Here is a 72,089-nt window from a genome sequence, read left to right on the forward strand (position 1 = left end):
AAATAACATTCATAAAAATTGTAAAACAATTTGATAGCTTCATGTTTATTAGATATACACTATAAAAATACCAGATGTGATCAAATCTCAAACATGGTAAAGTTATTAATTTAACTTAGTAATAGGTTATAATGGTCATAACACTTCTATTAACTTTAAAATTTGAAAAAATAGATTTTTGACCATGCAAAAATTTAGAAGAATAGTGATTGTAGTGTTCTTAGCATGTTTACTATGACTTAATCATGTTCTTGTTTAATTGTACATAAATTTATTTTTTAATATTTAATGGTTCTTAAAAAATTAAAATACTTAATATTTTAACCATGCAAAAATCTGTTATTAATTAGTCGGGTGAGATTTTTTTCAAATAGTATTGTTCAATCAACTTATTCGAATTGGAGGTACTACTGAATTGAAAGGACTGAGAATAAGGAAACATGACACCCATCTTCAAGCGTTATAGAAAATCTAATGTACAATACCAAGCACATACCGATGAAACACATGATTAAGAATTAAAAAACTGCGATAGGAAACAAACGGCTATGAGGAAGCACGTTGGAAAGTATCATTATCATCTTGGTGCACTATAAGGAGCTATGAGGAAGATATGACATTTCCTTTTCTGATTCATTCTCAGAGTCTTCTATATCTTCATATTCATCTTCGTGCACTATAAAAATGTCATTATCACTATCATCCTCTTCCTCAACTTCAACCAAGAGGTGGAATATAACAAAGAGTTTGGTTGAGTACACATGTGAGTGCGATTTGACGTGGTACTTTAACAAGATGGACATTTAAAACAAAATTCATGAATAGCTGCTTATTTTAGCTTTCTATGAAATTTATATTTTCATATTTTTTGTTTTCTACATAATTTTCTACTTAATTGAAACAATGTTCACAAGAAGATTATTCTTTCATTAATGATATGTTTCACTGAAAATGTGTTCATGGTGAGGAAGCTATATATGTCACAGGTTCATACAAAATATCTAACTTTGTGCAAAATATCTAAGTTTGTGATGCTCCAAACAAATACCAAAGTTTGTGCAAAAATGGAAAAATATAAAAAATTGATGTGACGTGTGCATTTACCAGTAGCTAGACAAGAAATTTAAACAAGACATGAGAATTATATTTGGAAAAACAAGATTAACCATTCATAATTACATTAATTCCATTGTAGATAACCAAAAACACAACATAATTGTTCAAATGCATTACGCATCATCATCTAATGGAACGTTAATAACCCTCCTCTTGAAGAACGTCCCTTGGTTGTGATCATGGTGTAAGTATGGAGCATCCTCTTTGGCTAACAGGACGCTTGGGTCAACCTCAACTGAAAATGGAGGAAGATCATCGAACTGATCATAATCTTCTAAAATTTCAGTCTTGTCCTCAACTCCAACGATTTTTCTTTTCCCTGGAAAAACAATGTGGCACTTTGGCTGATCATCTGACCTATTAGCACCCTTCCTTATTGGTTTGCTTGCCATGTCCCTCACATAGAAAACTTGAGTCACGTCATTGGCTAGGATGAATCGTTCGTCTATATATCCAATCTTGTTGAGGTCCTCTACTGTCGTATGCCTCCTCCAGTAAGTTTCACCCATTGGCACCGAAACAGAGGGATTTTCAAAGGTCCATAGTCGAGTTCCCATATCTCCTCAATGACACCATAGTATTCGTCTTTTTTTCCACTGCTGTCTATTGCATCGATACGGACACCACTATTTTGGTTTGTGCTCTTTTGGTCTTGGGCTCTGGTGTAAAATGTGTACCCATTTATCTTGTATCCTAGGAATGTTGATACCGACACAGATGGACCCCTAGCCAACCATGCTAGTTGTTCTTCAATGGTGTCATCCCCCATCAGTTTACGCCGCAACCAAGGGCTGAAAGTTTCAATGTGACAATGTGTAATGCAGGCCTCAGCCTTCCCTTGGGTTGAGGACCGTACATTATCCATGTGCTCCTCCATGTATGGAGTGACCAGGGATGGTTGCTGCAGGACCATGAAGTGTCCTTTACGTAATGTCTCCTTATCTATGTCCATCTGAGCGTTATTCTCTAGTGTGCCCTTTCCCTTCAGTTTCCCCTCATAGCGTGATACAGGGACTCCAATCGAACTCATGTCTTCCATAAAGTCCACACAAAACTCAATTACCTCCTCTATTTGATATCCCTTTGCGATGCTTCCTTTCGGACGGGCACGGTTACAAACATACTTCTTAAGAATTTCCATAAACCTCTTGAAAGGGAACATATTGTGTAGAAATATGGGATAGAGGGCAAAAATTTCTTCAACAAGGTGGACTACAAGGTGGGTTATGATATTAAAGAAGGAAGGTGGGAGGACCATCTTAAAACTGACAAGGCATTGCACCATATCATTCTGCAGCTTCCATAGATTGTCTGGATGGATTGCCTTTATTGAAATCATGTTGAGGAATGCACATAACTTCACGATTGCCATTCTCGCATTCTCCGGAAGAATACCCCTTAGTGCAACAGGAAGCAATTGTGTCTTGAGGACATGGCAGTCATGGGTCTTTAGATTTATCAATTTCTTATGTTTCAAATTTATTAATGCCTTTATATTCAAGGAGTAGCCCGATGGGACCTTGATACTATTGAAGCACTCAAACATGCTTTCCTTCTCTTCCTTGCTAAGAGTGTAACTGGCAGGATGCAAGTAATGCCTATTATCTCTCTTTTCCAGATGTAGGGCATCTCGTTGATTCATAAGTTTTAGGTTCCAACATGCTTCAAGTGTATCCTTTGCCTTTCCATATGCACCCAGGAAGCCAAGCACGTTCACACAGAGATTTTTTATCAGGTGCATCACATCAATTGCATTACGGACCTCAAGGACTTCCCAATAAGGTAGCTCCCAAAATATAGATTTCTTCTTCCACATGGGTGCATGTCCATCCTTGTTGTTCAGAACTAGTTGGCTACCAGAGCCCTTGCCAAGGACTACCCTCACATCCTTTATCATAGAAAATACACGTTTACCATTACGGTGAAGGGGCTTAGTACCTTCTTCTTCCTTCCCTTCAAAATGCTTCCCTTTCTTTCTTAGAATGTGCTTATCAAGAAAAAATCAATGATGGCCCATATACACGACCTTCTTGCAACGCTTCAAATACATGCTGCAAGTATCATCTAAACAGTGCGTGCAGGCTCGGAATCCCTTGTTCGACTATTCGGACAGATTACCAAGTGCCAGCCAATTATTGATGGTTATGAATAACAATGCTCGTAGATTAAATGTCTCCTTTTTATCCTCGTCTCACACACGTACACCTTCTTCCTTCCATAATAGTAGAAGTTCATCAAACAACAATCTTAGGTAAACATCAATGTCATTGCCAGGTTCTTTTGGGCCTTGGATAATTATCAACATCATAATGAACTTCTACTTCATGCACAACCATGGCGGAAGGTTGAACATACATAAGGTCACAGGCCAAGTGCTATGACCACTACTGAACTCTCCGAATGGATTGAATCGATCCATACTTAATCCAAACCGTATGTTCCTTGCATCCTTTTCAAACTCGGGAAATATCAACTGTTCTCCACTGGGACCCACTAGCGGGGTGTTTGATCATTTCATCTTGTTTACGTTCTTCTTTGTGCCAACGCATCAACTTTGCATGTGACTTGTTCCTGAACAAGCGCTTCAACTGTGGTACTACAGGGAAATACCACATTACCTTCACAGGAACATTCTTCTTGATGACCTCCCCCTCAACATCACTAGGGGCATCTTGCCTAATCTTATAACGCAACGCTTTGCACATAGGACAAACCTCCAATTTCTTATATTCCTTGCCCCGATAGAGGATATAGTCATTTGGATATGCATGTATATTTTGTACCTCCAAACCCAGAGGGCAGACAACCTTTTTTGCTTCGTACATTGAGGACGGTAATTCATTCCCCTCGGGAAGCATGTTCTTTATGATTTTCGTTAACTCATCAAAACCCTTGTCAGAAACTCCATTTCTTGCCTTCTATTGCAGCATTTCCAGTGTCGCACCCAACTTTTTGTGCCCCTGTTTGCAATCTGGTTACAACAATTTCTTATGATCATCTAACATATGCTCGAACAATTTTGACTCCTTCACATTCTCGCAGTCTTCCTTTGCATCTCGCAACACCTGACCTAGCTTATCTAGAGGACCTTCTGCCTCGCCCATCTCTTGTTCAGCCTCACCCATTGGAGCATCTGCAAAGGCACCTCCTTGAATCAAGATAGGAATGTTGTCATCTTCTTCTTCTTCATCATCATCCATCATAACTCCTCTTTCCCCATGTTTGGTCCAAACAATATAGTTTGCTATGAATCCAGAACTATATATGTGGGCGTGAATACTCTTGATGGATGAGTAATCCCTCTCATTTGTACAATTTCTGCATGGACAACAAATGAAACCGAACAGCGGTTTGTTGGATTCTGCCTGATCCAGAAAACCACACAAGCCATTAATGTACTCCATGGAATGTTTGTCAGCATTGTACATCCATTGCCGATCCATCTACAAAATATTACACATGGATAGGTTTTTGAACAATAAGAAAATGAATTGAAGTACTTAATCTATTTTTTCTTAGTATATATACATGGATTGGTTTTTGAAGTTTACTATCCATGTATCAATGGAGGATGAAGTTTCTAACCTTTAGAACACTTGAAAGATTGCAATACCCAAGAAATAGTCACAAATCTGGCAGCACTTCCCCTATGGCGCTATGGATAGGGTGAAGTTTGAGCTGTGGAAATTGTAGTAAAATTTTTGAATAGCTAGAGAATATAGAAAAATTCTTGTATTACCGAGAAATGAATATTATTACCTACAATTTGATAACATAACATATTAATGAAGAATTTCTCCATTGTAGCTTATTCAAAAAATGAGTAATTACGTATCTCTATTTGAACAAAGTACTAAACTATGAAATTATTCCTCTATCCTCATATCAATTTCTTTGACTAGTACGAATCATAACATCCAAAAATTTGTAGCTTATTCTACAAATCACAAATATGAGCTCTAAATAACACATACATATAAATGAAAAATTTCCCCATTGTACCTTATTCTAAAAATCACAAAATACTCTAGCTCTTAAGCATAAAACTTAGTATACTAACCATGTATCAAGGGAGGATGAAGTTTAGAATACTTGAATGAGTGAAATCCCCTAAATAAGACATTCGTATAAATTAAAAAAATTCCCCATTGTACCTTATTCTAAACATTACAAATTACTCTAACTCTAAACAATAAAACTTAGTATACTAGCTAGGTATCAAGGTAGGATGAAGTTTCTAACCTTTAGAACACTTGAATGAGTGAAATCCCCAAGAAATGGTCACAAATCCGGCAAAACTTCCCCCTATGGCACCATGGATAGAGTGAAGCTCGAGCTGGAGGATCTGGCTCGAGCTAGAGGAAGGAGGAGGGTATTTATAGAAAGAAAATTACTACCGGTTAGGGTCACCAACCCTTACTAAAGGGGTTCCCTCTAGTACTGGTTGGTTCCTTGAACCGGTACTTGAGGGGGCGTGCCACACTAGTACCGGTTGATGGAAGCAACCGGTAATGGAGGGTGCCAACAACCGGTACTAGAGGGTGCATGGAGCATTAGTACCAGTTGCAACCACCAACCGGTACTACTGCTCACCCTTTAGTACTGGATGTTGCCCCCAACCGGTACTAAAGGGGTCCTCATGGCACACAACAGGCAATATCCTTTGGAACCGATACAAATGCTAAATTAGTACCGGTTTCAAATGCAATCGGTATCAAGTCTAGGGATGAGAGGTCAGTTTTCTAGTAGTGTTGAGGTCCACAGGGGATTCCTAAAACAATTAGATTATTGTTGACGGCAGTTAGCACGCTAATTGGTGAACCCCAAGTGCACATATCAGTTATAGTTTTTTCCCCCAAGGTTTATCAATTTGTGAAATAAGTGGATTGCTGGCTCTCACTTTATAAAAATCTTACTAACCGAATTAGTCAATATCGGTTGTGTAGAGACACAAACTAATCTAGACTAAACAAGAAGCAAAGGTTGATACAAGAAAGATAACAGAGATAGATATGCATTCACTCCCTAGGATCTAGGTTCACATGAATATGCATCTACTACACAAATGGGTGCTGCCTTCATTAGCTGTCACAGAGATTATGTACTCGCCCGACTCTTTTCCTCCTGCATACCGTCACTACATAGGTATAATCATCAACCTCGCTCACACATATATATCAAAGCATCCGCAGAGCTAAGCTAATCACCACAATTACCACAAACTCTACTAAGGACATATGAAGTGCTCGCATATGTAAATAAAGCACTGCATTGAAATAGACCATGAAGCATTGATAGGCATAATGTACATGTAGCAGTTACATATCAAGGGTTCAAACAATCATAGGGATGAATAGATGCTTTACCCCATCATCTTACAGAGATTGATGCACAAAGGGGTGTTAGAGACTCTAGAGAACGTTGTCACTAAAGATGGCAGCGGGAGGGAGCAGGAACCCCCCTTGGCTGATTGTCATAGGGCTCCTCAGGCTGATCGGCCTGAGGTCTTCTTCGCACCTCCTAACCTCTACCAGCGTTGGTCGTCACGGTGATCTCATCTAATCCCTATTTCTCATCTTGTGGCGGTGGTGGCTAGGTCTAAACTCCTTGGGATTCCCCTCCTTATTGAATGTGCTTGGTATTTATAGTTGGTGGCGGCAGTTGGGGTGCCTTCGAGGTGAAGTATCTAGATAAAAACCCTAGGAACATCATGGGCTTCCTCGTTGTGAAAGGGGACATCAAACGGAGTGGAAAATGGGCTAGGCCGATCGGCCTAGACCTCCATAGGCCGATCGGCCTTCCCCCTACAGGCCTCCAATGCCCGAGTGCTTCATACGATTCCCCCAATGTTCTTTGTAAATTCACCACAATTGGAGTTCGGATGAAGAAGATATGGCCCGTGAAATTTCAACTCCTCCTACGAGCCTGTTGACAGCATTTAGCACACCAAGTTGTGAATCGCAAGCGCATAGATCAATTGTATCTTTTCCCTTAGAGATTCCACCAAGGTTTACCAATCCACGGAATAAGGGATTTGCACGCTTAACCTAGCACTAATCTACGTAACCGAAAGCTCTTTGTATTGGATAAGATTATGCTAACAAAAGAACTAAGCAGTCTAGATCAAAGCAGATAGAGAGTAAAAGGTTGTGAACAACATAGATGGAACGCTTGTCCTAGGGATCTAGGATCACTTGCAGATGCAATCACCATGAATGAAAGACCTAGATCTAAGTGCTATCATGAGTAGATGTGAACCATGCCCAACATTTTCCCTCTTGCATACTGTCACAACACAAGGATACTCGACTATCGGATGAATGGAACAGGACATGATGATCAGTCTAGGTAAGCAATAAAGCAACCCAAAGTAGCACTAGCTAGCCATTATATGAAAGAGTGTCATCAACATATGAATGATAACAAATAGATCATAAATACGAGGTTCAACGATGACAAATCAAGATCTCCATACAACCCCGAGGACAAATAGAGACTTTACCCCATGATCTTACACATCTTGATGCAAAAGGGGCTAAAGGACGCCCTGTAGATCAACTGGACCGAAGGAGATAATGATGGTGGTAGGAAAGTCCCAGGCTGATCGGCCTGAGCACCTCCAAGCCGATGGGCCTGTGAGGTTTTTCCCTCCTCTGGTGCTCTGCTTCGTGTGGCCTCCTTTAGATCCAATCTTCTCTCTATTTCTCGATCTTGTGGCACTGGTGGATGGTGTTTTCGTGGTGTTTCCTCCCTCTTATATCTCCCTTGTGCTTGTAGCCCATGATGGGGTATTTATAGACCTTCATAGGCGGTGGCTCTAGACGATTGGTCATGGAAAAATGCTACATGCATCATAGACTTCACGCCAATCGGCCTATAGGGTCGCAGGAACATCAGCCTTGGCCCTTTCTAGCCCATCTGGTCCTCCCCTTTCTCATGCAGGCTTCCCTCGATGACCCTCTTCCAATTATCCATTAACCTCCTTATGAAAACCCACTGCTTATGTTGTATTTCCCATCAAAACTCAATATTCTCCAAAATACAACACATATGCAATAATGGGATTATTTCAAGTGCCAAGTGACGGGTTAGTATAAGGATAGTCCAATAGTTCCACATAAATGACACTAAAAGGTGTCAATAATGAGCATGAACACGGCCTGCAGTTCAATGTTCGTGTTTGGGCCTTCTAATACCCAAAGTCCGGGCACAAGTCCAACTTGTAGAAAAATCCTTCATTTATGTCGTATTTCCTATGATTTTGCAATATGGTCTAAAACACAACACATATGTCAATATGGGGTTATTTCAGGCGCCAAGTGGCAGGTTAATATAAGAATAAGTCAAAAACACCACTTAAATGGTACCAAAAAGGTGTCAATAATGAGCGTCAACAACCCCCCATGCTTAAACCTTGCTCGTCTTCGTGTAAGTCAATTCTTGCTTAAAGGGAAATCAGCGTTGCCTTCCAATGTCATCCCTGCACTTAGTTATACATGACACAATATATTGCTCTCTCTCAAGTGTTTAGCATTAAAGTTCAAGTTGTGACCGGTTTAGTTTTCATTACAGAAGATAGACTAGTAATAAAGAACAAGCCACAATAAAATAAATGCAATGATCTCAATCTTAAGTGAGCTTTAGACCCTTACCTTGTTTCAACATGAAGAGTTTTTCAAAAAGAAGCATATCCAGCATAAGTGAGATTCTCTTGCAAAAGCTCATGGAAACACTCATCTCATCAACTCACTCAAGCCTATACTAGATTATTCTCAACCTATTCTACTCATATATGAAAGTAGAAGACTTATGTGGATCTTGGTAGGTAGAAACAATCCAAGCAAATCATTATATCTGAAATATTGTCAAATTAAGAGAGAGATCTATTGGAATTACTGAGACTTGTCAAAAAGGCTGTGGAAAATAAATGTTGGATAGGGAGAGAGATGAAACACACACATTTAGATAGGTGGAAATGTGCAAGTGGCAAATGAATTATTCCGAGGCACAAATGAAGTCCTCATTATCGGATTGCACATGGTTGGAAAATGATGAGTATCATATAACAATGGTAACCTTGTCGAGCCAATCAATGATGCTTTAGAAGATGAGGAGCTTTTTCTTTCCTTCTTTCTATTTTTTTTCTTTTCCTTCTTTATTTTTCCCCTTTTTCAATTTTTTTTCTTCCCTATTATTTTTTCTTCTTTATTCTTCTTTCTTTTTCTTTCTTTTCTCCTCAAATTCTATCACAAAAAATCTTGATCCCACCAGATAGTGCACTAACTCTCCCCCATACTTGAACGATGCTCGTCCTCGAGCATGAAAAGTGAGTAAAAATTTGCTGCTGGTGGGTATAGAAATGACCTCAAAAAAATTTAATCATACTCATCTTAATAGATTTTGGACAAGGAAGATAATCACAAAACGATATATGGTTTTTGGTGGATATCTAGCGAGGTTTGCAAATTTTTTAGTAAATAAAATCACAATGCATGGATAGTATAGGCTAGCACAACAAAGATAACATGAAGGAATGGCCACATTCTAAGTCTCATACCACAGAAATCAATCCTAATCCAACTCATCAGAATATAAGTTTGCAAACTAAGGGTTTCATCATGAAAAGGGCATGTAAATATGTAGGCTTTGGTAGGGTAGAACATTGCAAGAGATTCACAATTGTAGATAGCATAAGAATTAAGTTTTTATAAAACTAAGACACGTTATCAGGGCATCAGCAAACTTAAATCAAAGAGCAACTGAATGAATGTGGGTCTACAATATAGTCATTTAACCTCCAAAATTAAAAGAGCCAATATTTAAATCAATTTAAGATCATTTTTTAGAGAGCAATTAGTCAAGGCACATACAATATCATGTAGGTAAAACAAAGAGGCATACAATATCGTGTAGGTAAAACAAAGCAACAACTTTCATCATTTTTCCATAAGAAAAGGCAATATAAAACATCAATATGAGCACATGGTCATGCCTATTTATCGAAAATAAACACAAATCTAGGTTCTCCTCCTAGTAGCCATGTTATTATCACACAAGGTTGCACCAAGTCGAAGGTTGAAGACTTATATATATACATGCATTTAGAAAGAGATGGAAAAGAGAAGGTGCAAGAAAAATTTACCGTCCTACTATTGCTTGTGATGAAGTGTAGCGAAGCCTCCCCCATTGTGGGGGATATACTCCCGAGTACCATTCGGATGGGCCTAGCGGTCCTCTAAAGGGGGTGTCACGGTCCATACGACGGGGACTCAGGGTAGGCGTACGGATCAAGATGAAGAATCAGCATCAAGAGATATGGTTAGAGATAGGGATGCTTAAATATGTAAAGAGATAACTTGTACCGAAAGGTAGTAGATTTTCTTGTAACCGACTAGGATTAGATCGAATCCAATCTGTAACCCTGCCCCTCGGACTATGTAAGGGTGGCAGGGACCCCCTCAAAAACCTAAGCAATATTCAATACGCTATACGCTGAGAATACAACCCCAATCTGGTGGCCCCAATCTTGTAAAGTCCCCTGTGTCCTTGTGTTCATCCATCTATTTCTAGGTGTGGCGATCCCCTCCACACAAACTACCACCTTGGTCTACCCCATGGTGGACTGCCGGACTATTCTCCCAACAGTCAAGTGGCGCACCAGGTAGGGGTTTGCTATGTTAGTTGGCGAGCTTGATGGACGCCATCAAGATCCCCAAGAGCTGCATTGTCTTCATCACGATGGGAGTGGCAATTCCCTTCTGGGGACATCATGCTGCCTCCGCTGCCAATGATTGTGCGACCGACCACTCGGTCCCTCTTGGGGGCTAGCTTCTCATCGGGGATGTGCCCTGCATCATCCTAGTCCTCCAATTGAAAAAATCGAAGCCTTCGATCGAGCCACGTCCTCCGTCGCGGCCAACTTGGGTTTGTCTAATAGACCCAATCTAGTTGACATCCGTACCCAAGCTAACCAAGTAATCCTCGGGAGGTTGCTGCAGACTAGAAACCCATGAGTTCCGGTCGGCGATCTACTGTACCCAACAACAGGAACAGATGGGGCCCCGTGGTCCTCTCTGCTGACAATCTTGTCCAAGCCATGGATCGGATCGCGTCTCAACTAGCCAAGCGTATAACCTCTATGAATCCACTCTCGGAGGGGCACCAACTGGTTCGACTTCTCTGATTCATATCCCTTACGGACTGAGGAATGTCACCATCACCTTTCAGGAGGCAATGAGAAAGCAATGGCGATATCGAACTTCTTCGACTTGGTCAATGACCAATCTGATGAGGACGAGCCGCAGATCGTGGCTATTATTAGAAGCCATCCACCCGCTGACGACTCTATTTTTCTTATCTTGGAGGAAGGCGTGGAGACGGATTGCACCACCGATCCGGATCAGCCATCGGAAGGATGCTCCCGGACGCAGTCCGCCACGGGTCTAGAACCGGCGGCAATAGATGATGAAACTCGGTCCCGATCTTCGCAACGTAAGATCTTGATCAAGATAACTAGCTGTAGAACAGCCAAGATAACTTGTTGCAAGCATCGATAACTAGTGCAACCTGGCAAGTAAAACTCGAAGCCAACCACCGTCTTTAACCGGCAACCTGAATCGAGGATTTGCCCAAGCACACTCTCAAAGAACTAACCAACACAACCTGGAATCAAATGGACCAGGAGCACCATTTGAGAGCTGATGAAGCGGCCGCTTCTATAATCCCTCAGGAAAATCACAAAAGATCAAAGGGGTAGAGATCACTCACTGAATTTGTTAGCACATAGCTGAACAAAAGGGGTTCTATTTCATTATCAAAGTCTTGTGATTTCTCTTGGATACAAGGATTATTTATACTAGAAACAACCCTCCGAGTTGGGTGTGAGTGGACCTGGGAGTCTTTGGAGTTATGCTATCTCGAAGGTCACCACGAACTGAACTCCCGAGGAGCCTCGCGTGGCTGTTGGCCTTATGTGCAGTCTCCACTAAATCAGTCATAACTCTTTATTGGGAAGTCCAAAAGACATATGGTTTATTGCATTGGAAAGGTGACTTCGATCACGTTCCATCAAGTACTCGCGGGTCTCCAGATCTATCGTGAATAAAAAGTTATAGTCGATTCATTATGCAGGTCCAAAGTGATCAAAATGAGGTCGAAAGTGTTCAGTCCGAACTTTGGCTCTGAACTGAACAAAATGGGGCTTGTTAGTCCGTTTCTTGTGGTTTGTGATAGAGTTGGAGTGCCCGATCTTTCGGTGAGTGGAGATAAATTCGACTTGGTGGAAGTAGACCCTCACGATCCGACTACGACGAGCGAACCCGAAGCGCCAATGCAATCGCTGAACCAACTCCCGATGGTTACCAACCTCGCCGGTGCGAGATCAACCTGATCACGAAGATCGATTCCTGTTCGCAATCGAAGAACGAACAAGAACAAGAGGCGAGCAATCTAAATATCACTCGAAGGTGGAGTTCTGAATCACAAGGACAACGCGTATTTGCGCGTGTTCAAGAGTAGCTAAAGCTAGATGTAAAACAAAACTCAAGTCGTAAACAAAAAGGACTCGGACTAAATAAAGGGGGCGCAGCCCCTGGAGTCCGAAGGGGTCACGGCGCCCAACCCTAGGCGCCCCACCTGGGCTGCCCTGTTGGGCCATCTTCTTATTCCGATGGGCTTTCGTTCCTTAACAGCATGATGAAGTTTAATTCTCTCGCACGGGCTCGAGTGATTGGCCCAACTGGATGAGCAACTGTAGGCGCCTGAGGTGGAGGAGCAACTGGAGGCGCCTGAGGTGCTGCTGGTGTAGATGTAGTCGTGGTGTCCTCATCATCCTCCCCTTCTTGAACTGAAGTCGTCCTCGACGGCAACTCCTCATCTTCGCCCACATACGGTTTCAAATCTGCAACATTAAAACTCGTGGAAACACCAAACTCCGCAGGCAGGTCAAGGATATAAGCATTATCATTAATCTTGGTTAGCACTTTAAAAGGACCAGCAGCATGTGGCATCAATTTAGAACGACGTAAGGTAGGAAAACGATCCTTCCTCAAATGCAACCAAACCAGATCACCCGGTGCAAAAGTAACATGTTTTCTCCCTTTACTACCCGCAACCTGATATTTAGCATTAGCAGCAGCAATGTTTTGTTGAGTTTGCTCATGCAAGCTAATCATTTGATCAACATGTGCAGCGGCATCTATGTGTGGGGTGTCCGCGGCATCAAGTGCAAACAAATCAATAGGCGCCCGAGGAATATAACCATAAACAACTTGAAAAGGACACATCTTTGTAGAAGAATGCGTTGCATGATTATAAGCAAACTCAACATGAGGCAAGCAATCTTCCCAACGTTTCAAGTGTTTATCTAAAACAGCCCTAAGCATAGTGGACAAGGTTCGATTAACCACCTCAGTTTGTCCATCAGTCTGAGGGTGACAAGTGGTGCTAAACAGCAATTTAGTTCCCATTTTATTCCATAGTGATCTCCAAAAATGACTGAGAAACTTAGCATCACGATCAGAGACTATTGTATTTGGAATACCATGCAAACGAATAATCTCGCGAAAGAACAATTCAGCAACATTGCTAGCATCATCAGTCTTATGACAAGGTATAAAATGAGCCATTTTGGAGAAACGATCAACAACCACAAAAATACTGTCCCTCCCCTTCTTAGTTCTAGGCAATCCCAAAACAAAGTCCATAGAAATATCAAGCCAAGGGGAAGTAGGAACAGGCAAAGGCATGTACAAACCATGGTTGTTTAATCGTGACTTAGCTTTCTGGCAAGTAGTGCAGCGGGCAACAAGGCGCTCAACATCAGCGCGCATCCGGGGCCAAAAGAAGTGGGCAGCCAGCACTTCATGCGTCTTGTAGACGCCAAAGTGCCCCATGAGACCGCCTCCATGCGCTTCCTGTAACAACAAACGACGAACCGAGCTAGCTGGAACACACAGCTTGTTAGCGCGAAACAGGAACCCGTCCTGTATGTGAAATTTGCCCCATGGTTTGCCATGAATACAGTGGGCGAAAGCATCTTTAAAATCAGCATCATCCACATATTGATCCTTCACAGTTTGCAAGCCAAAGATTTTAAAATCTAACTGTGACAGCATGGTATAGCGACGAGACAAAGCATCAGCAATGACATTTTCCTTCCCGCTCTTGTGTTTAATAATGTAAGGGAAAGACTCAATGAATTCTACCCATTTAGCATGACGACGGTTCAGGTTTGTTTGGGTACGAATATGTTTTAAAGCCTCATGATCAGAATGAATTATAAACTCGCGATGCCAAAGGTAGTGCTGCCAAGTATGCAAAGTGCGCACTAAAGCATAAAGCTCCTTATCATAAGTAGAATAATTCAAGCTAGCACCACTTAATTTCTCACTAAAGTAAGCAACCGGTTTTCCTTCTTGTAACAAAACAGCACCTAGCCCAATACCGCTAGCATCGCATTCAAGCTCAAACACTTTAGTAAAATCAGGCAACTGCAAGAGAGGAGCATTGGTTAACTTATCTTTCAAGGTGCTGAACGCAACCTCTTGCGAATCACTCCAAGCAAAGGGAACATCCTTCTTTGTAAGCTCATGTAGAGGCGCTGCAATGGAGCTAAAATCACGAACAAACCGGCGGTAGAAACCTGCAAGGCCAAGAAAGCTTCGAATTTGTGTGACCGTTGTCGGTGTAGGCCACTCCCGAATGGCATCAATCTTGCTGCTATCCACCTCAATGCCCTGTGGAGTAACAACATAGCCAAGAAACGAGACACGTTGTGTGCAAAACATGCATTTTTCGAGGTTAGCAAATAAATGGGCTGCACGCAATGCATCAAAAACAGCACGCAAATGTTCTAAATGCTCTTCCATAGACTTGCTGTAAATGAGGATATCATCAAAATAGACAACTACAAACAATCCTATGAAGGGCCTCAGAACTTCATTCATCAAACGCATAAATGTGCTGGGAGCATTTGTCAAACCAAACGGCATAACCAACCATTCATATAACCCAAATTTCGTTTTAAAAGCCGTTTTCCATTCATCACCTAATTTCATGCGAATCTGATGGTAGCCACTACGCAAATCAATCTTAGTGAAAATAATGGCACCACTAAGCTCATCTAGCATATCATCAAGGCGTGGTATAGGGTATCGGTAGCGAATGGTAATGTTATTAATAGCACGACAGTCTACACACATACGCCATGAGCCATCTTTCTTTGGAACAAGTAACACAGGAACGGAGCAAGGGCTAAGAGACTCACGAATATAACCCTTGTCAAGCAACGCCTGTACCTGGCACTGGATTTCCTTCGTCTCATTCGGATTTGTACGGTACGGTGCACGGTTCGGAAGCTGTGCGCCGGGAATGAGGTCGATCTGGTGCTCAATGCCACGAAGTGGTGGAAGTCCCGGTGGCAAATCTTTTGGAAAGACATCAGCGTACTCCTGCAAAATGTTAGCAACCGCAGGGGGAATATCCAAAGATGGTGCATCATCAAGTGAAACGAGCACACTAGAGCATATAAGGGCATAGCATGGCAAAGGAGCATCGCGTAACTCATCAAAATCAGCACGTGTGGCTAGCAAAACAGGAGCATTCAACTTGATTTCAGAATTAATAGATGTCGATGGTTCAAGTTGTTTAGCAGTTTTAGCAGCTCTAGCAAGATCATCTTTAAGAATTTGTTCAGGTGTCATTGGATGTATAATTATTTTCTGACCCTTAAACATGAAAGAATAGTGATTTGAACGACCATGATGCAAGCTATCAGTATCATATTGCCAAGGTCGCCCAAGTAACAGAGAGCAGGCTTCCATGGGAATAACATCACAATCGACAAAATCAGAATAAGCACCCATGGAGAAAGGAACACGGACTGATCGAGTAATTCTAATTTTCCCACCATCATTAAGCCATTGAATGTGATATGGATGTGGATGCTTACGAGTGGGTAAAGACAACTTTTCAACCAGCGTGGTACTCGCCAAATTGTTGCAGCTGCCGCTGTCGATGATGATGCGAATCGACCGCTCCTGCACAACGCCCTTGGTATGGAAAAGAGTGTGTCGCTGATTCTTCTCGGACGGGGCGACCTGTGTACTAAGAACACGCTGCACAACAAGGCTTTCATACCTATCGGCGTCGCCCGGGTTGACATGTACCTCCATAGCTGCATGGTCAGTGGCAAGCATCGCATGTCGAGTATCTTCAGAATCACTAGCGGAAGAGTACTCACCATCGTCACGAAGAAGCAAAGTGCGCTTGTTCGGACAGTCCCGAATCACATGGCCAAATCCTTTGCAACGATGACACTGAATATCCCGTGTACGGCCTGTGGGAGGGGCGGCGCCTGTGGAAGGGGGAGCGCTTGCAGGTTTGGCCGTTCGCTCGCGCGGTGTAGTGGTGGGCGTGGGTGGCGCAGGGAGAGCGGGTACGGAGTTGGATATCGAGCTTCTTCCTGCAAAAGAGTTAGAATATGTCTTCGAGCGGCGTCCCTGCACTTCACGTTCAGCTTTGCAAGCATATTCAAATAATGTTGTCATATCTGTGTAGTCCTTATAATCAAGTATATCCTGAATTTCGCGGTTCAAACCACCACGAAAACGTGCCATAGCAGCGTCGTTTTCCTCCAATAACCCACAACGAATCATGCCTATTTGTAATTCCTGGAAATATTCCTCAACAGATTTGGAACCTTGCTGAAAACGTTGCATTTTATTAAGCAAATCGCGAGCATAATAAGAAGGCACAAATCTGTGGCGCATAGCAGTTTTTAATTGCTCCCAAGTGGTTGGAATGGTATTGGGATGTTTGTGTTTATATTCACGCCACCAGATTAAAGCAAAATCAGTAAATTCACTAATAGCAGCTTTAACTTGAGAATTAGCAAGAATATCATGGCATGAAAATTTCTGTTCAACTTCTAATTCCCAATCAAGATATGCAGCAGGATCATATTTGCCATTAAAAGGTGGAATTTTAAATTTAATCTTGGAAAAGGAATCATTACCACCGGGACGGCGTGGCACGCGGCGGGCACGGCCACGGCGGTCGCCATCGTCCTGGTCCGAGTCACCACCATAACCCTGCTGCAACTCTGCGACTGTAGTGTGCAATGCATCGAGTCTTGCCACAACTGAGTCGAGTGTGGCCTTAGCGGCCGTCTGTGCAAGGTCGAGCTGATCACACCGCTCGGTCGTCGAGGAGATCGTCGAGTCCAGCCGTTCATGAATCGTCTGAATGTCGGTGACAAGCCCTTCAACTTGCGCCCGTATGCCCTGCAGCTGGTCAGCCCCCGCGTCGACATCATCTGCCATGGTTAGCGCAAAGACAAGAACACAAGCGACGACAAAATAGGGGTGTAACAGCTCACAAGGCGCTCACACTAGTGCTGTTATCAAATTCTTATCCGTTCTTACCACGCACACAGGGGCGAACTGCAACCAACCGGTGGAACTCACGAAAGATTGGAGGAGCGATTGCCTGGAGAAACAAAATATGCTCGTCGTAGAACTATGTGGAGTTCTGGGAAGGCTACACTCAAATGAAGGATTAGCACAATCAAACAATAATGCAAAGTTGAAAGATAGTGCCAAACACGTAACAAGAGTTGCTGGTAACAAGGAAAAATCGAAAGAACAGAGGCAAGGTGGAGAGGGCGCACCTCTTTTTTTTTTTTTGAGGCAAGGTTGAACAGAGGCAAGGTTGCTGGGACAAAGGATCTAACCTGAAAAAAATTTGTTTTGGTTTTTGTGGACTGTAGGAAGGGAAAAACACTCGGTAAAACTCACCGATCAACCTAGAAAGCTGATACCACTTGATAGAGTTGGAGTGCCCGATCTTTCGGTGAGTGGAGATAAATTCGACTTGGTGGAAGTAGACCCTCACGATCCGACTACGACGAGCGAACCCGAAGCGCCAATGCAATCGCTGAACCAACTCCCGATGGTTACCAACCTCGCCGGTGCGAGATCAACCTGATCACGAAGATCGATTCCTGTTCGCAATCGAAGAACGAACAAGAACAAGAGGCGAGCAATCTAAATATCACTCGAAGGTGGAGTTCTGAATCACAAGGACAACGCGTATTTGCGCGTGTTCAAGAGTAGCTAAAGCTAGATGTAAAACAAAACTCAAGTCGTAAACAAAAAGGACTCGGACTAAATAAAGGGGGCGCAGCCCCTGGAGTCCGAAGGGGTCACGGCGCCCAACCCTAGGCGCCCCACCTGGGCTGCCCTGTTGGGCCATCTTCTTATTCCGATGGGCCTTCGTTCCTTAACAGCATGATGAAGTTTAATTCTCTCGCACGGGCTCGAGTGATTGGCCCAACTGGATGAGCAACTGTAGGCGCCTGAGGTGGAGGAGCAACTGGAGGCGCCTGAGGTGCTGCTGGTGTAGATGTAGTCGTGGTGTCCTCATCAGTTTGATCACTAAGTTTCATCTCCATATAGCTCAGCACTGTCCTCTTCGTTTGCATACCTAAGTACAACCAATGTAGAACATTTAGGTAGTATAACATTCTCATATATGTTGAAGTTAATTTCAGCTAGGAGTAAAGTCACCTGTTGTTGTAGCTTTTTAGCTCGGCTATGTGTAATTGGTCCAATGTTCACTTGTTCTCTTGCTTGGGTGACATCTTGTACATCATGTCCTTTGTTTACATGTGATGGTGCATGGCTGGTTGAGATGACCTCATCATCCTCCCCCTCTTGAGAAGGAGTCGTCCTCGACTCTGACTCTTCTGGTCCAAAGTATGGTGCTAAATCAGCAACATTAAATGTTGTGCTCACACCATAGTCGAGTTCAAACTTGTAGGCATTATCATTTATCTTTGCTAGTACTCTGAATGGTCCATCTGCTCTTTGCATCAATTTTGATTTACCCTTCTCTGGAAAGCGTTCTTTGCGAAGGTGTACCCAAACAAAATCTCCTGGTTCAAATGTCACCTTCTTGCGATGCTTGTTGGCCCACTCAGCATAGTACTTGGCCTTCTTCTCGATTGCTTCTTTTTTCTTCTCATGTATCTTGTTTACATATGCAGCATGCTTAGAGGCATCCATGTTACTCCTTTCCTGCAATGGTAATGATAACAAATCTATCGGAGCAAGTGGATTGAATCCATATACAACTTCAAATGGACATAAATGAGTGGTAGAATGTACTGCCCTGTTATATGCAAACTCCATGTGCGGCAATCACTCCTCCCATTCCTTCAAATTCTTCTTCATCATGGTATGCAGCAGCATAAAAAGTGTTCTATTCACTACCTCTGTTTGTCCATCTTGCGGGTGACAAGTTGTAGAAAACAGCAGCTTTGTGCCAAGTTTTGCCCATAATGTCTTCAGAAAGTAGCTCAAGAACTTTGTATCTTGATCTAAAACAATGGTCCTAGCCATCCCGTGCAACCTCACAATTTCCCTGAAAAACAAAGAGGCTATATGGGAAGCATCATCGCTTTTATGACAGGGTATAAAATGTGCCATTTTTGAGAATCGATCAACAACAACAAAAATAGAATCACTCCCCCTCTTAGTTCTTGGTAAACCCAAAACAATGTCCATGCTAATGTCTTCCCAAGGAACATTAGGAATAGGCAATGGAGTATATAAACCATGGGGTTTCAGTTTTGACTTAGCTTTGTGACATGTGACGCATCGCTGCACAAGTCTCTCAATGTCTCTTCTCATCTTGGGCCAATAGAAATGGTCGGCCAGCAGCTCGTAAGTCTTTTTCCATCCAAAATGACCCATTAGTCCACCTGCATATGCTTCCTGTAACAAGAGTCTAACAGAACAATTTGGCACACATATTTTGTTAGCTCTAAACAAAAATTTATCATGAACATGATATTTTTCCCATCCTTTTCCTGCTGTACATTTTGCATAAGTTTCTGAAAATTTATGATCAGTGGAATATAAATCTTTGAAGCTCTCTAGTCCCAGCACCTTTATCTCAAGTTGGTTCAACAAAACATTTCTTCAGGAAAGCATCCGCAACTAGATTGCCCGTACCTTTCTTGTATTTCACCATGTATGGAAAAGTTTCAATGAATTCAACCCATTTAGCATGACGTCGGTTCAGTTTAGCTTGGCCTTCCAAGTACTTCAAAGCTTCATGATCTGAATGGATGACAAATTCTTTTGGCCATAAATAATGTTGCCAAGTCTCAATTACTCTTACTAAGGCGTACAGCTCCTTGTTATACATGGAGTAGTTCAGTTGTGCTCCACACAACTCACTAAATTATGCAACAGGTTTTGCATCTTGCATGAGCACACCTCCAATTCCAATCCCACTTGCATCACATTCAACCTCAAAGGTTTTTGTGAAATCTGGCAACACAAGTAGAGGTGCTTCATTCAAGCGTCTCTTCAATTCTTGAAAAGCATTTTCTTGTTGCTCTTTCCATTCAAATGCAACACCTTTCTTTGTTAACTAGTTCTACGGACAGCTATGGTGCTGAAATCCTTCACAAATCTCCTATAAAAATCAGCAAGTCGATGAAAGCTTCTCACTTGGTTTACATTCTCAGGAGTCGGCCATTCTTTGATTGCTTTCACCTTTGATTCGTCCACTTGTATTCCTTGTCTAGAGACAACAAAACCAAGAAACACAACTTGATCTGTGAAAAAGGTGCACTTCTCAAGGTTAGCAAACAATTTCTCCTTTCTAAGCACATCCAAAACTTGTTGTATGTGCTCAGTATGTTCCTCCAATGTCTTGCTGTAATTAAGGATATCATCAAAGTAAACAAGAACAAATTTTCCAATGAAAGCTCTCAAGACATGGTTCATCAATCTCATGAAATTTCTAGGAGTAGTAGTCAAACAAAAAGGCATAACTAACCATTCATACAACCCAAACTTTATTTTTGAAAGCAGTTTTCCATTCATCTCTAATTTTCATTCGAATTTGATGGTAACCACTACTCAAATCAATCTTAGAAAATATCATAGAACCACTCAATTCATCAAGCATATCATCTAGCCTAGGAATAGGATGACGATAGCGAACAATAATATTATTGATGGCTCTACAATCTACACACACTCTCCATGTACCATCTTTATTTGGAACCAAAATAACAGGGACAACACAAGGAATTCAGCTTTCATGCACATAACCTTTATCTAAAAGTGCTTGTACTTGCCTCTGAATTTCTTTTGTTTCTTCCGAATTGGTGCGGTAGGGTGGACGATTGGGCAATGAAACCCATGGAATGAGATCAATTTGATGCTCCATGCCTCACAATGGTGGCAGTCCAACAGGGGTTTCCTCTGGAAAAGACATCCTTGTAGTCCTACAAAAGATGTGAAATAACACTAGGAAGAGATGTTATGTCGTTAGCTGAAAGCAATGTGTCTTTGTACATAAGTACAATGAATGCTTGTTATGGGTTACGCCTCACATCTCTTATTTCAGATTTGGTGGCTAACATGACCAGATTATTTCCCTCTCTTTTGTTTTGATCTCTCTCATTTGGCTTGTGGCTCTCACTCACCGATTTGTGGAGGCACTCAAATTATTTTTCTCTCTTTCTTTCTCACTCTCAACCTTCACTTCAGTGCTCTTTTGCAAGTGTTCAGCTAGGATTTGTTCAGGTGTCATTGGCTTAAATATCAAGCTCTTTCCCTTCCACTTGATGGTGTATTGATTTGTACGACCACAATGTAGAGATGAACGATCATATTGCCATGGCCTTCCTAATAGCAGATGGCATCTGTCATTGGTGCCACATCGCACTCTATGGTGTCAACATATTCACCAACTTTGAATGGAACTTTCACCTTATATCCAACCTTGGTATCTCTAGCATCATTTAACCATTGTACATGATATGGATGAGGGTGTCGCAGCAACTTCAAACCAAGTTTATCAACCATCTCACAGCTAGCAAGATTGTGGCAGCTTCCACCATCAATGATCATCTTGCATACCTTGCCTTCAACCTTGGCTCTTGTTTGGAATAAATTGTGCCATTGTCCATTCTCAGCTTCCTTCATTTGCACACTCAAAATTTGAGTTACAACAAGAGCAGCACCTCTCTCAAATTCACATAAGGGCAAATCTTCATTTTCAATAGCATCATCAAGTTGTTCTTCATCAATAGCTTCCTGGTCCTCCTCACTAGCAGATTCATACTCTCCATGGTCATTGGCAATGATGGTACGATTGTTTGGGCACTCCCTTATAACATGACCATGATCTCCACACTTGAAACATTGAATTCCACTACTTTTTGCTGTAGAAGCCATTGATGTAGATGCTGATGTTGCAGGTTTGCTCTTCTTACTTTGAGCAGCCAATTCTTTCCCACTAGAAGCACCATGGGAACTAGAGCATGAACCACCACTTGAGTTGGTGATATCACCTCGATTTGCATTGGTTCTTGGTGTAAATTTGCTTCCACTTGGGGTAACCTTTGTACTGAATCAACCTCCTCTATTACTCTTCATGTCTTGCTGCAATTGACGCTCAGCTTTGCTTGCTTGATGTACCAACTCAATAAGATTGCGGTACGGCTAAAATTCAACAATGCACTGAATATTGTGATGTAAACTAAACATGAATCTTGCTATTGATTGCTCTTGATCTTCAAATACATTGGCCCTAATCATTTCTTTCTCCATCTCTTTGTAATACTCATCAATAGAGAGATTTCCTTGCTTCAAATTCTGCAGCTTGTCAAAAAGATCATGGCGATGATGTTCAGGTACAAATCTTGCTCTCATTTCTCTTTTCATTTCCGCCCATGTACGAACAGCACCTTGCCCAGCTTCTTCTCTATCATTGAGCATTTTCTCCCACCAGATAAAGAGAACTCAAGTGCAGCCATTGCCATCTTCTTCTCTTCGGAGTAATTATGCAAGCAAAAAAATTTATCAACCTTCAACTCCCATGTGAGATAACTTGGGAACGGTGAACATTAACTTGCCAAACCTCTCCTCATTGGGCTAGTTACATTCATGATTGCCTTGATGAAGACGACCATAATTTTGGTGCTGTTCAACCTCTTCTTCTTCGTACTCATCTTCAAATTCAGCATGGTCGTTACCTCCATGTCCATGACCTCTTCCTCTACCATGTCCACCTCCATTACCTCCATTTCCATGCCCTGGACCACCAGGTCTCCTTGCATGGAGAGCAGCTCTCTCACGACATTCTTGTTGTTCTCTTGCGAGTCATTCAGCAGCTTCTTCGGTTTTGTCAACTTCATCTTCATGGTTACTTGCATTTTCAGGAACACGAGGAATATGTTGTAGGTCTTCCATAATAGCTTGCAATTCATTTGACATTCTATCTTGTTTCTCCTCCATGCTTTGCCTCAACTCATTATATTGTGCCAAGGTGACACAATCTTCAAGGTCGAGTCATTCGGACATCTTCCTGTATGGTTAGTGAAAACACGAACCGCAAGTATATGTGGAATGGAAAATTATGTGGATCTCACAACCTCACCTTCTCTTACCTACTGCAGCTCTTATGAGTTCCCTGTAGATTACACAGATTATAGAAGTACTATGTGTGGTGGTAGAAAGAGTGATGGTTAGTAGAAAGAGTGATGGTTAAGCAAATACACGACCAACAAACCGTACACGATAGCTTTTATGCGGAGATTGGTAGGGGATAAAGCACAAGGAGCAAATCTGAATTCTAGTTGTTGTAAAGATAAGTAGCCATCCAAACTAGAGATCCAATACCTAGTGCTGATCACAACATATGAATGATGTAACCGAAGTAACACACGCGCAAAAGAAATTTCAGATTTGATGCAAACAAGGATTATGCAAGGGATGATTGATTTAAAGAGAATAACCTAGCAAAATTGCACCAACGGATGATAGCAAACTGGTTACACAAATTGATATGAAGGTTCAACACTTGTGCATACCAACAATGTGATCCTTCTCCTTTCTTTTCAACACACTTTTTTTCTTTAACTTTCTGAACACACTATTTTTTTGCAACTTTCTTTCCTCTTCTTTTTGACTCTTTTTTTTTGCAATACTAAAAAATGGTCAGATATAACACTTGACAAAATTAAAGATGATAGAACCAAATATAACCAGCAGCTATCATGATAGGATAAAAGTTTACGCAAAGGATAGAATCCGTTTACTTTTTTTTGTGGGATTTTTTTCCAAAGATATGAAAGGCACAAAATGACACGCAAATGATGATATGATTAGCAACTAAACAAAGACTCTAATGGATTGAAACTAAACAAAACTCACTAGATAAACAGATCGAAACAAAAGGCTATAAAAGATTTTTTTATGGTTTTTTGGTGGATATGTAGCTAAGGGTAAAGAATCCTATCGTGGCAGCGCAGGCTCTTGATTTTAAATGATTAGACTCAATCCCAATCTTCACAACGTAAGATCCCGATCAAGATAACTAGCTGTAGAACACCTAAGATAACTTGGTACAAGGAGCGATAACTAGTGCAACCTGGCAAATAAAACTCGAAGCCAACCACCGTCTTTAGCAAGCAACCAACCACACACTCACAGAACTAGCCAACACAACCTAGAATCAAATGGACTAGGAGCACCAATTGGGAGTCGATGAAGCGGCCACTTCTATAATCCCTCAAGGAATTCACAAGAGCAAAGGGGTAGAGATTACTCTTTGAATTTGTCAGTAAACAGCTTAACAAAAGAGGTTCTATTTCATTATAAAATCTTGTGATTTCTCTTGGATACAAGGATTATTTATACTAGGAACAACCCTCCTAGTGTGGTGCAAATGGACTTGAGAGTCTCTAGAGTTAAGCTATCTCAAAGGTTACGACGAACTAAACTCCCGAGGAGCCTCGCGTGGCTATTGGCCTTCTATGCAGTCTCCACAAAATTGGTCATAACTATTTATTGGGAAGCCCAAAATACATGCCATTTCTTGCATTGGAAAGCTGGCTTCAATCCCGTTCCCTCAAGTACTCGTGGGTCTCCAGAGCTATCGTGAATAAAAAGTTTTAGTCGATTCATTATGCAGATCCGAACTGATCAAAACGGGCTTTTTAGTCTGTTTCTTGTGGTTTGATTGTTGAGTTTCATTTTAACAACCCTAGTTTTAATTAGTCTTGTTGAAGCTTAAGTAGAGTGTTTAGAATTTAATCTAGAACTTAAAAGGACTAAAATCCCTTTTAAAAGCTTAATTTGAAGGCAATTCATAAATTTAACATTTCATACAACAACTTCAATTTTTGCCAATATAAGAGTTGTAAAACTTGTCAGAACAAACAACTTTTCTTATTTGAACTTTTGTTAGTTTGGAGAGGAAGACATCCAAAAATCAGTTTGAAGTTCAATGTTAATTCAAACACCTTCTCAAATTCAGTCCTTAAGAACCTATCTGTTAGGAAAGTTTACATTCTGTTATCTCTAGTTCTAGACCTGGTTTGAAGTTGAAGCCTTTATATAAGTTGCAGAATAAACATTAGAGAACAACTTCGTTAATTTGAGCTTTGACAAATTCACATTGGAATCTTTTGAAAATTTAGTCCAAAATCAGCTCCAGCTCCATTTCAGCTCACAGTGAATGTTTATTCTGAAAACAGTGAATGTCTTCCATTTTGGCATGTGAATTTCTACAAAATCCGAAACTAACCTGAACCTGATCCTTTTCTAAGAGTTCTAGTGTGAAGTGTGTACTACAACATTGTTCTTTTGACCTTGGTCTAAATCAGAGCTGAACCCTTTCAAAACCTGAGTTAAAGTTCAGCTCAACTATTAAGTACAGCTTCATTTCAAACTATTAAGTATAGCTTCATTTCAAAAATCTGCTAAGTCCCCGTGAACGGCATTCCACCAAAGTTCACGATCTTTTTCTCTAAATGCAGCCAAGTTTTGATCCTAAAGTCTTTGTAGGATTTGTCGGGTAGAGTTCAAACTACAAGTTTTATATATGCACTTTTCGGAGTTTGAATTCGAAATTTTTCACAAAAACCGCCTGAACTTTGCTCTGCCGCGAGGCCCATGTGTGTTGCCGATCCGGAATCGCGCATGGCGAGCCATGGCGCACCATGTGGCTCTGCCGCACCGGCGCAGCGCCGCCGCCTATCCTCGCTGCCGACGCGACCCGACGTCACCGTAGCTCGCCCAACCCGCACTCGAGCCTTATCTGCCCTCCACATTGCATCCCACTCTCCCAGTATGCCTGCCGCCTCTCGCCGCCCGCGCATGCCACGTCACCACGTTGGGCCACCACACCGGCGCTCACGCTCTGCCTCTCGCTGATGAGACAAGGACCGCACGAGCCCATTGCTCAGCCACTCCTCGCGCGCGGCAAAGCAGACGCATCACGCCGCAATCCCCCACCGCCTATCATCGGCCATGGGCCCACGCCTCTCCTGGCTATGGCCAACCGCCGGCGCCCTACTTTGCACCAATGTGGGCCGTGCAACAACTCCACCAATGCTCGCTCGCACTTATCCTCACACTTAGGCCACTGCAGGAGCTCCGCCTGCCATTTTCCCCCTCTGCCACAAGCACCGAGCTCCGCCGTGACACCCCGCCATGGAGCATCCTCTCCCGCACCTCACCGCCACCCTCAAAGCCATCCCTAGCACCACACACACCTCAGCGAATGTCTCCTGGCTTCGGGTCAAACTTAAGGATTGCGAGGCTAAGGTTGCTTCTTAGTATTATGTTTTCCATCCGAGGTTAAGGGGTCTTACCTGAGGTTAAATATCTCAATGGGCTGATGACCTCAAGGGTGACAATCTTTTTGGGCGATCCCCAACAATAGCCCCTCATGGGCAAGGCTCAACATCAATGACCGAACCCTTGTCCTACGGATCTTCTCCCCAAAAAATGTCACCCTCGAGCGTCAGTTCGAAACGAGCCAACGGTTACCCTTTTGGTGTGACGTGTCGGCTTCCTATTGGGTGTCCCTTCATATCCGACTCACGGTTACAGGCGCTATTTCGCGCCCTTTTACCATGCCTATAAAAATAGGGTGCGGGTTGCTTTCACTTTCACCTTCACGGTTGAAACTCCTGCACCCCTGCTTCTTGCTCGTTGCTTCCGTGCTTTGAGGATCGTTCTTTGCATGCTGTTGTTCATGGCCTCGAGGATCTCGAAGGTAACAAAGTTACTTACGTCCTTTTTTTTCTATTGCGGATCTTTCTTGTTTTCATTTTCTAAGATGATGCTTTGATGTCTTTGTAGATGGCTCGTATTATTCAGACTGTGACACCCATGACTTCCTCCTTGGGGTTCTTTATCGAGGGTTTTATAAGGTCCTGGATGAAAACCCTAGGTGGCACCTCCGACCGAGTGGACCCCATCTTGGCCAGTGCGTCAGCTGCCATGTTCTTGTCACGGATAACGTGGTGGAATTCTAGCCCGTAGAACTTTCCTTCCATCTTCCGTATTTCTGCACAAGAGGCATCCATCTTGTCTCTGGTTCTTGACCAGTTCTTGTTTAGTTGGTTGATCATGAGCACCGAGTCTCCTCTGATGAGAAGGTGCGTGATCCCGAGTGAAATCGTGATGCACAGCCCGTGGAGGGCCGCTTTATACTCTGCAGCATTGTGCGACACTCGAAACATTATCTGTAGGACATACTTGAGCACGTCCCCTTTAGGGGAGATGAACAAGATTCCTGCACTACCTCCCTCGATCTTAAGGGATCCATCGAAGTACATGGACAAGTATTCGAGCTCCTCTTTCGGGGCGGGCGTCTAGATCTCTATCCACTCAGCCACAAAGTCATATAGAATCTAGGACTTGATGGATGTTCGAGGGATGAAGGTGATGTCGTGTACAGCTAGCTCTACGGACCACTTCAAGATCTGTCCCATGGCGTCTCTGTTGTGAAGGATGTCACCCATGAAGTAGCCAGACACTACAATGATCTTGTGGGCCTCTAAGTAGTGCTTTAGCTTTCTAGCGGTGATCAAGAGTGTGTATAGTAGCATCTGCACCTATTTGTAGCGGACTTTGGATTCCATTAGTACTTCGCTGATGAAGTATACGGGTCACTAGATACTATATGCGTGTCCTTCTTTTGACCGCTCGACCACTAGTACCGTGCTGACCATGTGGCTGGTACCAGAGATGTAGAGGTAGATTGTCTCCTTGTCTGCCAGCACCTTGAGGATTGGAGGCTTTTATAAACAAGCCTTGAGTTCTTGGAACGACGTCCGATCCTCTTGGTCCTTGGTGAAGTTGTCCTGGTGTTTAAGGAGCTTGAAGAATGGTAGCCCACGTACCCCGGGCCTAGAGATGAATTAGCTCAGCACTGCCATGCATCCGTCGAGCTTCTGTGCATCTTTCTGGTTTGTGGGAGGCTTCATCCGAGTAGTTTCCCGGATGGGACGCGAAAACACATTTTTCCAGTTTAACTTCCACCAGAACCTCCTAAGGTTGTTGAATGTCTTGATCAGGTCACTAATTAGCAAGTCATGCTCCATCGTCTTGATGACCACGTCGTCCATGTAAGCTTCTACGTTTTTCCCGATCTGCAAGTCTAAGCACACTTGGATCGCTCGCTGGTGGGTCGCACCAACGTTCTTGAGACTGAAAGACATAGTCGTATAGTAGTACGTGCCGAAGGGCATAATGAATGATGTCTTGATCTAATCTTCCTTCAGGCTTATCTGATGATAGCCCGAGTAGCAATCAAGAAAATAGCGTAGGACGCATCCTGCCATGGAATCTACAACTTGATCTATTCGCGGGAGGGTGAAGGGGTCTTTAGGGAAATGTTTGTTGAGATCAGTTATATCAACCCACATTCTTCATTCCTTATTCTTTTTCTTTACAAAAATAGCTTTTGCATCCTCAGCTCTATGAATCTACTGCTTCAGCTTGGCAACCTGCTCGTCGTAGAGCTCGTTCGGGGTGAGAAGATTGTCGTCCTGCACAAAACGACGAAGCTTTTGCTTGAACAGCTTGGCCTTCACGTCGACCTTCAAGGAGTGCTCAGCAAATTCCTTCAGAATCCCTGGCATACCGCTGGTTTCCATGCAAAAATATCCGAGTGGGCCCGGAAAAACTCGACAAGTACACTTTCCTATTTGGGGTCCATGTTGGCCCCTATGGTCGCCGTCTTGGACAGGTCTTCGAGGCCGAGTGAGACCTTCTTCGTATCCTATGGCTTTTCCTTGATCACCTCCATCACCAACTTCTTGGTCAAGATCTCCAGCTCCTCCGGCGCCACCTTATTAGAAGTAGTGAGGACTCCTCCATGAGCGCTGAAAGGTCCTGGGTAGCCGCGATTTGAAGGTTTTCCTTCGCGTAGTCGTATGCCATGCGCACGTTGCCTAGGACTATGATGACTCCATTTGGAGTAGGCATCTTCATGATCATGTAGACGTAGTGTGAAACAGCCATGAACTTTGCCAGAGCCGGTCTACCGAGTATGCCATGGTAGGCGGTGTCGAATTCTATGATGATGAAGCGGACATACTCAGCACGTTAGTTTTCTATCATACCGAAGGTAACCAGCAGCATGACCTGTCCTTGGGAACCGCTAGGTCACCCGAGATGATGTTGAAGAAAGACGTCTGTGTTAGATTCAGATCCATGGCATAGAGACCGATCTCCTTTACCATGTTGGCAAAGAGGATGTTTAATCCACTACCGCCGTCAACGAGGACCTTTCCAAAGTGCACGTTGCGAATTGTAGGGTTGATCACCAGGGGATATCTTCCTGGCTTGGCGACCATGCTTGGGTGGTCACTGCTGAAGGCGATGGGATCCTCGGACCATCACAGATATTGTAGGATGGCTGGTTCTGTGGCGTAGCCCACCTAGCGCTGGGTCAGCTTCTGCTTCCTCTTGGACTTGAACTGCTCGGGTATGCCGTAGATCATGTTGATGGTGCTGTCAGCCATCTGGAGGTCTTCGTCAGTGAGGTGACCCTTGCGAGGCTCCTTGTCCTTATCTTCCTTGCGAGGTGGCTTTCCGAAGCCTTTCCCGGAGAAGGCCCTCTTGAGGCCGAAGCATTCCCGGGCCGAGTGCTTGTGGTTCTTGTGGTACGGGTATTGCATGTCCAGCATCTTCTGGAATTCTTCCAAGCTGATACGCTCATGCCCTTGCTCCACTGTGGTGACGACCTCGACAGTCTTCCACTTTCGACCGCCCTGCTCTCCTCTGCGGGAGGTTTCAAGACGGTTGATGCGTATTTCTACATCGTGGGCCCTTAGGCAAGAGCGGCTTTCCTCGTCCCATTGAGCTTTGAACTTGTTGAGCTTCTATTTCTCAGCTTCCTCTCCATATGCCATGCTGTTGGCAAAGGTGAAAATCTTGTTGACATTCTTTGATAGCTTCCTGGTCCACTTGTTGATTAGCTTGCCATTAGTGAGGCCATTTTGGAAGGCGCTCATCACATCATGATCCTCAATGAAGGGGACCGAGTTCCTCTTCTTAGAGAACCAACGGATATAGCCTCGCAGCATCTCATTCTTGCGCTAGCGAATCTGCCCTAGGAGCCTCTTGCTTCCTAGTCTCTCCCAGGTGCCTATGTAGTTACTGATGAATAGCAAGCACAGCTGCTCCCAGTTGTCGATGGCGTCACGTGGGAGTCCTGCCAACCAATTGCGGCATTCTTTAGTCAGCATGATGGGTAGGTAGTTAGCAATAACGTTGGTGTTTCCCCCTGCCGCCTTGACGGCAGTTGAGTAGATCTGCAGCCACTGAGCGGGATATAACTTGCCATCATACTTGTCAATGTTGGAAAGCGTGAAACTGCGTGGCCACCTGATTTGGCATAGCCTCTTGGTGAGGGATAGGAAGTCGTCGTATGATGGATTCTTTCCCCGACCTCTATGGGGGTAGCCGACTAGTCTTTCCCCGCTGCTATAGCTATAGCTGGTAGAGTCCGAGTTGTCAGATTCCTCATAGCCGCTCTCCAATTCTAGTTCGGGTGTCTTGCCGTGACATCCATCCCGCCGGGGAGGTCCGTGCTCTCGGTCTTACTCCTCCCTATGCCAGATCTCCTGATCCTCTCAGTGGGAGACGTAGCGGTTGATTGTATGCCTCATGTCGCGTCCTCAGTTGATCCGATCGTGGAGATCAATGTCATGCAGTGAACAAGAGCGCCGTAACTTGGAAGTCATGCCCCGAACCGGCGGAGATGGGTCCGTGCTGTTGATCAAGGTTCCCGTGGTCTGGAGCATCGCTCGCACTCAAGCCAATCCCAGAGTATTGGGTATGAGAGTGTTGTGCTCTTCAATTGCAGCAAGAAGGTTCTCCTTGGGAGTTTTATAGACCTTGTGACTAGCAAAGTCTATGGCGAACAACTGCTCGAGGCTGCGGGGACGGAGGGTGCACTGCTTGTTGGAATGTAGCCTCCTCCTCCTGTCTCGATGACATTCAGCAAGTTCTCCATCACCGTTGGCATTTTCAGCAGCGTTGAGGATCTACCATTTCTTGGTGATCCGTTTGGCATTCTTCTAAATGCACTGCACCTTAGTTTATCGTTCATCATCCGAGACCGCCGCCGCTGGAGCGACAACGTAGACGAAATTGGGAGGTGAGTTGCTTTCGGAGTCTTTAGTGGACTCGACAGAGTTTTCCGTCTGGTCCTCATCTCCCACCACCGGTTCCAAACATGTCATGGACTATGTCCAGGAGCATCCTTCCGACAGTTGTTCCAGATCAGTGGTGCAATCCGTCTCCATGCCTTCCTCCAAGATCGAAAAAAGGGAGTCACCAGCTGACAGATGGTTGCTAATAACAGCCACAATCTCTGGCTCATCCTCGTTCGACTAGTCATTGACTGAGTCAAACAAGTTCGATCTCTCCATTGCTTTCCTGGTCGCCTCCTGGAAGGTGATGGCAGCGTTCCTCAGTCCGTAAGGGATATGAATCTGAGAAGCCGGACTAGTCGGCACCCCTCCAAGAGTGGACTCGCAGAGGGTTATGCACTCGGCTAGTTGAGATGCGATCCAATCCATGGCTTGGACCAGATCATCAGCAAAGAGGGCTGCAGGGGCCCCATTTGTTCCCTCTGTTGGGTACAGCAGATCACCGACTGGAACTCGTCGGCTCCTAGTCTACAGTGGCCTCCCGAGTATTACTCGTTTAGCCTAGGTTTGGTCGTTAACCAGATTGGATTTGTTAGACAGACCCATGTCACCCGTGACCGAGGATAGGGCTCGATCGGAGGGTTTGATCTTTTCAATCGGAGGACTGGGGATGATGTAGGGCACCTCCCTGATGAGAAGCTGGCCCCAAAGAGGGACCGAGTGGTTGGCTGCACAATCACTGGCAGTGGAGGCAGCGTGATGTGCCCGGAAGGGAATTGCCACTCCCATTGTGGCGAAGATGATGCAGCTCTTCGGGATCTTGATGGCATCCATCAAGCTCGCCAACTAACACGATGAACCCCTACGTGGAGCACCAACTATCGAAGGAATAGTCCAGCAGTCCACCACGGGGAAGACCAAGGTGGTAGATTATGTGGAGGGGATCGCCGGACCTAGAGCTAGATGGATGAACACAAGCACACAGGAGATTTTACCAGGTTCGGGCTACCAGATTGGTGTAATACCCTACGTCTTGTGCTTGGGGTTGTATTCTCAGCGTATAGCATATTTAATATGGCTTCCATTTTTGAGGGGGGTCCCTGCCGCTCTTATATAGTCCAGGGGGCAGGGTTACACATCTGATTTGATCTAATCCTAGTTAGTTACAAGGAAATATACTACCTTTTGGTACAAGTTATCTCTTTACATATCTAAACTTCCCTATTTCTAACTATATCTCCTGATGCCGATCATTTATCTTGATTCGTACGCCTACCCCGAGACCCCCTTATATGGGCCGTGGCACCCCCTTTGGAGAATAGCCCGAGGGTTATATCCTCCACACCACCACATCATCAATATAGATCTCCACAATCCTGCCAATGAGACTATAAAAAATATAATTCATAGCCCGTTGATAAGTTGTGCCAGCATTCTTCAAACCAAAGGTCATGACTACCCACTCATAAAGTCCAAGAGCTCCAGGACACCAGAATCCAGTCTTTGGAATATCTTGCTCTGCCATCAGTATCTAATTGTATCATGCGTTTCCATCCGGATAACTCAAGATCTTATGGCCTGACGCTGCATCAACCATTGTATCCGCAACTGGCATAGGGTACTCATCGTTTGGTGTAGCTTTATTCAGATTGTGAAAATCTACACAAGCTCTTAACTTGCCATTCTTCTTGATGGTAGGAATAATAGTTGAAACCCACTCCTCGTACCAGCAGGGTCTGATAAACTTAGCTTCATACAGTAGGGTAATTTTAGCGTTAATGTCTTCCAACAGCTTTGCTTTGAATCCTCTGTCTGGTTGTTTGAAAGGCCGATAACTTGGCTTAATACGCAGTCGATGCTCAACAATGGTATAGCTTAATCCTAGCATTTCATAGTACTCCCAAGCAAAACAATCTTGATACTCTTTCAATAGTGCTATCAATCTCCGTTTGAACTCAGGAGTCAACTTGGAACTTATAAATGTTGGCCTTTGCCTATCACCTGATCCTATATCAATTTCTTCCAAAGGGTTAGCCTACATAAGGCCTTATCCTAGTTTTCCTTCAATGTCCTCAGTTACAGCATCCATTAGGACCTCTTCCGACAAGCCGACTGTTTGAATCAGCTTGGTTCTTTGACGATCTTCTCCCACTGGGCATACCGAGAGCATGTTGACGCAAAAACTAGACTTTAGGCTTCTACGTTGAACAACAGGGAGGACCTAGGAGATCTGCTTAACTCCAGTGTAGGCTTCAAATCGGCATGTGAAGGTGCAAGGCGTGCGAGTCAATTTGACTAGAAAATTGAGAAGGTAAACATTAAATTTCAGAGCCGATCAGTGGTCAAGCCTTTCGAACTCATGGGTAGGAGTTCTTGGAATATACACCATGATAAAAAGATATTCAATGTAATTATGTGGTGTAGATGAATAGAAGTATTAATGGCATGTGCCATTGGCTGTATGAGCCGATGGGCTAAGATAGAAGCAATATAAAACAACAGCCATAAAAGGAGCCCTTGCCTACCATGCACACATTAGGTAAACTAACAGATCTAGTAAATGTTTTGATAAGTGTAATTGAACTTAGACAAGGTAACTGTTGGAGGTATGCCCTACAGGCAATCATAGAGATGATGATATTCCATTTGTATCCATGATTTGTATATTGTGTTCATTGAATATCCATTAAAGACTACTTGAATTGATTTGCAATTATGTGAATTGTATGTGAAACTCTTTACTTGTATGGTTATTCTAAAGTTGTCCCTAGTCGGAGTTCATGTGAGGACACACATGAATATTAGACTAGCACATGCATTAGTTGATGACTATGTTTCACAAGTCATGGACATGGAGATGTTGAACTAATAATGTGGACACATGTGGAGACATGTGCTAGGACTGACCCAACACGAGAAGTAGTTCTCTCTTTAAACAACATATACGCTTTGTCCTTAGACCTGAGATTGTCGCATGTATTCTAGATGTGGATCGACCTACTTAGGGGCTATCAAACGCTACGCCGTAACAGGGTAGTTATAAAGGTAGCTTTCGGGTTTGTCAAGAAGCATGCTATGAGACATGGTCAATCAAGATGGGATTTGCCCCTCTCTGATTAAGAGTGATATCTCTGGGTCCCTCGAGTGATCGGATCCAAAAATGCATGGCCATGCTACGTATGGTTAAGAGTTAACCCACAAAGGGATTCCGAATCACAGGATCGAGAAAGAGCGGTTGGCTTGAAGCTAGACCAAATATCGTGAGGCAAAGGGAATAGCATGTATATTATGTTGTGATGGTTCGTCTGATATGATCTTCATGTGCGTATAGGAGTTGGCACGTCTTGCTAGAGGCCGCTATCGACTATTGGGCCGAGTAGGAGTACTCGGGCCATGTCTATACGTATCCGAACCCATAGGGTCACACACTTAAGGGGCTAGAAGCCCAATTCGGATATGATCCGAGTTGGATTAGGTTTAGAAGTACTAATGGGCCTCGGACCCAGAGGCTCGTCAGGAACCTCTATAAATAGAGGGGTGGGGGCGCCCTAGGGTTTACACCTTTTGGGGAAACACACCTGCCGCGCCTCCCACGCCCTCACCAGCTGCAACTCGCGGATCTAGCAGTCCGGCTTGTGACGCTTCCTCCCTGCACGTGTGGATACCTTGGAGGTGTTGTGCCTGCAGCACTTGGACGAGCCGCCGACGAGCCGCCGACGAGCCACGACGAGCCGACGACGAGCCACGACGAGCCGCAGCACGGGAGGCGATCTTGCTGCACGTGGACGAGCTGCTGAGGAGCTGCTGGACATTGACGTGATCGATTACGTACGACTACATGATCATCTTCACTGCATCGACGCATATCTACATCTTCCGCACCAGTAGTGCGTCGAGTGGTAATCCCGTGATCCTTATACAGCAGTTATTCCTGGTTTTACGCGGTAGAAATTTTGATTTGCGCTAGTGTAGCCTACCTCGTATCCCTTCAGTAACATGAATGGGAGGGTATTGACATCAATCTATTCATCTAAAAGATTAGAACACAACAACAAGGACCTCTTGCCTACCGCTTACAAGCTGATCAAGCTAACGGATCTAATTAATGTCATAATAAGTGTAGTGGACTTAGACAAGGTAACACGAATGAGAGGATATTAACTTCAGCCCACTAACTTAACAAACAAACTTGCACTAGCAAGGCCTCGCATTCTAGGCTATCGGCTCGATGATGTCATCACACTTCTGTGAGATGTGGATAATTCTCAGCTGATGCATCGGCTCTCAGCAGTAATGTTCTAATGTCAAGGATCTGACAACTAGCAATACGAGCGGTAGGGATAAAGATCTATCGGATCTAGCATATATAAAGCAATAAACGCATACAAGATCTAACCAGTCGATGCGATCAGATAACTGGTGAACGCTTAAACAAAGTTAGGGAGTCGATGAAGACAATCTAACTAGATCTAAGCTGTTCCATAACTGTGAGTGCTTGATAAAACTAAGAGATCGATATGATGCAACTTAATAAAGCCAAACAACTCAATAACTGTGAGCAACATCAAACACAAGCAGAATATTGGACAAAGTCTAGAAAGTTCTAATTGAAATCTAAGATAACTCGATAACTAGCCACATGCACGAATATCAAAATATAAGACTTAACTTAGAAAGTTCTGATAGAGCACGTGATGACCGGGTGACGCTACTCACAAGCTCGCCTAAGATCAAAACCGAGCAACCGTGCGCGCAAGAATGAACTCGTCGAATCTAGTCTACTCTTACTCCTTGGATTTTGGCGGCATGGTGCCAAAATGTTGTATTGATTGATTATTACAAGGCTCATGGGTTGCTAAGGCGCAACATCCTTGGATGGTTGTAGTCAAGCCGTGAACATCGTCTCCATCTCCAAATCGAGTTACCCCCCTTCTCTTGTCAAAAGATTGGGATTCAACCCCCATGGGTTCATATCAAAGTGTCCAAGAGAGCCGAATATTCACATTTTTCGATGGGTTTGATGGAAGTGAAAAACCAGTTTCTTGAACTAGGGAAGTTTAAATTAAACCAAGGTACACAGATCAGGTGCTGGGAGGGTGTGTGGCTGGGTAACCAAACACTACAATCCCAATACCCAAACTTGTATATATAATATTGTGAGGAGAAAAAGCCCACTATAGCTAAGGTCTTTAGTTCAATCCCACTAAATGTTTCTTTTAGAAGAGCATTAGTCGGTAACAAGTTACTAGAATGGTACAGTTTGCTAGGAATATAGCAAACGACATTACCTTACAAGGGGGTAGAGACACTTTCACAGTGCGTTCAATTTACAAGCATCTCGTCAATAGTGGTTTTAGAGTCACACAAGAAATTTGGCATATTAAGTTATCACTAAAGATCAAGATCTTCTTATGGTACATAAGGAGAATCATTCTCACAAGGATAACCTAGCAAACAGAAGGTGGGACTGAAGCAAATATTGCAGTTTTTCAGTTCCGTGAAAAGCATAAATCATCTGTTCTTTCAATACCAATATGACAAGTTTCTATGGCATGTTGTTCATATCATTTTTGGTCACTACATTGGAATCCATGTTTAGTAGTGGTTGGGAACCCCTCTTTAGTACCGGTTGCGCAACCGGTACTGATCATTCGGTACTAAAGGGGGGGCCTTTAGTACCCTTTAGTACCGGTTGGGGAGACCAACCGGTACTAAAGGGCCTGCCACGCCGGTTGATCTCCCTAACAGGTACTATTTTTTTCTTTTCTTTTCTCATTTTCTTTTCTATTTCTTTATTCTATATTCATATTTTGTATTTGTTTCCTTTACGTATACTAGCTCTAATACACTAATATATATAAAGTTCTATTTATCTTTAATATTACATTTGAGATACTATTATATATAGATATAGACATATTGTGCATACACATATATGAATAATATTACATTGTCTCAACTTTTCAAGTTCAACATTTCGTATCTACTATTCTGAACCCGAGTCCTGACCGTGATGTAGATTTGATCCATCATTATGAAACTCCCCCGCTGGATTTATGACCTCGTCCAGAAGAAATCCACAGAGTTGTTCTTGAACTGCCCTAATGCGGTCCGTGTCGAGGACTCTTTCCTTCTTGTACATCATTTGTATCATTGGCAAAGGTTATTATATATATAGTAGATCAATGGGTTTGCACAATTAGAACTAATTTATTGTTAAGAATTTTGTATACGTACGGTTCACTCGTGCCCGGTCATATGCGGCGGACCTACAAAGTCGTGGATGAACTCAAATACGTAGTATCCGCATAAATTGTTACCCGGCTCCTGTCCCAACACTATATATGAAAAAAAAAAGTTATGAAATATTTGTTGTGTTAAAGTAAGTGTCACAAGATGTGAAAATTCAACACATACTAGGAAATCAGTCTTCCAATAAAGTTCCTCCGTGAATTCACCCATGTGATTTCGACGGAATGGAGCCCATGCTTTGTTCATAGCATCCATGATGTCATTGTATTCTTGTTTTGGTTTCCTCAAAGAGTCAAAGACATATACGAAGCTCATATCAAGCACAACAATAATGAGTATTCAATGGAATCTGTACAACCAAATTAAAGCTAGTTAGTCTTATGTTTAACTGCTAGTTCAAAAAAGAAACAGATGGGAAACATGCTCACTTGAAGTTGTACGGTAGTAGTATGTACTTCTTGTAATGTTGCTTGTCAAGGAACTTATATATATTCTTCAATGTTCGATTTGGTTTATCTCTTAGATTTGCCTCATTTACAACATCGGGGTCCATGAAGCTTACGTGATAGTATCCTTTTCTCCGACAAGTTTGAATCTCCATCTTGCATAATACAAAATCGAATAGGAGTTAAGACATTGCACAATGACTAGAGTGGGGATTTTGAAGTTAGAGGATATTAAAGACTAATAGAATCCAGCAACTGATGAGTGACTTGTCAAGTGCGTCTTGATTGTATAGGTAATAGAATATCTCTAGTAGCACATTTATGATGCCTTCCCCACAGAAATAATGTTGATCATCAATCTGAACTTCGAGTATGGCAAAACCCTCAACTGAAGCCTCCATGTACCATTGGTGCAACTTGTACATCTTCATTGGGAGATGGTCCACCAACTGCGGCCATACAAACAGTTTCCCATACTCATATTTCCATTTAGCAGATCCAGGGTGCTTTGGGATGTGATCCTCCTCTCGAAGTTGAGCTGCGGTTAGATTTGTATCTTTAGCAAATTGCAACAGGTTCTTATCAAACTCAGAAAGCAGCTGGAGCGGAGCAACCGATTGGTTGGATTGGGCTCTGAGTTGTGGATTAGTTGACCCACTTTTCTTTCTCTTATTAGAAGCCTTTATTATTTGTCTGTCGTGATCAGAAAGAGGTGGTTTCTCTGGTTGTTTCCGTCGCTCCGCCTCCACACTTCTGATGAAAGCCCGAATTTTACCCTTATCAACTGGTGGATCCTCTGGCTGTTTCCTTCGCTCCACCTCCCTTGCGAAGAAAGCTTTTTTCTCAGCATCCACTATTGCATGGAGTTCCTCATCTTTCATATCACATGGGTTCTTGGGCGGTGGTTGCTTCTCCTTCTTCTTTTTCTGCTTCTTCATAGCCACCGTAGGCGGAACTGAAGGCGTCTTTTGCTGTGTAGCCATGCTCATTGGAGGTGGAGGTGGACTAATGCTTGGATCCCTGTCTGGTAGTGGACTCATGCTAGGATCTCTATCTGGTAGTGGAGAGGGTGCCCTGGCAGATGGCGTAGGTGATATTGCCCTTGAGCCTTGAGGAGATGATCCCAAGGTCAAGGGATTCAGCTGCGTAATCCTTATGTAGCGCTTGGGGCATACAATCCAACCATGGATGGCTTCTCCTAGATTCTTTTCCCCTTCACCTCCAGGGATCTCAAGTTCCAGGTCATCCCAACCGTCGACCACTCAATCCACCCCAACTTTGGCGTAACTATGAGCTGGAATCGCCACACCATGAAGTGTTTGGCCTTGTGTCGGTTACTCAGCCACACCATAAGCCACAACAATGAGCTTCTTTTTCACGGGAGTAACAAACTCATAAGGGGCTCTCCTAGTGATGTCGTCTATGAGGTGGCATTGGTTGTCCTCAAGTATGTCAGAAGATCCTCCAGCTGGGGCTTCTATTGAAGCAACACTGCTTCGACGCTGAGTGGGGCTTATGTCGACATGTGCCCTTGATGCTGCAATAGCTGCTTGTTCACTGGCTTGTTTGCTAAGAGGTAGCACCACACACAAGTCAATTACTTCCTCTATTCTTGGCTCTGATGCTGCTACTTGTTCTTGCAACTCTTGCAGTTATCGTGTGTCGTCAGCCTTACTTCTTTGGCAGCTTCTGTATGAATCAATGTACTCATGAAAGGCAAACTTCCACAGAATTACTCCTTTGCCTTGCCAACGTCTAGGGTGTTCAGGATTTCCACGTGCCATAGTCAGCTCGTCCATCTCTTGATCAGGCACCAAAGATCCATCAGTTGTTGCCTTTATTAAGTCAACAAGCCTCGTAGCCCCTTCTCTTAATTCATGACCGAACACAAATGGTCCATCTTTGGGATTGAGCATGCTGCCATGAGCATAATAGCAATTCATTGCTCGCTCTGGCCATTCGAGAGTCTGCGGTACTATTCCCCTGGCAGTTATGTCATCTTTCATCCTCTGCCATTTCATGATCTCCTACTTGTAACCTCCTATCTGAAGATGATGAAAGTATTTCTTCTTGTGAGCATTGTCAGTGTTGGTCTGAGTTGTCTTAGCACTCTTTTCTGACTGTTTGAACTATACAAAGGAATCCTAGTGATCTCTTAACTTCGTGTGCTTATTAAAATCAAGTGTAAGCCCCTTCTTTATGTACTATTTGTTCAAGTTTTTCTTGTACATTTGAAAAGCAATTGCAGCCTTCTTGAAGCCCCATTCTTTCACTTTGTCTTCATCTACATCTTCGAATGTGAAGTTGTCTTTTAACTGTTCCCATAACATTGCCTTCTCTCAGCAGGTACCATGCTTGTGGGAACTGGGACCATGCTTGTTGAAGTGACGCTATCAGGGCTTTTCCAATTCTGAAATCTTATTGGGATGTTATCTCTTACAAGAAACCCAATCTGATTCACCATTTCTTTCTTAGCGTTGGTAGGAGCAATCAATTCACCATCTTCAGCAATTTTCATGATGATGATACGACCCTCTAACTTCTTCTTCTTGCCTCGTTTCTTTTGAGTCCTGCTCCTCTATCCAAATGGCTGAAAAATGACAATTTGTTGCCTGATGATGTTTCTTTTTATAAGTAGAAAATTCAAATAATGTTTACGTATAATAATTTCTATACCTCGCCTTGTTGCTCATCATTGCCTCCCTCGGCAATTTGTTGCTCCTCATTACCTTCCTCGGCAATTAATTTCTCCTTAGTGCCATCACCAAACATGTTGAGGTAGATGTCTATCTGGCTATGATCGATCTCTTCATTTAGTTGATCGTTTATGCCACCTTCAGCAATCAACTGAATGATGTATTCCTATACCATTCGGGACTGCTCGTGCCATTGTAACTAGTATAATATAAAAGGAATTATTCTAAGAAATAGTAGGCATCAACAATAAAAAGAATGACTACAAAATAATTAAACAATTATACAATTTGTAACTAATAGAATATAAAAAGAATTATTCTAATAAATAGTAGGCATCAACAATAAAAAGAATGACTAAAAAAAGAATCAAACACTTATACAATTTGTAACAATAATAAATGACTAAAAAAAGAATGATACACTTACATAATTTGTTACAATAAAAAGAATGACTACTATAATAAGAAAGACTATAACTTATACATATAATTACAGTAAATGTCTACTAAAATGAATGACTAACATTTATACATTTTGTAATTATAATTGACAACAAAAATATTGAATATTGTATATTTTGAAATATTTGATGAATTTTGTAACAGTAAAAGACATCATAAAATTTCTTGGTAATTTATAAAAGTATCAAAGTAATTTTCCCTTATTTCTAGACATTTCTAACAATTAACAGAATTTTGTAACATGGCATGTCATACAATTTACAATTAATAAGTTTTTCTAACAATTTTTCTATAATTTCTAGCTAATTCAAGAATTTTACTATATTCTCTAGCTAATTCAATATTTTTCCTACAATTTCTAGCTAATGCTTATACGGCAGAAATAAAAAAAGAATTAACAACAAAAATAGAATGAAACACTTATACAATAATTGATTATAAAAATATTACTTAGTAAATGACAACATCATAAAATTACTTGGTAATTTCTAAAAGTATTAAAGTAATTTTCACATATTTTTATACATTTTTAAGAATTAATAGGATTTTTTATGTTTTCTAGCTACTTAAAGAATTTTTCTATATTTTCTAACTAATTTAATAATTTTCTAATACTGTAGAAATAAAAAAAATAAATGGCATAATTCTGACACTGGTACAAATTTCCTACAATTTCTAATAATTTCCTACAATTTTTAGATAATTTCCTACAATTTTTAGAGAATTTCCTACAAATTTCCTTTAATTTCTAATATTGCAGAAATAAAAAAAATTATGACATCACGGCTTATGTCAGCGGGAAGCCGAGCCAGCGGCCGGCTGCGAGTGTGCTCGCGCACGTGGAGTGGCCGACGCTTTGCGGCACTAGAGGGGCTGGGGGTGGTGGTGGTGGCAGCGGTCGACGACGGGGCTCGGGCGTCGCGGCGACGGGGGTGGTAGCGATGAGGGCCCGAGTAGCGCGGTGACAGGGCGCTGATGGGGGCCGAGTGATGGGGCAACGGGGGTGGTGACGAGGGCAGCGACGAGGGGGCGGCCAAGAGGCCGGTGGGGCGGCAATGGCGTGGTGACGGGGACGCGAGGACCTGGGGCGGGGGAGTCGGGCGGTGACAAGGTGACGAGGGGGCGACTCGGAGGGACGGCGACGGCAACGAGGGGGCGCAGTGGCGGCGGCAGATCGGGTGAGTGGACATGGGCGACAGGAGGTCGAAATGCGCCTAAGTGTTGAGGGAGGAGAAGGGGCGCCGGCCTTAACCCCCTCCCCCCACCCCCTGAGTACTGGGCAAAAAGGGGACCCGGTACTAAAGGGTACGAAAGGGGGGGCCTTTAGGGTCTTCCCACTACTCGGCACTAAAGGGTCTCCGCGCGAGCGAAACGAAAACGACCCCCTTTAGTACCGGATGTTCCCACCACCTAGTACTAAAGGGGTTGCACACTCCTGTTTCAGTTTCCCGCTCAAACATCTTTTTATTTTCCTTTCTTTTACAATTGCTATTATATTAATATATTGCATAGTAAATCAAATAACACTCATAAAAATTGGAAAAACAATTTGGTAGCTTCATGTTTATTAGATATACACTATAAACATGTCCAATGTGGTCAAATATCAAACATGGTAAAGTTATTAATTTTAACTTAGTAGGTTATAATGGTCATAATACTTATGTTAACTTTTAAATTCGAAAAAATAGATATTTTGACCATGCAAAAATTTAGAAGAATAGTGCTTGTAGTGTTATTAAAATGTTTATCATGATTTATCATGTACTTGTTTAATTGTACATAAATTTATTGTTTAATATTTAATGGTGCTACAAAAAGAGAAATATTTAATATTTTAACCATGCAAAAATTAGTTCTTGTTCACTAGGGTGAGATTTTTGCAAATAGTATTGTTCAATCAACTTATTCGAATTGGAGCTACTACTGAATTGAAAAGAATGCTAACTCCAATCAACTTAATCGAAGATGAATGCATTTTCTGCCATTCTTTTAGAATGGATGAGGAGGTAATATGGTTTACATTATTAAACATTGTAGAAAGAGTTTTCACGTTCCATGTGCAGTTTAGATGATTGATTGCCGCTAGGATGTTGTAAGCACTTTTGTCTTTGGTCCAATGGTTTGCATTTTCTAGAATTTATGTGATGTTCTGAAATGATTTCTTTTGCATGGTAGGATAAACATAATGTGATGTGCCCTAAACATGTTTCAAACACACTACCATGTGATAAGCTAAGTACTACCATGTTTCATTGAACAGTCTCTACAACTAAACCCAGCCTTGCTGGGGCAACAAAGGTACTTACATTTATAAACTAGGAGCTCTTTTACGGTGCACAATACTACCACCTAGTGGTATAAAGTATTAACAAGATCTAACCATTCATAATTAAGGGTAATATGGTAATTACATTAATTCCTTTGTTGATAACCAAAAACACAACATGATGGTACAAATACATTACGCAACATCATCTAATGGAACGTTAATAACCCTCCTCTTGACGAATGTCCCTTGGTTGTGATCGCAGAGTAAGTATGGAGCGTCCTCTTTGGCTAACACGATGCTTGGGTCATCCTCGACTAAAAATGAAGGAAGATCATCGAACTGATCATAATCTTCTGAAATGTCAGTCTTGTCCTCAACTCTAACGATTTTTCTTTTCATTGGAAGAACTATGTGGCGCTTTGGCTGGTCATCTGACTTATTAGCATTCTTCCTTATTGGTTTGCTTGTCATGTCCTTCACGTAGAAAACTTGAGTCACATCATTGGTTAGGACGAATGGTTCGTCTTTGTATCCAATCTTGTTGAGATTCACTATTGTCATCACATAGTTGTTTGTCATTACGCCTCCTCCAGTAAGTTTCACCCATTGGCACCAAAACAAAGGGATTTTCAAAGATCCATAGTCGAGTTCCCATATTTCCTCTATGACACCATAGTATTTGTCTTTGTTTCCATTGTTATCTATAGCATCTATACGGACACCACTATTTTGGTTTGTGCTCTTTTGGTCTTGGGCTCTGGTGTAAAATGTGTAATCATTTATCTCGTATCCTTGGAATCTCGATACTGAGATAGATGGACCCGTAGCCAACCATACTAGTTGTTCTTCAATCATATTATCATCCATCAGTCATCACCGCAACCAAGAGGCGAAAGTGTCAATGTGATGATGTGTAATCCAGGCTTCAGCCTTCCCTTGGTTTGAGGACCGTACAATAGCCCTGTGCTCCTTCATATATGGAGCGAGTAGAGATGATTGTTGCAGGACCATGAAGTGTGCTGTACAAAATGTATCCTCATCAATGTCCATCCGAGCTTTCCTCCCTAGTGTGCCCTTTCCTTTCAGTCTCCCCTCATGGCATGATATAGGGACTCCAATCGAACTTAAGTCGTCAATAAAGTCACCACAAAACTCAATGACCTCCTTTGTTCCATATCCCTTTGCGATGCTTCCTTCCGGACGGGCACGGTTACGAACATACTTCTTCAGAATTGCCATAAACCTCTCGAAAGGGAACATTTTGTGTAGAAATACAGGACCGAGAATAACAATCTATTCAAGAAGGTGGACTAGAAGGTGGGTCATGATATTAAAGAAGAAAGGTGGAAAGACCATCTCCAAGCTGACCAAGCATTGCACCACATCATTCTACAGTTGTAGTAGATTGTTTGGATTGATTGCCTCCTGAGAAATCATGTTGAGGAATGCACATAGCTTCACGATTGTCATTCTCACATTCTTTGGTAGAATACCCTCAATGCAATAGACAGCAATTGTGTCATCAGGACATGGCAGTCACGGGTCTTTAGATTTATGAATTTCTTCTGTTTAAAATTTATTATTGGATGTATATTCGAGGAGTAGCCCGATGGGACCTTGATACTATTCAAGCACTGAAACATGATTTCCTTCTCTTCCTTGTTGAGAGTGTAACTAGCAGGATGCAAGTAATGTCCCTCATCTCTCTTTTCTGGATGTAGGCCATCTCGTTGTTTCATATGTTTCAGGTCCCAACGTGCTTCAACTATATCCTTTGCCTTTCCATATATACCCAGGAAGCCAAGCACATTCACGCAAAGATTTTTCATCAGGTGCATCACATCAGTTGAATTATGGACCTGAAGAACTTCCCAATAAGGTAGCTCCTAAAATATAGACTTCTTCTTCCACATGGTTGTAGGTTCGTCCTTGTCATTTGGAATAAATTGGCTACCAGATCCCTTGCCAAAGACTACCCTCACATCCTTTATCATAGAAAATACACGTTTACCATTATGGTGAACGGGCTTAGTATGTTTTTCTTCCTCCCCTTCAAAATGCTTCCCTTTCTTTCTTAACGGGTGCTTAGCAGGAAAAAATCAATGATGGCTCGTATACATGACATTTCTATAGTGTTTCAAATACATGCTACAAGTATCATATAAATAGTGCGTGCATGCTCGAAATTCCTTGTTTGACTGTCGGGACAGATTACCAAGTGTCAGCCAATCATTGATGGTTACGAACAACAATGCTCGTAGATTAAAAGTCTCCTTTTTGTACTCATCCCACACACGTACACCTTCTTCCTTCCATAATAGTAGAAGTTCATCAACCAACGGTCTTAGGTAAACATCAATGTCATTGCCTGGTTGTTTTGGGCCTTGGATAATTATCAGCATCATAATGAACTCCTGCTTCATAACGGTTGTTTTGGGCCTTGGATAATTATCGGCATCATACTGAACTTTCACTTGATGCACATCCATGGTGGAAGGTTGAACATACCTAAGGTCACAGGCCAAGTGCTATGACCACTACTAAACTATCCGAATGGATTGAATCCATCTGTACTTAAACCAAACCATATGTTCGTTGCATCCTTTTCAAACTCGGGAAATTCTCTATAAACTGTTCTCCACTAGGACCCATCAGCAGAGTGTCTGATCATTTCATCTTGCTTACATTCTTCTTTGTGCCAATGCATCAACTTTGCATATGCCTTGTTTCTGAACAAACACTTCAACCGTGGTACTACAAGGAAATACCACATTACCTTCGTAGGAACTTTCTTCTTGATGGTCTGCCCCTCTACATCAGCGGGGTCATCTTGCCTGACTTATAACGCAGCGCTTCGCACACAGGACAAGCCTCCAATTTCTCCGTATTCCTCATCACGATAGATACAGTCATTAGGACATGCATGTATCTTTTGTACCTCTAAACCCAAAGGGCAAACAACCTTTTTTGCTTCGTACATTGATGACGGCACTTCAGGGATGCGTGTTCTTTATGATTTTCATTAACTCATCAAAACCCTTGTCAGAAACTCCATTTTTTGCCTTCCATTGCAGCATTTTCAGTGTGGTACCCAACTTTTTGTGCCCCTATTTGCAATCTGGGTACAACAATTTCTTATGATCATCTAACATACGCTTGAACTTTTTTGACTCCTTCACATTCTCGCAGTCTTCATTTGCATCTCGCAACACCTGACCTAGATCATCGATAGGACCTTCTGCCTCACCTATCTCTTCTTCAACGTCGCCCATTTGGAGCATCTGCAAAGGCACCTCCTTGAATCCAGTCAAGAACGTTGTCATCTTCTTCTTCATAATCATCATCCATCATAACTCCTCTTTCCCCATGCTTAGTCCAAACAAAATAGTTAGACATGAATCCAGAACTGTATATGTGGGCGTGAATAGTCTTTCTGGATAAGTAATCCTTCACATTTTTGCAATTTTTGCATGGACAATAAATGAAACCGGATGGCGGTTTGTTGGATTCTGCCTGATCGAGGAAACCACGCAAGCCATTAATGTACTCCATGTAATATTTGTCTGTGTTGTACATCCATTACCGATTCATCTACAAAATATTACCAAACCAAAGATATTCTAATCATCCATACAATTATAAATGAAACATAAAAAACATGAAACAAATAGCATTAATTAGTAGTGGTGTTAGCCCACAATTAGTAGTAGTGGCTACTGGCTAATGTCTAGGCTTGTAAGTTAACCTGAACAGCAGGGCAACTGTCCTTGGCTAACCTCCCATTAGAAAGCTCTAAGTAACACATGCATATAAATGAAAATTTTCTCCCGTCGAAAGAAGGCTATGCACATTGAAGCGTTCCGTGAGAAACATGGCTAGGCCTGAAGGATCCATTGTACAAGCATATGTTGCTAATGATGTTGTAGGAAAAATGTTGAATTAGCTAGAGAATATAGAAAAATTCTTAAATTAGCGAGAAATTTACATTATTTCCTACAATTTGCTACCGTAATGGCCAAATTAACATGATGTAATTTTCACTTATTTTTATACATTAACATGATTTCATATAAATTCTAGCTACTTTAAGAATTTTTTTCTAAATTAACATTATTTCCTACAATTTCCTATACAAAATGGTGCATATATTTAAAAAAACACACAAATATGAGCTCTAAATAACACATTCATATAAATGAAAATTTTCTCCATTGTACCTTATTCTAAAAAGCACAAATTACTCTAGCTCTAAAGCATAAAACTTACTATACTAACCATGTATCAAGGGAGGATGAAGTTTCTTACCTTTAGAACACTTGAATGAGTGAAATCCCCAAGAAATGGTCAAAAATCCGGCAGCACCTCCCCTATGGCACCATGGATAGGGTGAAGCTCGAGCTGTGGTGAATGGCTCGAGCAGGAGAAAAAAGGAGGGCGATTTATAGGAGGAAATTTAGTACCAGTTAAGGGCACCAACCGGTACTAAAGGGTCCACATTAGTACCGGTTGGTGCTCCCACTCGGTACTAAAGGGGGGCACATTTGTACTGGTTGGGGGCACCAACCGGTACTAATGTGGACACTTTAGTACCGGTTGGTTAAGGGCCTCACGGGCGCCCCTCGGGGACTATCCGTTAGATCTGGTACTGATGCTTATATTAGTAGCGGGACCAATTTCAACCGGTACTGAGGCTGTTGACGAAAGGTTCATTCCCTAGTAGTGGCTATTAACCCACCATAAGATAAAAGTAATTTCTTCAACCATTGGATCAAAATGGGTGGTCGTAAACCAAAGCAAAATGTATTGGCAGGTGGTATGGCTTTATGTTGGGCAATTTGGCTCAAAAAAATGATGTTATTTTTGACAAATGCCCATAATTGTTTTTAGGTTTTATTCAAGGGAAGATACTGGCTCTTTTTGACAAATGCCCACAATTTTTTTTAGGTTTTATTCAAGGGAAGATACTGGCTCCCGGCAGTGGGCTCAGTTGCAGCACAATGAAGAATAGAGGTTGATGCTAATCCAAGCATGTCAAACTTTGGAGATGTCGGCGCTACATTTTTTTTTGGCATCCGATCGGATAGTAGATCAGAGAGTGGAGTGTTTTCGATCTCTTGTTTTTTTTTTTTGGCTATAAGTCTTTGTCTTAGATTCGTAATGTTTGGCCATTAGGTCTGATCAATCAATTGGACTTAATCATTTGTTCATCACCATCTGCGCCGTTTCACTTGCATTTTCTTTCGTTCAGTCTCTCTTTCGTTCATGAGCGGGATCGCCTTGGCTATGTAAATATAGGGCCGGAATAACTGCAATCCTTAACAAAATGCATTAAGGTGGGCTTCGGATTATTAAGAACTTTTTCTATCTTCATGGAGGCTAAACCTTTATATAGGACTACTTTGATCAGGACTGACTCTAGCGAAGAAACACTTAGGGTGCGTTTGGTTGGGAGACAATGTAGAACGGGACGGTCCCGTCCCAGTTTTTCGGGATGGGATGATCCCATTTCTTGTTTGGTTGAATGGGATGGGGTCATCCCAATTTTTTGTTTGGTTGGAGAGATTGCGACAGACGGGATGAGCACCGTTTTCTCCTTCCGTTAGACACCGTTTGTGGGGCCCACTCGTCATACTAACAACGTCTTCTTCTTCCTCCCTATGCCACGCTGGCCTTCCTGCTCCACCCGCGGCGCCGCCTCCGCCCCAGCCGCGCCAGCCCGGCCCCGGCCGCGTCTGCCGCCCCAGCCGCGTCCGCCCGCCTCCGCCCGCGCCCGCCCCGGCCCCGGCCGCGTCCGCCCCAGCCACGCCCACCTCAGCCCGCCGGAGCTCCGGCCGCGCCCGCATCTTGCCGCGCCCGCCGCGACCACGGGAGCTCCGGCCACGCCCGCATCTTGCCGCGCCCGCCGCGACCACGGGAGCTCCGGTCGCGCCCGCCTGACGAAGCACCCGCGTCCGCCCCGACCGCGCCCGCCTCCGCCCGCCGGAGCTCCAGCCGCGGCCGCATCTTGCCGCGCCCGCCGCGGCTGCAGGAGCTCGACCGCGCCCGCCTGACGAAGAAGACACGGTGTTGACGGAGACGAAGTGGGACGCCCCCGTCCGCTCGTTTTGGAGGGACGGGGGTATCCCGCATATAGAGAGAATATTCTCTTCTAGGGATGTCCCCATCCCACCTGTCCTCCAACCAAACGCGGGACGAAGTGGGATCGTCCCGTCCCGTCCCACTTCGTCCTTACAACCAAACGCACCCTAGTTTAGAGGGTCTGGCCTAGCCCTTTGTTAGGATAGGCCTACAGAATAATGAAGCTATACGGCTTAGGTTGCAAAGCTGCAAGCTCCCTTCTAATGTGTTATTAGGCTGCTTGGAGGCATCTCGCTGAGTAAGCTGCCTTTGGCTAGGCCCTGTTCTGCCAACGAAATGAAGGCCTCGCCTCTTTAGTTTAAGAATTGGTTTTAATGTTGACTCTGATATTTTTGAAACATTACGTTGTGATCGTGTAGCTTCATTCTACTCTATGTAATAGAGGGTGGACTGGTTACTCCTTCCTAAGGAGGATGAAGCCAGAATTGTTTTTTTTCCATTATCTAAATAAAAGTCAATGCAAGCTTCTTCTAAAAAAAAATACAAATGGTGCATGAAAAGTGAATAATTTGGGGCCGCATGGACCTTTCCTTTGGTTGGGCCCAATTTATCATCTAGTGTGTGCAGCAGCAGATGGCCCAAGCCAAGTGGGCCTGACCCACTATTGCTAACTGCGTAAAAACAGCATCATCTCTAAAATGTGTCCAAGAGTAGCCAAGGTCATGCATGTTTTGTCGATCCTTCTCAATAACAAAATAAAAGTCCAAATGCTATATCTAAGGCTATATAAAGCCGTGATGTTTTCTGGAAAGAAATTTCAATAAAACACTGGTTCCATGCAAATCGGTTGAAACCATAATGTTTAGAAGATCAAGTGCCTGCCCAACCATATTGTCGGATACTGATCTGACAACACCATTACTAGCTTGTATACACCATATACGTAGCTAAAGTTTACAAGATGAAAAATCTGAGCCATTGTTCTGTTAATTCCATCATACATATGAAAAACAGTCACAGACGTCCCGTTTATTGGCTTTCTTAAACTCCGTATTAGATTTAGAGAAGTTAGATTTTAAAGGAGGGGGCATTTGTGTTCTAGCCCATGTTTTGAAGTGTAATTGAGATTTGCCTTTATTTTTTAACTTTGTGATACGACAATTCACAAGTCAATACAATTTTGCCCCTACTCAATGGTTAAAATAGGGGCAAATATGCAAAGAGCAAGGGTAAAATCACAGTAATTTGTGAATAGTTGTACTTCAAAGTAGGGCATGATAAAAAAAACTAAAGGAGATGTATAACATGTTAAAAAAACGTGCAGTTATAGAGCACTAAAAAGGACACTACAGGACTTCCATCTTTCCCTACAACTTTTATATCTGGCCTACATTAGCATCCATTAGTATATCTTTTCGCAATGTTATACAATTATTTAAGTATATGGTCACTTGTTTTCCCTACAGTTTTGGCAAATTGCCAAAACATATAATCCTAACAACCTCATTGCCCACAGCTTTATAAATAATTAACAAAATATACTAAAACTGTTGGCTACTTGTGAGAAGAGACTGTTTAGTGTATGATCATTGATTTAGAAAAAAAGAATATTCAGCTTGGCCATATGTATAGATTGTCATTGGAATCACAAGTTTTCATCACTGTTAATTTCGTGGTATCAAAATATCATTTTTGTATAGAAGTAACCAAAAAATTATTGTTTTAAATAACCAAAATCGTTGTATACATAAAAAAGTTTTCGCTTTAACTATTTCATAGCTTTGTGTCACCATTTCATATAGAAAGCATCGTGCAAAAGTTTCATTATGAAAACCGTGTTGTTGGTATCTAGCTAAATTGAAATATCGTGCATTTAAAATGGGCAAAGTACACATAAAGAGATCATAGTTTGTAGTTTTCTAAAGTTCGGCCACATAGCGCATACAACAGAGTTTTGGTTATGTGTCAACTGTCAATTTCAGGTGGGTGTCTCTGTCGCAAGAAAGACAGAACCGTGAAAGCACAACATATAGCTCGATCGCTTGGCGGATACTAAATCTCCGACCACATAATTAGCTCTCGCTAATTGATCCATCGCTCTCAAGCTCATTTGGCCGGTGGTCGTCGCTTAACCGCTCGCTAACCACGCACAATGTTAAGGCCGTACGGTACCAGCCGAAATGTTAGAAGACCTAATCAAAGGGTTCACACTGTAAGGTTGCTTGTATAGTACAGCAGCTAATCAGCTATGATCATCAGACTTCCGTATTCACTACTCCCTCCATTCCAATTGTAGGTCATTTTATCTTTTCTAGGTGCATAGATATATTGTATGTCTAGATTCATAATGATATCTATGAACCTAGAAAAATCAAAACGATCTACAATTTGAAATAGAGGGGTATAATAAAAGACCCGAGGAATGGGTAGGCATCCTTGTCCACCCAAAAAATGTGCAATGTTCAGAAAATGTGTATGATGATGTTCAAGGATTATATATATATATATATATATATATATATATATATATATATATAGCTTTTTTAAGAGGTGACATCCACTTTTTGACCTTAAGTATATATGCCACATTTCAGTTAGACTATACAAAACTATCTTTCTTTTGAAAGTGGGTGATAATACGACCTTAGCTACGAACTACTCCATTTGTTTGTATAACATTTGGTGTATTTTTGGATTTTATTGTAAAAGAACGCAGACTCACCATATGAGCACATATGCTCATGTACATGAATGCGTAATCAACTCTATAAATACACGGACACACCTAACCTATAAGACCTGCTAACAAATCTTAAAATTGAGTTACTGCATGCGCCTGATATCAATGGCCACATTAAACGGTTAATGAAGTTAATTCCTCAAATAAATATAGGAAAGTCAAGCTAAACATGCGCCTTGACGTCGATGGACACATTTGAGTTGAGGAATCAAATCCGAATTCCACCACAAAGAAGCTAAATAACTGAGCTACATTCAATGTCCTATATAGTCTCCATTATACAACTTTGAATACAATTAAATGGTTGTAAAAGTGTATAGTGAATTTTTTCTCTGCTCAACATAGTTATTGTGGTAGAACCACCCAAATTAACCTAGCTAAAATATGCTAAATATCACTGCAAATGTGAACCGACACTTTAATCGGATCAAGATGATAGTCTGTCGGGTTTCACCCAATACAACAACGTATTTACGATCGAAACAAGCATACAATACTTGTACGAAAATGAGCCCAGAGATTACAACAATCCAGGTGAAAAATTACAGAGGTCCCAAGTTATTTATTACAAACCAAGTTCAAAACATAAAGTAGTTCAGAGTTCAAATGCAGCGGAAAATAACAATAAATCTAATGTCGATACACGATACTATGGTGAAGCCGTCCATAATATAACTCACCATGGTCCTCGCCTACCGAGGACGGGTCCCACTCAACCGTCTATCCCGGAGGGAGGTGGTACGGTCAATTAACACTAGCAACCACATCATCAATGTCATTACCTGAAAACATAGCCACAAGCAAAGCTGTGGCGGAACCGCCCTAATTAACTTAGCTAAAACACAATTAAGTCTCCTGACACGCGATCATGTGCTTTAATCAAGTTAACCTGGTAGTCCGTCCGATTTCATCCGATAAACCACTACACAGGACCGAGAAAGCATAGCTCACACGATGGTGAGTGGTTTCAGAGAATACAATAGATGATCCAAATTAAACGAGTACATTAATTTATTACAACACCAGGTTCGAAATTCAAACAAAGTTTGCAGAGTTCTTAAGCAGTGGAAATAAACAAACGGAAGCTAGCGCCGAAGTCGGACGTCACGACAAGGCCGATCATGACATCAATGAGTCCCATCCTCGCCGTTTGAGGAGAGATCCCACTCGACCGTCCACCCAGGAGGAAGCTGGGGAGGCCAAGTGCCACAGGCAGCAAACTCAGGGGCTTCAACATCACCAGAAAGATGTGCCACAAGTAAAGCTGAGCAACTATGCTCAACAAGACTTAACCGACGGGTGGTTCTAATCCATCAACTTCTAGACATGTGTTGACGCCAGATTTCGACACGAGTAAAATTGGCGTTGGAAGAGGAAGAAATTAGGAGATGTGGCAAGATACAAGGGCGACGATTGGAAATCGGCCGATTGGTGCTGCAGTCAAGGATCGGTTGGTTGGTGCTACAGTCAAGGATCGGTTGATTGGTGCTACAGTCAAGGATCGGCCAATTGATGCTACAGTCGAGGATCGGCCGATTGATCCTTGGAGTTCCGCCTCGCCCGACCCCTGAGGTTTGGGATCGGACGCGCCCGACCCTCCAAGGGAGGATCTCCGCCTCGCCCAACCCCTGAGGTTTGGGATCGGACGCGCCCGACCCTCCAAGGGAGGATCTCCGCCTCGCCCGACCCCTGAGGTTTGGCATCGGACGCGCCCGACCCTCCAACGGAGGATCTCCACCTCGTCCGACCTTAGTTTCCAGGGTCGGAGTGAGTCTGAGCCCTCGACATGTGGGTCCTGATCGGTTACCCCTTGCCAAAGAGGTGATCGGTCGATTAGGAGGTTGGAATAGTTGGGCCGATGTGGGCTTAAAAAGGATTATGAAGATGAAGAGGGAATCAGCCCATGAAGCGCGTGATAATCGACCTAGTACGAATCGTACTTGTAAATATTCGTTTTCTGTTTAAATTTAGGGATAGAGTTCTAGTCGGATAAGAAATCGTTTGTACGGGGCTATAAATAGCCACCCTTGTAGATCTGTAATCATCATCAACTCAATACAACAAACTACTGTTTCCTCATACTTACTTTCAAGCAGGCGACTTCGCCAACACTTTTCTCCTTTTTCACGACTTCGTACGGGTTGGCGGGGCTGCATCAACTTGACCTCCGGCCGATCTTGTAAGTTCCGCTTATCGAGTAAATTCTAAGCTTTAACTTCGGGCACATCGCTGTCGTTTCGTTTAGATTTATTCATCAGTTATCGATATTTACTAGAATTCTAGGTGTTACCTATTGTTCTAGTTTTATCACCAGTTATCCAGCTAGGAATCGGTAATTTTGGCTTTTCTTGTACTTCGTTGTTTAATCTATTTATTTCATGCATAGCCGATTAGATCTGTTTCTAGTGTTGCTACTATAGCATTGTTTAGATTACTCTAGCAGTCTTCTTTATTGACGTTGCCTGGTAATCGGCTGCATCATAGCCGATTTCTTTATTACGGTAAATCGGCCGATTCGCTGATAAGCTTTCTCGAGATCGGAATTTTAGCCGATCGCAACCTTTGGGAACTGACACGTTTCTTTCCTTGCCAATCAACAGGTCAGATTGGCTGGCACGCCGCGCGAACCGCACCAGGGCAATCACCCGAACAGGAGCTAAGCAGATTCTCCCGGGTCGTGTGTCCGACGCTGGGAATTCGATCAGCCGATTTCTAGCGCCAACAACATGAAAGGCTTTTGGCTGAGGGGTTTGTTTTGCCAAAAGCGACTATAGTACATCCTTACTTTCAATATTTTAGCCACAAGTTCTATGTTCATTTACCAATCTAAGTTAGCAGCTATACTAAATAAGCAATGGTTTCCGAGCAATTAAACAAGTAACAAATTTAGATCACCATCATCTTCCATTCTTACTCAGTGTAGCATAGCGATCAAGCAGTCCCAAACTGTGAGAGGCAGACGAATCGATTCGAATTTCTTAACCATGCATGGTGAACCTAATTTCACGACATTCGTGCACCACACAGGTTTGCTTCACTTGTCAGCCGTCCCCATCAATTCCTAGGCACGTGTCAGGTCCAAACCGCCTTTGGCATGCAATGCTCCACAGTCCCGGTCTCTACCGTACTGTGACCGCACTTGCACCCACATGATGCACCATGGGAACTAAGTTCCAAAGACAGCAGGGGTATAAGCCACTTGCCGGTTCAATCAGGTACTAGGCTTCCCAATCCTATACTAGGTATGAGATTAGTACTTTCAAACACTTGATCACGAACACCACACTTTCCGACCTTAATCCAATTTCATGTAGACAGGCGGGGCAATTCACCGACCACAAAAATAGTTCACAGAGCCCTGCCCCATCCATCATCCTTATAGTTGTAGCAAAAAGAAGCAAGCAACTCCTATAACTCGCAAGTGACAGCAAATCAGTCGACTTTTACCGAGTCCTATTTAAGCAAGCAGCTACTCAGCCTATCATACTAGTGTTCAGATCAAAGGGAATCTAAGTCATGCATCTACGGTTTCAATCAACTCCTGGAATGTAAATGCACACACATAACAGCAGAAGGCATGCACAAGATTAGAAAAAACTGGGTTATGCTCCGAGGCTTGCCTTTAAGCGAGGCGGTAGCGAACTGGTCCTCAGTGTGCACGGGCTCGACTCCTGCAGGCGGCGGCTCAGCTACGGCTTTGTCTTCTGGCGCTGGGGTGAAGCTCGTAGGTGCCGTCAGCAAGGTTCAATTCTACACGAAATGCAATGCAAGGGTAAGATACTTAGACGATGATTTCAATAGTATTTGCAAGGATTTAAATCAAAAACTGTAAAAAACTACAGGAAAAGGTGCGAAACCCACTTTATAGGATTCTACTCAGAACGAGGATTCCAACCAAAGTGATTTCACATTTTTTCGATTTTTCCTCGATTTAAGATGAAATTTCCAAGCTTTTGTTGATTTAAAACAAGTTAAAAGAGTCGGATCGGGAAAAACTTACAATCTGACCCTTAGACTTAAGGAATAACTGCACCGGGATCCTCAAGTTTAACACAGAGAAATCCTCGGAATTTTACACAGATACCCTCGGTCAAAAGAAACAGACACAACCGAGCCCTCGGGTGAGGCAGACAGCACTCGGGCGAGTCGGGCGAGCTGGAAGGGGGTCGGCAACTCACCTCCGGTCCTACTGGCGAGGTCTCGGGGTCAGGACGAAACAAGCCAAGGCGGAACAAGGAACGACAATGGCTCGACGGCGGTGGCGCTTCTTGTGGACAACAAGCAAGCTCTAGAGCTGCGTGAAAGGATGGCGAAGCGGCTGGTGGGGTCGGCAAGGCACGGGGTTGGGCGGAAAGGGGAGCTCCACAGAGAGCTCAGGCGGCAACGCTTGAGCGCGAAGTAGAGGAGTGTGCGGCAGCGAGTGCGGTGGAGAAGAACAAAGCAAGTAGTGCGGCAAAGGCGGTGGTGGCGAAGGGAACCCCGGTAAAAGGCTCCAGTACCCCTTTTATAGCTGCGTGGGAGTGCTCGGAAGAAGGAAACGAGCTCGAGCGGCAAGAGGATAAGATCGAGGGAGAAAAGGAGTGCTCTACCGCGGCGATGATTGGTCGGCGCCTCTATTAGCGAGCTCGGACGCAATCTTGCCCTGGTTGGGCAGCAAGGATTTGGGGACGGGGGCGAAGCGAGTTTGCTGGGCATGCGGATCTGCTAGGTCTGCGCGCGTGTGTGGTTGCGGCCATCCATGGCGGTGGCAGCATTGGCAGACAGGAGGGAGGGAAGGGCACTGCAGGCGAGGGCGCTGCAGGCGAGGTGATAGGACGAGCGGTGTGACGCAAGCATGCGCGGTACTAGCGGCTCTTCCAGGGCACGCGACTGGTGAGGCAGGGGAAGGAGCTGTCACTGCCTGCGCGGTGGTTGGCGGAGACAGTAGCGTCGCGGGGCGCGCGCGGTAGCGCGACTAAGGTGTGATGGGAGGGCCGGAAGGCATTGGGGCGCGCGGCTAGGGATTCGAGTGAGACGGATGCACACGTGAGGTGAGGCGGTACAGGCGCGACAGAGTGGCTGGGGCAGAGTGGCTGGGGCGACGGCGGAGTTGCGAGCAGTGCACCTGGCGCGGCTGGTGAGGCCTCAGGCAAGACGAGATGGAACAAAGCGGAGAACTGTGGGTCATCATCGCGCGTGACTGCAGCGAGTCGCTCACTAGCGAGGTCACGCCATGCAGCGGCGGCTTTCTAGAGCGGCGGCTGTCTGGCCGACGGATCCGCGAGATCCTTTGCCGGGCCCATCTTCCAGCCTCTTGATCTTCCGATTTTCAAACTGCGCCACGTTGACCCCCTTTACAAGAGTTGTAGTACACAGACCAAGGTCCAACTTTTGTAATTTGATCGAGTTCCAAAAATGCGGTGGATTTGGAGATTCAAAGCTCCAAAGTTTGGAGGAACGCCGAATTCCAGGACTTCGGGAAAAACGGCGGTTTGGCTGGTTTTTAAGGGTTGGGGCTGATTTGAGCTGCAGATTTGGGAAGCTTCGGAGGTGAATTGGACCAAGGTCCAATTAGCAAGGTTGTTGTAGGAACTTAGCTCTCCAACTTCTATAAAGGGGTTTCTTGATGTTCTGCTCAACTTTCCAAAGATAAACCCGCCTTAAGGTGCCAGGTCGAGCTGATCTCCAAACTTAGCCGGAATGGCTAAAGAAGGCTGAGTTGACAAAACTAGGGAACTTTGACCTGGATGTTGCCAAAGCTCTTCCTTAAACAAAAAGGGCTTCTTCTTACAATTAAAACACCATTTAAGCACCCAGGCTGTTGCAAAAGCTGAGTATAGTAATACTCTGCAAGACTTACCTGTCAGGTGGTATCTAATCCACCGACTCCTAGACATGCAAGGTTTTTTGGTTGCGGGGTTTGTTTTTGCCAAAAGCTCCTAAAGTGGATCCTTACTTTCAAGTTTTAGCATCAAATTCTAGTTGATTAACCATTCTAGGTAAGCACCTATTCTAAGCAATGATGGTAGAACAAACAATTTAATCAAGCATCAATATTAAGCATCATCATTATTCATCTTCTTACTCAGTGCAGAATAGTGATCAAATAGTCTCAAACTGTGAGAAGCAGACGATTCGAATTGAATTTCTTACCCTTGTAAGGTCGACCTAAACACACAACATATGCATACCACAATGGGTTCACATATTATCAACAGTTCCCATTGATCCCCAACGCTTGTCCAGAGCCCACTTTTGTTGGATACAAGGCCCCACCGGTCCCCGGAACGACATCGTGCCATGGCCGCACTTATACCCACATGAAGCTTCATGGGAACTCAGTTCCAGAGAGAGCAGGGTAAAGGTCCACGCCCGTTCAATCAAGTACTAGGCTTCCTGGTTACCCATTCTCTTAGCATGTGTTTAGTACGTTCAAAAACTTGATCACGACGCCGACACGGTTCGACATTAGCAATTTTTCCTCTGTACAAACGGGGCATTCACAATTTCAAGAACATAGTACCAAGCCCCGTCCATCAACCTTATGATTCCAACATAAGTAAACAGACAACTCCTATAGCTCGCGAGTGATTGGAAATCACTCGAATTTTACCATGTCCATATTTAGCATAGCAACTACGCGACTTAACATGCTATATTCAAAACATAGGTACTAGTAGCATGCAACTAGGGTTTCAATACAACTCCTATGAACATAATGCACAAACATAAGCAATAAGAATATTGTATAACTTTAGAAACCAAGGTTATGCTCCGGGGCTTGCTTTATTGTCCAAAATCAGCCTTGGGCTCTTCTGAACTTTGGTTCAGCTCAGCAGGAGGGTGTCCTTCTTCAGGCTCCGGGATGAGCTCATAAGTTACATCAGCAGGGTTAGCTTCTATACAAAATGCATATGCATAGGATTTCTTTTCTTTCATGATGTAGGTTTCATTTATTAGACATTACAAAAGCAAGGGGTGTATTTTGGTCACATTCATAATCATTTCTTTTCTTCGCAAAACAAGCTTGGTTGGAAAGAAAACATAGATTTTATTTTGATGGTGACTGTGTACACATATAAAATTCTTAGAAACTTATTATTCAAAGGACAGTAGGTGGTGGTATTTTCGTACTGCTTAGTAAACTTTTAGAGATGATCATGCTACTCAAGAAAAGCATAAATAGTCATTTGTGAGCCTACAAATCCTAGTAGCAATTTCCTTTACTAAATACATTAGCTTTTAAGTTGAATAAATATTTCAGGAAGCATCTGCTAATATATAAACATGAAATTTTTACGAGAGCTTTCCTTCTACACAAGAAATCTACTGTAAAAATTTGAAACGGATTTGACAACTACAGAATTTACTAAAACTCAAATATCTTTACACTAGAGTTTTATCATCAATTTAGCTCTACAAATTTGATAGAATGGTTTTCAACACTACCAGAGACTACTGTCAATTTATCATGATGTTATAAGCATCAGAAATATTTATTTCACACTAAGGAGATCAACCAATATGCATTTTTATAAGCCACCGAAGCACATATTTCATAAGAACAAGTATTTTTACTAGGTATACATGAGCATCAGGAAGCTACCAAAATTTATTTCGCATTTTTAGCCTTTTTCTATGATTTTCTATGGATTTCCAAAGTTTTAGCCATTTCAATGCATTTTATTCAAATTTGAATTTCCTCATTTACCGAACGACCATTAGAACTTTTTGAGGTTTACAACTATGCCCCTGCGTTTTGCACTAAATGTTGGAGGTATGCCCTAGAGGCAATCATGGAGATGATGATATTCCATTTGTATCCATGATTTGTATATTGTGTTCATTGAATATCCATTAAAGGCTACTTGAATTGATTTGCAATTATGTGAATTGTATGTGAAACTCTTTACTTGTATGGTTATTGTAAAGTTGTCCCTAGTCGGAGTTCATGTGAGGACACACACGAATATTAGACTAGCACATGTATTAGTTGATGACTATGTTTCACAAGTCATGGACATGGAGATGTTGAACTAATAATGTGGACACATGTGGAGACATGTGCTAGGACTGACCCAACACAAGAAGTAGTTCTCTCTTTACACAACATATACGCTTTGTCGCATGTACTCAAGATGTGGATCAACTTACTTAGGGGCTATCAAACGCTACGCCGTAATAGGGTAGTTATAAAGGTAGCTTTCGGGTTTGTCAAGAAGCATGCTATGAGACATGGTCAATCAAGATGGGATTTGCCCCTCTCTGATTGAGAGTGATATCTCTGGGCCCCTCGAGTGACCGGATGCGAGGAGGAGCTCATTGTAACAGGTTACACCGATGCTAGTTTCCAAACCGACAGAGATGATTCAAAGTCACAATCAGGATTTGTGTTCACGCTAAATGGTGGTGCTGTTAGTTGGAAGAGTTCCAAGCAAGAGACGGTGGCCGATTCTACGACAGAAGCCGAGTACATCGCGGCTTCGGAAGCCGCGAAGGAGGGTGTTTGGATAAGGAATTTACTCATTGAGCTTGGTGTGTTCCCGAATGCGTCCAGCCCATTGAATCTCTACTGTGATAACAATGGGGCAATTGCGCAAGCAAAGGAGCCAAGGAACCACCAGAAGAACAAACACGTAATGCGGCGATTTCATCTCATTCGAGACTTCGTTAACCGGGGTGAGATCAAGATATGCAAAATACACACGGATCTGAACATTTCTGATCCGTTGACAAAACCATTCCCGCAGGCTAAGCATGATGCGCATGTAAGAGCTATGGGTATTAGGTACCTTCTAGATTGACTCTAGTGCAAGTGGGAGACTGTTGGAGGTATGCCCTATAGGCAATCATGGAGATGATGATATTCCATTTGTATCCATGATTTGTATATTGTGTTCATTGAATATCCATTAAAGGCTACTTGAATTGATTTGCAATTATGTAAATTGTATGTGAAACTCTTTACTTGTATGGTTATTCTAAAGTTGTCCCTAGTCGGAGTTCATGTGAGGGCACACATGAATATTAGACTAGCACATGTATTAGTTGATGACTATGTTTCACAAGTCATGGACATGGAGATGTTGAACTAATAATGTGGACACATGTGGAGACATGTGCTAGGATTGATCCAACACGAGAAGTAGTTCTCTCTTTACACAACATATACGCTTTGTCCTTAGACCTGAGATTACTCAAGATGTGGATCGACTTACTTAGGGGCTATCAAACGCTACGCCATAACAGGGTAGTTATAAAGGTAGCTGTCAGGTTTGTCAAGAAGCATGCTATGATACATGGTCAATCAAGATGGGATTTGCCCCTCTCTGATTGAGAGTGATATCTCTGGGCCCCTCGAGTGACCGGATGCGAAAATGCATGGCCATGCTACGTACGGTTAAGAGTTAACCTACAAAGGGATTCCGAATCACAGGATCGAGAAAGAGCGGTCGGCTTGAAGCTAGACCAAATATCGTGAGGCAAAGGGAATAGCATGTATATTATGTTGTGATGGTTCGTCTGATATGATCTTCGTGTGCGTATAGGAGTTGGCACGTCTTGCTAGAGGCCGCTACCGACTATTGGGCCGAGTAGGAGTACTCGGGCCATGTCTATACGTATCCGAACCCATAGGGTCACACACTTAAGGGGCTGAAAGCCCAATTCGGATGTGATCTGAATTGGATTAGGTTTAGAAGTACTAATGGGCCTCGGACCCAGAGGCCTGTTAGGAACCTCTATAAGTAGAGGGGTGGGGGCGCCCTAGGGTTTACACCTTTTGTCAAAACACATCTGCCGCGCCTCCCACGCCCTCGCCTGTTGCAACTCGCGGATCTAGCAGTCCGGCTTGCGACGCTTGCTCCCTGCACGTGTGGATACCTTGGAGGTGTTGCGCCTGTAGCACTTTGACGAGCCACCGACGAGCCACGACGAGCCGACAACGAGCCGCAGCACGAGGGAGATCTTGCTGCACATGGACGAGCTGCTGAGGAGCTACTGGACGTCGACGTGATCGACTACGTACAACTACGTTGATCAACTTCACTGCATCGACTCGAATCTACATCTTCCGCACCAGTAGTGCGTCGAGTGGTAATCCCGTGATCCTTATACGGCAGTTTTCCTGGTTTACGCGGTAGAAATTTTTGATTTGCGCTAGTGTAGCCTACCTCGTATCCCAAAAGTGGTATTAGAGCCATAGCTGCTTTGTTTTGGATTCGGGATGTGGGCATATGGAGATATGCGAGTTTTCAGTTTGATCTATGTCCTGGTTCGTGTTCTTGCTGCAATGGTAGTGTAACCAGATACTCCTACCGGTCAGTTTCCACCATCGGAGTTAAGTGATACACGTAATTCTAGTTGCAGTGAGCGAAGATCAATGTGATTGGTCGAATCGAAATCCAGGTTCATACGCCAGGCGCATGAGATGTGCAATAGTAGATGGGATCTACTATCGAGGTCGGGATTTTTTGCCGTGTGCGTATGCTTCGGTAAATCAGCCGTAACTTTTAGGTACGATCTCGGATCGGGGCGAATTTTATATGAAAGTTGATCTACAGAAAAAGTTACACATGAAATTCAATTGCCTCACCGTTTTTGGCGAAATTAGATTTCCCAAATTCGGCTTGGAAGATGGAGTTTCGGGCATCCGAAGTTTTGAACGTTAGGATGCTTAACTCTGTTTTACAGGATGTAGGTATGTATCTTGTGATCAGTATGGCCCCTTTGTGTATGTGATGCATGTGTGTAACTCATTCGTGACCTGCGTGTCGTGCGTACGGCAACACGGCAGGACCATATGTGTTGTCACTTTATTGTATTTAATGGTCTGCGTACCAATCTGTGATGATCCAAGCAACTATGTAATCTTCATTACTAGCTTCTTTACTAGCTATTAGGCGTAATAGCATGTTCTAGTTCTTGGAGGACTTATCACCAGGAGGATGGCGCACATGGAACATGGAGATGGAGATTACCATGGTGAACAGGTTCTATGGAGATGGAGATCACCATATGAAAATGGGTCATACTGTGTCACAACTGTGTGAATGCTATTCTGTTTATGTTTTACTTTCTGCATGCTGTGATGTTAGAAGTAGAACGATCCCTCACAAAGTTTAAGTTAGTATGCCCTCCCAACTAAAACTTGCACCATCCCATGTCTTGTACAATTAGTGGTGGGTCTATGAAATTAGGGTACCACTAGTTTTTCTTGACTAGACGGGTTTGTGTCGGACACTTACACGCATAAGGGTTGGTTTGCTTAACAAGGTTATCTTAACGGTTAAGGACCTTGGGGCATAAAGGTTGGGTGCCGAGACATAGAGATATCACCCAACAGCAGGAGTCATATGTGATATGATTAGCAAAAGTTACTTACCGATCTACCTTGTTTGCTAGCGGTGATGCTAAAGCTCACTAGTAGACTTGTTAGTTGTGGATCCTGAATCACTAAGTTTCAATAGAGGGATATTAATTTTAGTGGGAGTAGATTCTGTTAAAATAGTTTAATGTGATTTGCTCTATCATGGATACGTTTGTCTTAGTGTATTTTGCATTACTTTTTGTTGTAGATTAAATGGCACCTAGCAACACCACCACATCGTTTGCTTTGCATTTGGTCCTTGAGAAGGACAAGTTGAATGGAACAAACTACTCGGATTGGATCCATAACCTGAGAATTGTTCTCAGGGCCGATAAAAAGGAAGATGTTCTAGACACCCCACTACCACCAGTACCTGCTGATGATGCATCTGTTGCCATTAAGGCTGCTTACAAGAAGGCATTTGATGCTAATCTTGAGGTAAGCTGCCTTATGCTTGCTTGCATGGAACCCGAGCTGCAGATGCAGTTCGAAACAAATCATGAGGCACACGATATGATCGTGACGCTCAAGGACATGTTCCAGACACAGGCTAGGACTGAAAGGTTCAATGTGTCCAAAGCCTTTCTGGAGTGCAAGCTAGCAGAAGGCGCAGCAGTAGGACCACATGTAATCAAGATGGTTGGTTACACTCAGCGATTGGAGAAGGTGGGCTTCCCAATGGGCAAAGAGTTGGCCACTGACTTCATTCTTTCATCTCTTCCGCCTAGCTATGGGAACTTCATCTCGAACTACCATATGCATGGGACGGAGAAGAGTCTGAATGAGCTGTGTGGTATGCTCAAGACAGCAAAGGTAGACATTAAGAAAAGCGCTACTACCAGCCATGTGATGGCTGTACAGAACAAGCCTACCTTCAAGAAGAAGGGATATTCTTGGAAGAAGAAGGGTAAGGCTGGAGTGTCCAAGCCAAACCCAGCGCCCAAGGCTAAAGCTGGACCTGCTCCACATAAAGAGTGCTTTTATTGTCACGAACCTGGTCACTGGAAGAGAAACTGCAAGCAGTACCTAGCTTCGTTGAAGAATGGCGGAAGTAAGAGTACTTCTACCTCAGGTACGCTTGTTGTTAATGTTATAGACAACATTTTTCTCACTGATACAATTATTAATTCTTGGGTATTTGATATCGGATCGGTTGCTCATACTTGCAATTCGATGCAGGGAATGATAAGAAGTAGAAGCGTGGAAAGAGGAGAAGTTGATTTCGGCGTGGGCAATAATGCAAGAGTTGTTGCGTTGACCGTCGGGACGATGCAACTCCACCTCCCGTCAGGATTTATTATGGAGTTGAATAATTGTTATTTCGTTCCTAGTTTAAGTCGAAACATTTTGTCTCCTTCATGCTTGATGAAGGATGGTTATTCATTTGCGAGTGAAAACAATGGTTGTGTGATCTCTAAGAATAATATGTTTATGGCTTTTGCACCCATTGTGAATGGATTATTTGTTTTAAATCTTGATGGTTCACCTGTCTGTAACATAAGTGCTAAAAGGCCTCGACCTAATGATTTGAGTCCTACCTACTTGTGGCATTGTCATTTGGGTCATATAAGTGAAAAGCGCATGAAGAAGCTCCATTCTGATGGACTTCTAACTTTGTTTGATTTTGAATCATACGAGACATGTGAGGCTTGCTTGCTAGGCAAGATGACCAAGACGCCTTTCATAGGATTTCCTGAGAGAACAGTAGACTTGTTGGAACTCGTACATAGTGATGTATGCGGACCAATGAGCATGACGACTAGAGGAGGATTGCAATACTTCATAACTTTCACTGATGATTTTAGTAGATATGGCTATGTCTACTTGATGAGGCACAAGTCTGAAACCTTTGAAAAGTTCAAGGAATTTCAGAATGAAGTTGAAAATCAGCGTGGCAAGAAAATTAAGGCCTTACGATTTGATCATGGAGGCGAGTATTTGAGCCACGAGTTTAGCAATCATCTAAAGAGTTGCGCAATTGTTCCAAAACTTACACCGCCTGGAACACCTTAGAGAAACAGTGTATCCGAGCGACGTAATCGAACTTTGTTAGACATGATTCGATCAATGATGAGCCAGTCGGACCTACCGTTGTCATTTTGGGGATACGCTCTAGAAACAGCAGCTTTCACACTTAATAGGGTACCATCTAAATCCATAGTTAAGACACCATATGGGATATGGACTAGAAAGGTTCCTAGTTTGTCTTTTCTAAAGATTTGGGGATGTGAAGTATTTGTCAAGCGACTTCAGTCGGACAAGATCACACCCAAGTCAGATAAGTGCATTTTCATGGGATATCCAAAGGAGACTTTGGGATATTATTTCTACAACCGATCAGAAGGCAAAGTTTTTGTCGCTCGGAACGGGATTTTCCTAGAGAAAGAGTTTCTCAAAGAGAAAAGAGTGGAAAGACAGTGCATCTTGAAGAAGTTCAAGATGAGTCGATCGGGCAAGAATCAATGAGTGATGCTAATGTAGCAGAACAAGTTGAGATACCCATGGCAAGAGAAGCACCACCACAACCATGAAGGTCGGCAAGGCTCCGCGAAATGCGGGAAATATTATTGTTGGACAATGATGAGCCTGCGACATATGCAGAAGCAATGATGGACCCAGACTCCGAAAAATGGCAGAGTGCCATGCAATCCGAAATAGAGTCCATGGGAGACAATCAAGTTTGGAACTTGGTTGACCCGCCTGATGGTGTTAAAGCCATAGAGTGCAAGTGGATCTATAAGAAGAAAAAGGACATGGATGGAAATGTTCACATCTATAAAGCATGACTTGTCGCAAAAGGTTTTCGACAAGTTCAAGGAGTTGACTACGACGAGACCTTCTCGCCCGTAGTGATGCTTAAGTCCATTCGGATTATTCTAGCTATAGCTGCATATTTCGATTATGAGATATGGCAGATGGATGTCAAGACAGCTTTCCTGAATGGAAACCTAGCTGAGGATGTGTATATGATACAACCCGAGGGTTTTGTCGATCCGAAAAATGCTGGAAAGGTATGCAAGCTTCAGAGATCCATTTATGGATTGAAAAAAGCATCTAGGAGTTGGAACATTCATTTTGATGAAGTGGTCAAAGGGTTTGACTTCACCAAGAATGAAGAAGAATCTTGTGTTTACAAGAAGGTTAGGGGGAGCTCTGTAGTATTTCTAATCTTATATGTGGATGACATATTGCTGATTGGAAATAACATTCCTATGCTTGAGTCCGTAAAGACTTCACTGAAAAATAGTTTTTCGATGAAGGACTTAGGGAAAGCGGCATATATTCTGGGCATTAAGATCTATAGAGATAGATCGAGAAGGCTTATAGGATTAAGCCAAGATACTTACATTGACAAAGTGTTGAAGCGGTTCAGCATGGAAGAGGCAAAGAAAGGGTTCTTGCCTATGTCACATGGCATACATCTCAGCAAGACTCAGTGTCCTTCGACTGCTGATGAGCGGGATCGCATGAGTAGAGTGCCATATGCCTCAGCTATTGGATCTATCATGTATGCAATGATAAGTACTCGACCAGATGTTTCATATGCGCTAAGTATGACAAGCAGACACCAGTCTGATCCAGGTGAGAGTCACTGGACAGCGGTGAAAAACATTCTTAAGTACTTGAGAAGGACTAAAGATATGTTCCTCATCTATGGAGGTGAGGAGGAGCTCATTGTAACAGGTTACACCGATGCTAGTTTCCAAACCGACAGAGATGATTCAAAGTCACAATCAGGATTTGTGTTCACGCTAAATGGTGGTGCTGTTAGTTGGAAGAGTTCCAAGCAAGAGACGGTGGCCGATTCTACGACAGAAGCCGAGTACATCGCGGCTTCGGAAGCCGCGAAGGAGGGTGTTTGGATAAGGAATTTACTCATTGAGCTTGGTGTGTTCCCGAATGCGTCCAGCCCATTGAATCTCTACTGTGATAACAATGGGGCAATTGCGCAAGCAAAGGAGCCAAGGAACCACCAGAAGAACAAACACGTAATGCGGCGATTTCATCTCATTCGAGACTTCGTTAACCGGGGTGAGATCAAGATATGCAAAATACACACGGATCTGAACATTTCTGATCCGTTGACAAAACCATTCCCGCAGGCTAAGCATGATGCGCATGTAAGAGCTATGGGTATTAGGTACCTTCTAGATTGACTCTAGTGCAAGTGGGAGACTGTTGGAGGTATGCCCTATAGGCAATCATGGAGATGATGATATTCCATTTGTATCCATGATTTGTATATTGTGTTCATTGAATATCCATTAAAGGCTACTTGAATTGATTTGCAATTATGTAAATTGTATGTGAAACTCTTTATTTGTATGGTTATTCTAAAGTTGTCCCTAGTCGGAGTTCATGTGAGGGCACACATGAATATTAGACTAGCACATGTATTAGTTGATGACTATGTTTCACAAGTCATGGACATGGAGATGTTGAACTAATAATGTGGACACATGTGGAGACATGTGCTAGGATTGATCCAACACGAGAAGTAGTTCTCTCTTTACACAACATATACGCTTTGTCCTTAGACCTGAGATTACTCAAGATGTGGATCGACTTACTTAGGGGCTATCAAACGCTACGCCATAACAGGGTAGTTATAAAGGTAGCTGTCAGGTTTGTCAAGAAGCATGCTATGATACATGGTCAATCAAGATGGGATTTGCCCCTCTCTGATTGAGAGTGATATCTCTGGGCCCCTCGAGTGACCGGATGCGAAAATGCATGGCCATGCTACGTACGGTTAAGAGTTAACCTACAAAGGGATTCCGAATCACAGGATCGAGAAAGAGCGGTCGGCTTGAAGCTAGACCAAATATCGTGAGGCAAAGGGAATAGCATGTATATTATGTTGTGATGGTTCGTCTGATATGATCTTCGTGTGCGTATAGGAGTTGGCACGTCTTGCTAGAGGCCGCTACCGACTATTGGGCCGAGTAGGAGTACTCGGGCCATGTCTATACGTATCCGAACCCATAGGGTCACACACTTAAGGGGCTGAAAGCCCAATTCGGATGTGATCTGAATTGGATTAGGTTTAGAAGTACTAATGGGCCTCGGACCCAGAGGCCTGTTAGGAACCTCTATAAGTAGAGGGGTGGGGGCGCCCTAGGGTTTACACCTTTTGTCAAAACACATCTGCCGCGCCTCCCACGCCCTCGCCTGTTGCAACTCGCGGATCTAGCAGTCCGGCTTGCGACGCTTGCTCCCTGCACGTGTGGATACCTTGGAGGTGTTGCGCCTGTAGCACTTTGACGAGCCACCGACGAGCCACGACGAGCCGACAACGAGCCGCAGCACGAGGGAGATCTTGCTGCACATGGACGAGCTGCTGAGGAGCTACTGGACGTCGACGTGATCGACTACGTACAACTACGTTGATCAACTTCACTGCATCGACTCGAATCTACATCTTCCGCACCAGTAGTGCGTCGAGTGGTAATCCCGTGATCCTTATACGGCAGTTTTCCTGGTTTACGCGGTAGAAATTTTTGATTTGCGCTAGTGTAGCCTACCTCGTATCCCAACACTAAAGACCCTGAAACCAAAACTTAAATCACAATTGGGTCCTTAGTCGACTCAAGCGGCCTATGTCACCGAGACTCCATTCTCGTGACCTACACACCACTCAAATCTCGTATCCAAAATTACCCATCATGTTCATTTGTTCAACAACATTAAAGAACCTCACTAGAGACAGTGTTGATTGACCTATAACCATTTCTCTTACCAAGTAATCATTCTATGACTAAGCATGACTAAGCAATTGCAAGATTATGTTATTATAACCCATACGGCCATACTACTTGAATGACAAAGTATACGATAATAAAGCAAGGGAGTCCATAATAACAAAAACATTGGTTCTGATAATGCAATAAGATAATCCACATGCAACCCATAGCGGTACATGGTAACAATTTCATTTCAAAAAGTAGGAGACAATTATGCTTGGCTTCTTGCCTTGGTTCTCTTTGGGCTCAAACCCGACCTTTACGCTGGCCTCGGCTTCGGGCTCAAGGGTTGGTTCTCCGACAAATCGCTTCTAAAAGAATAAAATGCGTGCATGCATTAGAGATGATGCTATGAGTGCAAATGCTCATGAAATGCATGGAAGATAAAAGAAACGGTAAGAAATCAATTGTTAACAGAACAATCTAGCAAAAAATAATACAAAATCATACAAGAACGATGAGAGAAACTATTTTGCGCGATAAGCCAAGCAAGCATGAAATTGCAAGATTAAAAACATCTGTTGAGAAATAATTATGAAATAAATTACATTGACATAAGAGAACAATTCAAAAACATGAGAATTGGACTCACATCAAAATTAATTTTTAATGTGGAGGTATAAAATAAACAAGATAAACTACTATTAAGTACACTAAATCCAAAAAGTCTTGTAAATAAACCAGAAAAGTATTAATATTATTTTTCCCAGATTCTATGTGGAAAACAAAGGCTATGAGAAGTGGTTTCAACATTTTATCAATTTCCCACTAATTATCATGCAAATAGCAAAATCAAGATAGCAAACAAGCATTATATTGAAAACAGCATGAAAACCATAAATTCCACTAACCCAAGTTATAGATCTAGAACATACATGATAAATGGAAGCTAACAAAATTAGTTTCATAATTTTTTGACCACCACATGATTTATAAAGCATTTAATGACTCTTAGACAAAATAAATCATAGCACCAAATCCAGAAAAGAAACATGCACAAAAACATTTTTGAAATAAACTAGATATCATCAGAACTCAATAACACAAGATTCACATTTTTATCATTGTTCTACAAATTTCTAAACATTTTCCAAGTTTGCGACTATTTTAACTATATTTAAATCTGAGAAGGAAAAACACATTTTGTAACAAGACCCTTAGACTTTTCAAAGCTTCACAACTAAGCCCTGCATTTTTGCACCGAGGTCCCTTGAAAGTTTCAATCCTCACAGATCTACCCTTTCTTTCTTAAATTGCCCCGTGGATCTAACGCATAAGCCCCTGGAAAAATTTCCACCTCACTCATAACATCCAAACATTTCTACATAACCCCCTAAGGTTCTTTTTCCCCTTGCAACCGGGTCCCTCCCTCCTCCTCCTACCTCCAAATGTCTGCACGCGCGCAAAGCAGCGGCCGTGGCACGGCAATGCCGGCGTGACGGCGGGTCCCCACGTCATTGACTAGCCTTAAGTCTTTCCTACATCCTCGTGCACTCCCTCCCCCTCTCATCTCTGCGACTCCCAAACCCTAGCCTACCCATGACAGCCGGCGGCGAGCGCGGGAACGCGTGTGGAAACTCAACTAAAAAGGAGAACGAGTGCGAGCGCGAGAACCAAGACCTCACCTATGTTTAGTTTGAGCGGTTGGGTGGTGAAGAAGATGGCCGGAGGGTGGGTGTCGACGGTAGGGCCGGGTAAACTGTGATTCTCGGCGGCTCGGTAAACTGTGGACGGAGCGGAGGGGCTAAGTATGTAGCTAAGGGAGTGGATGGGGAGCGGGCGAGAGGGATTTGAAAGGGATGGCTCACGGTGGGGGTATTTAGCCACTGAGGGAGGTTTTGGTGTTTTGGCAGTGGTGGACGGGGAACACCGGATTCCCAGCCGGTGGAGGCACGGCGAGCTGCAGTGATAGGGTGAGGAGGTGGCTAGGCGAGTGGAGGAGGTGATGGTGCGGTGGACTTAGAGGAGGTGGCCGGAGTGGGCGTAGGGCATTGGCGAGCAGAGGTTGGTCAGGCGCATCAATGGTGGAAGGAAGGGGGCAAGGGTTTCGGGAGCCGGCGGCTTTACTTAAAAAGGCGAGGGGAGCAAGGGCAACGATGGGATTTCGCGTGGCGCCAGCCACGGCGACCAATCTGGCACCGAGCGACCTGCTGGCACCGCCAGTGGTGCCCAACCAGTGAGCATGCAGGTGCGGGAGAGGTGGAAGGAGATGCTAACTCGTGGGCCCAGCGAAATTAAACCGTTCAACTTTCCTCACTTCAAACAACCTAGCTAGAGGTGCCCTAAAATCTCCCAGAAATACTCATTTGAAAGATACAAAATGCAAAGAACACAATGCCATAAGAATCACCTTGAGAACTGCTCAGGTTTTCATGCAATTGACAAAAGAAAACAGCCAAAACTGAAACTTAAATAAATTTTTAACAGAAGGAAACATCACTGAAAAATTAAG

The 72,089-nt window shown here is 43.2% G+C and overlaps 1 protein-coding gene across 1 annotated transcript; it reads right to left on the reverse strand.

Moving 5' to 3' along the window:
* Nucleotides 1–29,881: 29,881 nt before the first annotated feature.
* LOC101760662 (translation initiation factor IF-2-like) lies at nt 29,882–49,892 on the reverse strand. The gene is made up of 2 exons (XM_012848165.1): nt 49,399–49,892; nt 29,882–30,224 (listed from the first exon to the last, which is right to left on the reverse strand). The coding sequence occupies exons 1-2, from the start codon at nt 49,890–49,892 to the stop codon at nt 29,882–29,884; spliced, it is 837 nt and encodes a 278-aa protein (XP_012703619.1).
* Nucleotides 49,893–72,089: the final 22,197 nt, after the last annotated feature.

The sequence above is a fragment of the Setaria italica genome, chromosome VIII (genome assembly GCF_000263155.2).
Source record: "Setaria italica strain Yugu1 chromosome VIII, Setaria_italica_v2.0, whole genome shotgun sequence".
Classification (NCBI taxonomy): Eukaryota; Viridiplantae; Streptophyta; class Magnoliopsida; order Poales; family Poaceae; genus Setaria; species Setaria italica.

What these genes read in the sequence shown, in the direction of transcription:
- LOC101760662 (XM_012848165.1), bottom strand. Translation starts at nt 49,892, where the DNA reads ATGGGGACATCCCTAGAAGAGAATATTCTCTCTATATGCGGGATACCC. An exon ending in GCCGCGGGTGGAGCAGGAAG is followed by an intron (nt 30,225 to 49,398) that starts GCCAGCGTGGCA and finishes AACCTCCCGCAG; the next exon opens with AGGAGAGCAGGGCGGTCGAA.